General features: G+C 38.5%; 2 protein-coding genes across 2 annotated transcripts in view; both read left to right on the forward strand.

Annotated features, from left to right (window-relative positions):
* The first annotated feature begins 11,100 nt into the window (after positions 1-11,100).
* Positions 11,101-38,015, forward strand: LOC124261136 (major facilitator superfamily domain-containing protein 10-like). The gene is given in 14 exon segments (XM_046695463.1): positions 11,101-11,462; positions 18,352-18,566; positions 21,509-21,602; positions 22,458-22,561; positions 22,935-23,006; positions 23,009-23,098; positions 26,649-26,843; positions 30,611-30,623; positions 31,174-31,285; positions 31,628-31,683; positions 34,763-34,906; positions 35,870-36,007; positions 37,581-37,612; positions 37,614-38,015. Coding segments are annotated over 13 exon segments (1,323 nt in total). The 5' UTR covers positions 11,101-11,462; positions 18,352-18,362; the 3' UTR covers positions 37,683-38,015.
* A 22,762-nt stretch (positions 38,016-60,777) lies between these two features.
* The window catches only part of LOC124261138 (cytochrome P450 26A1-like), a 14,194-nt gene continuing 2,882 nt past the window's right edge, over positions 60,778-72,089 (forward strand). Inside the window, exons 1-4 of the mRNA XM_046695464.1 lie at positions 60,778-60,887; positions 70,285-70,489; positions 71,136-71,633; positions 72,084-72,089. The exon at positions 72,084-72,089 is cut by the window's right edge and continues 225 nt beyond it. Of these exons, the coding sequence (XP_046551420.1) occupies positions 60,778-60,887; positions 70,285-70,489; positions 71,136-71,633; positions 72,084-72,089 (819 nt within the window). The remainder of the gene's footprint in view (positions 60,888-70,284; positions 70,490-71,135; positions 71,634-72,083) is intronic.

Below are 72,089 nucleotides of genomic sequence, written 5' to 3' on the forward strand. Positions count from 1 at the left end.
AGAAGTGATTTTACGTCTGCTCTTTTGAAAGGGAGCTTCAAAAAGGAGATACAAGTGTTCCACTAACATTCGGGAAGGGAAGGAGACAAGCAATAATACATGAGTCAGGATAAGTATAAAATATCAATTTTACTCAGAAAATTACATGTTCGTTGGACATCCCCAAAAATGTGTGTTTGGGTTTTTGTTATTGTTTGGCTTTATTGATAAATACAAAATGTGCTTCTTTGATAAAAACCAGTTGTGTGATTTGAAGCAGTGGCCACAAAGACATCCTATCTTGAACAAGAAGCCCATCCACCCCCACAAACGTAAAACCCACCCCACCAACTTACAACACACCCCACCATCTTACAACCAACACCACCATCTTACTGACCAGTTCTTGTTTGAATCTTAGAACCGCTGTGGTAGTAATATAACTACCCATCTTACAACCCACCACACTCATCTTACACCCCACCCCAACATCTTACACCCCACCCAACTTAAACCCATCCTACAACCCACCCCACCCAACTTATAACCCATCCCACCATCTTAAAACCCATCTTAAAACCCACCTCACCATCTTACAACCCACCCAAACCATCTTAAAATCAACACCACCATCTTACAACCCATCCCTCCATCTTAAAACCCACCGCACCATCTTACAACCCACCCAACCAATCTTAAAACCCACCCCACCATCTTACAACCCACCCCACCATCTTACAACCCACCCAACCCATCTTACAACCAACCCATCCCATCTTAAAACCCATCCCTCCATCTTAAAACCCACCACACCATCTTACAACCCACCAAACCCATCTTAAAACCCACCCCACCATCTTACAACCCACCCAACCCATCTTAAAACCCACCCAACCCATCTTACAACCCACCCCACTCCACTGTCTCACAAACCTACAGGACGGTCATCATCAGATGATCCTACAGCTGCAGGAAGTGTACCTCTGGGTTCTGTAGAATTGATCATTCAAATAACATGTTGCAGACATTATGCATAAAATAAAATGGACTCATATAATAGGCCCTGCAAGCCCCATAAGACGCAATAGAGTATGGATGTTGGAATGACTAAACCTCAATGATAAACTGGTGCATCCATTGTGACACCGAGACTAAGGGACGCAGTGAAAACTGATCTGATATTTCTGTTGTGATAAGAAATACAGAAAATGTTTGGACCGTCTATGTAAGTGTTCTTTACTAAATCCTTAAGTTTTTAACTTAGCAAAGGACAATAGTTTACTATGATAAGTAGAAGAATGTTATGGCATTAAACTTGTACCACCTGGATTTAGAAGTAGACAGACCAAGGTAAGACCCCTTTTAGATCTGTTACCTCTCTCATTCTCATTTAGGGTTTTGGAGTACCCAAGTTGACCAGTTCTTGTTTGAATCTTAGAACCTCTTTGGTCTCCAGGCCGATGATCTGTCATTTAAACTTTGTTAGTGGACTCCAGGCCGATGATCTGTCTTTTAAACTTTGTTAGTGGTCTCCAGGCCGATGATCTGTCATTTAAACTTTGTTAGTGGTCTCCAGGCCAATGATCTGTCCTATTAACTTCGTTAGTGGTCTCCAGGCAGATGTTCTGTTCTGTCCACTACACTTTGTTCGTGGTGTCCAGGCAGATATCTGTCCTTTAAACTTTGTTCGTGGTCTCCAGGCCACTGTCCACTGCACCTTGTGAGTGGTCTCCAGGCAGATGTTCTGTTCTGTCCACTGCACCTTGTGAGTGGTCTCCAAGCAGATGTTCTGTTCTGTCCACTGCACCTTGTGAGTGGTCTCCAGGCAGATGTTCTGTTCTGTCCACTGCACTTTGTGAGTGGTCTCCAGGCAGATGTTCTGTTCTGTCCACTGCACCTTGTGAGTGGTCTGTCCACTGCACCTTGTGAGTGGTCTCCAGGCAGATGTTCTGTTCTGTCCACTGCACCTTGTGAGTGGTCTTCAGGCAGATGTTCTGTCCACAATACTTTCTTTATTTCTTTAGGTAAGTGAGCAGGCTAGGCATATGAGTGTAGATTTTTATGTTAAAGATACATATTCCTTATCAAATTAAACAAGTGTGGCACGAAACAGTGAAAGTGTCCTCAAACTTGGTCTGCTAAACACAATCAAATATTACATACACCAAATTTTTAAATTGTTATTCACTGAGATAGATATAAGAAGTGTTCAGAATGCTTGCTCTCAGTGTCTCTATGTATGTTAACCTGTTCATGATGGAAATTTTGTATGACAGAATCAAAATATACTACAGAAGTTTCAGAGGGATACTGAGATCTTTCGTACTGTTATCGGTCTGAAAGTGCAACAAGTATTTCTACAGTTTTAGTCAAATGGCTCTGCAAAGATGTCCATTCCATAGCAATAAATACTATTTGTATGACATCATCAGCCATGCTGGTTCCCCACCTGAGTACTGTCAATACCCATCAAAAGTTCTGAAGAATAATATTGACATTGTAATGTTCAGCAGGATTCCATTTACCAAACAATTTGAAAGTAAAAAAGAAAGTGTTGTTAGTTCGTTTTGGTTGAAAATATGCTTGTTAGACATTTGTATTTGTGTTTGGGGGTGTTTTCTTCCAGGAAATTAACCATAAAACCACCCTGACCAAAACTGGGGGAAGGGAGGGTTGCCATATTTGTTTTCTCTCTCTCCTTCCTTCTGGCATTAAAAAATAGATATCTATTTTATATGAACGTACTATTTGTCTACCTGTATCACTGTCACATGAAAAATCATTTCCCATATTGGAAAAAGGGATGATCAGAATTGCATGGTTGATGAGCGTTGTCCCAAATTTTGTTCCAAACAAATGCAAGAGATTATCATCCAAATGTGTATTTTAACCAAATAATTCTCACACTTCAGTTTAACCCTTGTGTCAGTGATAATGTCATTTGTAGATACTTTAAATATAACCAATTTTCAACCCTACAAACCTTTGCAATGTCGTTATATTTGGATATTTTATTACAATACATACACCTTTGCTTGAAGATCTGACAACACCTCAGAACTTTATCAGCCATTCTGCATCAAGCCTTCGAAATTTTCAGATCGATGAACGAAGCAGCCGAACCTCAATGTAAAGCATAAATGTTGTGTTGGATATACTATTTCCCTCAGTTTTCAGGGCAACTGTACCTACTCCCCAAAAAGTAACAAAAGGAATATTTTTCTGTTGGGTTTTAGTTGTTAAATTCAAAATTTCAAAATTGAATTTCAAAACTGAAGCCACATGGTTTCAGAAAGCCAACAGTTACAATAAGTAAAGTATATTCACCTGTATTGCCATGTGTTGTTATAAGCAGTCTATTGTTGTTCCGAGTCGGCTACACACATGAATATTTTGGTCGTTTTATTTATGTTAACCTGGTGGTTAAAGTGAGTGTGTGTCACAGCACTTTGTCTTTCCTGTCTGGAGTCTGGACACCAAATGAACTTTGTCCATTTGTCTTTTGTTTGTCCAGAAATTGTGCATCATTATCATCTTCTCAGAAACCAGTGAACAATCGACTCTGAAACTATTTGTTCTCACCAGATGACAACCTAGTTGTTGAAGAGTTTTGAATTTGATTTTCAAAATGGCTGCCACATCAGCCAGATTGAAAAAGCTGTTTGATCTGTACTCCAATTTTCAAAATTGGTTTAGATAAATGTGAGATTCAACATGTTCAGTGTTTTGAATAATCAACTTTTTACTTTTAATCATGCTTCAAAATTCCCCAAAAGATAAATTCGGCACTGTGAACTTCTCCCACTATGAACATGCTGAAAAAGCCACACTGAGGAAGCAAAGCTTTAGATGTTTGTTTCCACTAGTGAGGATCATATTTCTTCAAATCATTGGATCGTAGTCTTCCTTTTGAAGTCTTCAGAACTGATGCTTACCTTTGCTCTGCCAGGTTTAGAATCTTCAGTAACCAATGCTTGTTGTAAGAGGCAACTAACGGGATCAGGTGGTCAGGCTCACTGACTTGGTTGACACATGTCATCGGTTCCCAATTGTGTACATCGATGCTCATGATGTTGATCACTGGATTGTCTGGTCCAGACTCAATTATTTACAAACTGCCGCCATATACCTGGAATATTGATCAGTGAGGCATGAAACTAAACTCACTCACTCACCTTTGCTCTGTGGTAAGTTTTGTGGACATTTCAAACTGATTCCTAAATGTATAGGTGAGCTACAGCCCAGGGTCACTATTTTCTGTAACACGGTGATAATCATCTTATTTATTTGCTCATTTGAACGGAAAGTGTATTGTTGAGACGTGATGAGATCATATTGATCATGTTACAAGTGATGATTAAAAACATAGACTGCATTGTGTCTTATGTAGTTCTTTTGGACAACAAACCACCCCAATTGTCAAATGGATAAGTCCTAGGAAAGAAGGTTGGTTGTTCAGTCCTAATCCATGACCTTCGAAAATCGTATTTACCCAGTCTTGTAGAAGGCAACTATAGGCGAAAACAAGGGCTGGTGCCAGTGTACTGTTTCTTACAGGAAGGGAGGGTGGGGTAGCCTAGTGGTTAAAGCGTCCACTGAAGACCAGGGTTCGATTCCCAACATGGGTGCGCAATATGTGAAGCCCATTTCAGGTGTTCCTTGCCATGATATTGCTAAAAGCGATGTGAAACTAAACTCACTTACTCGCTCTTGCAGGATATATCTCAGTGGCACCATAAAACAGACACATAGTTGCCACTAAAGTCTTAGAAGTCAAAGACTTTGTATCAAATCTGGCCTACCTCCCACACCAAGCTCAAAGGGCACAGGACCATCCTTCAGTTTTTTAACAAGGTGAAGGCAAAAAGACACCTCTTGAGTGAGTAAGTTGGTTTTTTACGCCACTTTTAGCATTATTCCAGCAATATCAAGGAGGGGGACACCAGAAATCGGCTTCAGAGAATGTACCCCTGTAGAAATTCGAACCGGGGTCTTCGGTGTGATGAGCAAACACTTTAACCACTGGGCTACGCCACGCCCCAACACCTCTTGAACCAATTCATTATTGCTGGTCGGAAAAGCTGGGAGACAGTAATGAGACCTTTGTCAGTTTATTTCATTTGTATGTTGAAGAAAATTGATACAATTGTTTCTAAAATTTTACACATACTTAAGGAAAGCAAGAATAACCAGTTATTTAGTGTTAAGACTGAACACCACAAGAACTTGGTGACCTTACATTTATCAGTTGTCACCTGCAGCATCAGAAACTTTTCCGAACAGTACTTTCACCACAACTTATTTTATTTCACAGATACTGTTCAAAGCAGAATGTAACCCAACTCGCCGATTTCATGTTCTTCCAAAGGTTTCAAATGCGTGACTGCACCATAGATCTATTTCTGTACACAGGTCATGCACGACTGAGCCAAGAAACTGACACCTTCGTCGGTTCTTAAGATGACAATCTACCCAGTTGGTGACATGATAGTCCCGTTTCCCTGACAACAACGTCTTGTAATGTTACCGTAAGCTATTTGATATAAAACCTGAAGTCTGAAATGAAACGAACATGGCATGCATTAACAACAGAAACAAAATGAAGTATGAAATATTTGCAATATTGGACACTATTTCTTTATCAGCAATGACTTTAATTTAATGGTCTTATGGCATATAGTTTGGTCTTACTCCCACATATGTTGTTTTACGGTAATCTACCTCGTACTGCCACGTGTAAAACTGAAGAGAAAGTATGAACGAACTTGACTCTTCCTTCTGTGGGCGATCATACACGACACAACACGAAGACAGGCCGAGAAGTCAAGATGTCGTTTTCTTGGGTTAAATTTTGGAAGCAGAAAAATTCAACTGGACCAGTGGTAGTTGACATTCGAGTGGGTAAGGTGAAACAGACTGATTAGAAGATGTGTTGACAGGTTTTTTGAAGAATTATGTTTATAGTTGAAGGCGGTTATTTGAATTTGGAGGCTGAAATTCGGAGACTACCAAATATTGTCACGTAAATTTGTTTTGTACTCTGTAAGTCTGAAAGAACCGAATGTTGTTTAGCGAAGCAGGCAACAACCATGTGTCTATATCACCCGGCCAGTAAATAAGCGACTCTTGGCAAAACTAGTGATTGAAATCATGAGCAACTATCAACGCATTCCCCGGAACCTTATCATCCGATCCTCAACCTCTTTGACCACACTCTGGCGTAGTTTCACGTCTAAAGGTTGCAGAAGGTTGTCGGTGATGTTTGGTTCGTCTGTTGTTTACGCCTCACTCAGCAATATTCCATCTATATGGGTACAGTCTGTAAATAATCGAGTCTGGACCAGACAATCCAGTGATCATCAGCACGAGCATCGTTCTACGCAAATGGGATACGATGACATGTGTCAACCAAGTCAACGAGACTGACCACCCGATCCCGTAAGTCGCCTCTTACGACAAGCATGGGTTACTGAAGACCAATTCTAACCCGGATCTTCACGGGTTGCAATGTCCATTCAGGTGCAATGGTTGCAAGCGTTAACGATGGTATTTGTTGTTACGTCCTGGATGAAACATTCGGGGTCATTATGGTACTGTTTAAAAATGTTTATTTGGCTTTTACTCTGTATCGTAGCATATGTCGAAATAATCCCACATCGGCCTAATTGGGCATTCAGTGGGATGCGTAATAGAATATCCAGAAATGTTTACTCGTAAAATCGCAAATCTTAGAAGAATACGAATACTGCTCAAACGTGCATTAGGTCGCTCAGTCGTGACGACGGACCGTCGACTCACCTGGCATGAATTGCACGTGCGGCTGCCTACGAGCACAATGGGTCATACAAAGATATTTTATGCTTTTTCTTGTGTGTCGAATAATGTCTACGTGATTAATATCTTACGTGTCTTTCTTTCATATGTTCAGATATGTAAAAGGGTATGATACCCATGTAAAAGCTTAAATCAGCCATCGTATTAAATGTCTCAAAATAAATAGCTGGCATGCCCACCCGAAGATCGACAGGACCGGATATTATTTGTAAATTGTTATGACATGCCGTTTGCTTCCCAGTTTAATTCCCCTAAAGGGTTATCTTATCTCAGCTTATATCTCTATCCCCCAGACCGACCCCAACCACCGACACCCGTCATGGATTTGCTTTTGAGACGACCCCTCCTACCGGTTTCTTTTTATAGTGATAGTGAGACGCCATGGTAGCTACATCCTTCATAGTTTCAGTATTAAAGTTATTATTTCTTACGTCAGCTATCGTTTAAAATGAAGCCAAGTTTAATGTCAAAATGGACATTTAAAAAGTGTCCTTTGTAATACAATATCATAGCACACTAATTTGCATAAAGCCATGGTCTGTTCCAAATAAGTCGCTTTGGACTCGTCGCTCATTTCTGCACTAATCTCTCCTCAGTAAAGTCCTTTTTTTACGTTTCCTATCTCCCTACCACTGAGACTGTAGTTAGGCCGAACTTAGGTCAACAGATATTTCACACGTTAACATATTATTTGTTAAATTGTAGATATCAATGCGAAAAACAGTTTTTGTCGGTTTCCGACAGTACTTTAGGTCTGAGTAGAGAGTATCTTATAGACGCGGGTAGAGGGCAGAAGATAGTACTATGTAACCGACAAAACTCTGGCAGGACAGTGCGCTCATGTCCGTGCGTCCAGGCCTTTGTACATGTACAGTTAAAATAACGTTAAAATTAATCGTTAAAATGTCATGTGCCATCCCTAATCGGAGATCTCAAGAATGAAAGGAGGCCAGTTCAAGTCTAGAATGAAGGGGCAAGTCTTGATTGTCCCACCTTGCAATTACGAAATTGTTCATGTCACATTATCATTCATTCATTCATTCATTCATCCAATCATTCTTACATTCATTCATCTATAGCTCTGCTGTGCTTTGGAACGCTCTTCTCTTTTACCTCGGATGCGCGCCTTCCTTGACTGTTTCCTTACACCTGTATCGATGCTCATGCTGTTGATCACTGGATTGTCTGGTCCAGACTCGATGATTTACAGACCGCCGCCATATAGCTGGAATATTGCTGAGTGCGACGTAAAACTAAACTCACTCTCTCACTCCTTAAACCTGGCCTCAAGACCCATCTGTTCCTTAACAGCTGCCATATGGTGACAGTCATCAGTGCCCTTATCATATTATAATTATTTATTTGAATTAGATAACTTTACTTCTGGTACTAAATGTCAGTCTAACCTAATTCTCCACCCTCACTGGGATTAACAGCGGTGTACTGTTTTAATAGTGTTCTGCTCCAAACATCTAGCAATGCGTTTTGAATATTAATTCCGAAAATAGGCTTATTTAACCAATATTTATTTAATCAAATCTCCTACCAACCAGGACAGAAAAATGAATCCCCTAATTCGTGTGAACAGCGACAGTTCCGGCTTGTACATATCAACATAACAATACAGGTGTCCCCGTGACCACATCACAGGTGTCAGTATAGATATACAGTTTAGATATAACAGCTGATGGCGATCGAACGTAACAGCTGATGACACTGAAACGCCTGTAGTATACCTCTCTATGCACTGACAAGCGGAACGGCTTTATTTATTGAGTTTGTGCTTGCATCCTGTTAAACGACGAACATATGACTCCATATCCGCTATATTTCATGTCATAAAATAGACTTGAAAATAACCATGAAGAACGATTACATTGATATATTTTTTATATTTTAAATTTGACTGTTTATAATGACAAAATTATGTTTTTATTATATTTCTAAATATAACGTAACATCACATTGACGTAAAACTGTTTTTATGATTCTCTGGGTTTTAAAGCTTAGTCCACGTCAGTACATAATACTGAACTACAGGTGACTCTATAAATTGAATTCTTCGACGATAATTATCTTTAAGGGAATTTTATATGTGTTAATTATAAGAATATTAACGTTCTACCATTCACGCCACTTCGCGTGCTATTGATCGTTGGGAGAAAATCACGTCGAACACCTGGGGTCCTTATCTGAGTTAGTTTCGCATCGATGAATTAACGCTCTTCCTTTTCTCTGGGTTAGTTATTAATCAACATGGGGCTGTAATATAAGTCTGTCATTTGGATGTTTATGTTGTGGAGTTGTATTAAGTGCTTGAAACGTGTTTGTTTATTTGAATGGACGTCTCATTTTGTTCATTAACTAGGTTTGTGTATAGGAGACTAACTCAATGCAGCTACCAGGCCGTAGTTTTGAACATTAAATTTGTTTTCCATAAATACTTTAATGTCTGGTAGAATATTGTTTCAACAACCACCAACAGTGGTAGTAGTGTGTGTGAGTGAGTGTAGTTTTGCGCTGCACTCAGCAATATTCCAGCTATATGGTGGCGGTCTGTAAATAATCGAGTCTGGACCAGACAATCCAGTGATCAACAGCATGAGCATCGCCCTGCGCAACTGGGAACCGATGACATGTGTCAACCAAGTCAGCGAGTCTGACCACCCGATCCCGTTAGTCGCCTTTTACTACAAGCATGGGTTACTGAAGGTTCATTCTAATCCGGACCTTCACGGGTCAGTAGTAGTAGTAGTAGTAGTAGTAGTAGTAATCAGTGTATGAAATAGGTAACCTGGCAACTTTTGGTCTGGGCTGGCAACTTTTGGAAGTTTTTGATTAATTTTGCCCTTTAAATAGAAAAACTATCACATTCGGACTGGTTATTTTTCAAACTTATTTCATACACTGTAGTAGTGGTGGTAGTAGTAGTAGTTGTGATAGTAGTGGCGGTAGCAGTAGTGGCAGTAATGATGGTGGTGGTGGTAGTGGAAGTGATAGTTGTAGCAGTGGTCGTGATTGTGGTCGTGGTAAAAACACGAAACACAACCCCAATCATTTATGTTATTAATATATTCCCCACTGCAGATGAACTACATATTAAATATGAAACACACAATGCCTGACTCTGAGGATGTGGGTTCAAATCCCGGATGGGACTCAACCCAAAAAGTACTAGAATCTGTACTTTACTAAGAAAGTGTAATCCCAAATATACCATACGTTGAACTACATATTGTTTAAAATGTATAGTTTATACTTTAACTAATGAAATATTGAAAGCGCTACATTCACGTTCCGATAAGGCAGCCTGCATGTGTCCAACATATTGGAGGTTTGTCATTTATTTTAAATGAACATTTTCAACAGCTTCACATCGTTACCGATAACAACTAATGAAGTATGGTTCTATACGGCCATGTTTCTATACGGCCATGTCAATTACACCACTGGTACACGTGTTACGATCATTTATCGGCGTCTATTGCGTTAGATATGGCATTAATCATTTTTGCTGTGCTGCTATTTGTTGAAAATCAGTAGAGTGTATATTAGTGAATAGAGTTGACGTGTTTGGACACAGCTGGTTTGCTGAGTAGGGATCGACTCTCTCATATCGGCTCGGGCTGAGAATGGGAATTTGTACAGACACTATCATGAATTATTTGACTAGATCTAGTTTTAGGCTTGTAAAATCAATATTTTATTCATTGTTTGCTTGTCTGTCTTACGGTTCGTGAACCACATTATGTTCCCTTCCACCCATAGGCCATACGATTCAGACCGCCCAAAAGGGAAACCCAAAACAAATTGCAATTGAAACAAATGTGTGCGTGAGTGTGTGCGCGCGTGCCTGCGTATTCAGACCCAAAGTGTGAGTCTAATTTGTTTGCCTTCATCAAGCATTTCAAAAATGCATATATGGTAGTTTGGGTGCAAATATACAGACGAGTTTCGGAAGAGACAATCACAGTACCGAAGAGAGGCACATAATACTGTACAGTCAGACTGTTTGCTTCATATAGTGTCAAAGGTCAAATTTATCGGATGATACTTTTACTGATAACATTTTATACAAGATTTGTCAGCCACTGATTTATGTAATGCATGAACGTAAACATTAAGTAACAATCGACGTTGTTTTGGTTTTCAAGAGAACTCTGTCAAAATATCAAAAACAGTCGTTGACATCTTATATATAAGCCGCGTGCTCCACCAATAACTGTTCGACGCGTGAAAATCTCGCGTCGACATTTTACCTTTGACATAACCTTTGACACGTGACCCCTGACCTCCAAAGCCGGAAGAGAGATTGTCATTCATGGAGTGAATATCATCTCAGTCATAAAACTTTTTGTAAGTTGACGAGATTTTGTTAAAACTGTGAGCATTGTGTCATATTTTAATGACCAATCGTCAGTTTGTAGAGGGGTGTATGTAGAACGCGGGGAATCGTAGAAATCGATGTTCCAGTCAAGTGATATGCAGTGTCATGCTGTGTGAGAAAGGTTGACGTGTTTCAATGAGGAGGCACATTTAGGGCGGGTGTTTTGTAAACATTTAGCCACGGGGGATATCGCAGTGACAGAGTGCAGGTTGTCGAGCAGTGGTTTGAGTCAGTCATAGTTTGCCACGAGTCACGGACGCAGGTATGTACACGAGCTTTGAACATGGCCCTGTTCGACACATCCGCTGATTATTGGAATGGGAGCGTTATTGATAAACATTTATGCAGTAACGATTTAAAGGTATTTAGTTATTGCTGAAGTAAACTGACAAGTGGCAGCTGTTATACGTAGTATAACTGACATGTTTAGTGATCGTGTGAACTGTGTACATACCAATAACACTAAATGGATTCATATTATTAACTGAAATAATTTCAGTTAAAAAGCCATAATGGCTTTAGGTACTGCAAATCTTATGTAAATACCTGTCTTATAGCATCAGTTAGGCGTTGGAACTTGCATGGTAGGTTAAATTAATTGTTATTGTTGAAAATGGTACAAAATGATTTTTGGAGTCCTTGCAGTGTTAGAAATCAAATCTAATAAATATATCTTTTGACAATATTTCTTGCATGCAGTGACAGACATACTTTGTGAATGTGACTGACTTGTGGTAAAGGAATAGAGTTACTGCACAGTAAGATTGACAATTCAATCATTTGGATACAGAAATTGAGACGGAATTATCAGTCTCAAAGACGAGTGAAACTGTGTAAACTGCAACTGAAAATCTAGCTCGTTGTGAAATGAGATTTGCTGATTTGGGATTAAAACCTTCTTAAGCTTAAAACTAAGACGAACATGTTTAAAAATAGGATTACACATGCCCTATTGATTGTATAGACTATTGCGCAACATATAATTTGTTTTTGTAGGTACTCACAGTTAATTCTAAGGCTCACATAGTTGTAAGGAAAATAATTTTCTTGTTGGGTAGTGTTTAAGCTCCATCCAAACACATGACACCTTTGATAGTTCACGGTATGGCTGCCACCACAGTGCCAGCAGCCGTTACAAGAATCTTGGAGGTTAAGTGATGTGTATATTTTCGATAATATTTGTTGGAATGTCAGTATGGTGAATTGGGAAACTGTTGACAGCTGATGTACTATTTCCCCGATGTTTTACTGTATCAAGTTTGCAGACATACCCAACTTCTCCATTACTGAACAAACTATATGGATAACAACTTCTTATGTTTTAGAACATGTTTAACAATCACAACAATGGGTGCGACGTTCGATACAGGTTCTTGTACTTTGAGCTGTCAAGCCTCGCATCAATGTTTCAATAGATCGCTTTACATCCAAAATACAATATTTTGGTTGTTGTCAATACAGTAAACAATCGTTGTTGTCAATAACAGTGATATAATGAAACAAACTGTTTTATTATAGGATATTTATATAGCGCATAGGATATCCAGGCAACTAGTGCTCTTGCTCAAGGCGCTGGTATTTTTCCCCTCGATCATTGGATGTCAGTCTCAACGGCACATCGTGTTATCAATCTCAACTCCCTGGGGAGCATACAACTCTTGCAGCCACTAGGCGCACCGAGTTATTGTGGCCTTCTCATCCTAACGAGGTACCCATTCACAGCTGGGTGGACTGGGACACATAGTCACAGTACTTTGTCCAAGTTCACTGCACGTTGCTGTACCCGCAACTTGGTGTTTGCACGTATTCATGTGGCCACCATCTGGTCATATACCAACGGATTCGTGGGTTCTTTTAAGTGCACAGGGATGTGTACTGTACACTAGGGGTAGTGACAACACTGAAAGAGTCTGCACACAAAGTTGACTCCGAGGTTTTTACACCCGGTCACAGGTGGGCTCGATCCCGACACCTCAAGCTCGCTGGATCACTAGCCTGGCACCTTAGCCAGCTCACCCACCGCGTCCCATAATTTTTGTCTTGGACACTTGTATTTGTTAAGGATGCATAAGGAACTACAGTGATGAAAAGGACGCTTATAATAAGCTGACGGACATAGCAAACTGTACATTTTTCTCTCGGACACTTTCTAAATATGTTAGTCAAAATGCGTAGAGCAAACTCTGGTTATTACGGGTTAAGGGAGTGGTCCCTTCGAGTACATTTTACCACTAGTTACCATATTGCTGTACCGGCTGTGATATTACTGCTTTGCTGTGTAGTGACAAGTTTCAAGGAACCAATCAAATCTCAACCTGGTTCTGACGGGACAGATGCCACAGTACTAAAACTGATGAGGGTTAGATTTATTGTTAGGATTTATCGTGCAACATACCTACTGTAGTCGTGCTGGGTGGTGGGGTAGCCTAGTGGTTGAAGCGTTCGCTCGTCACGCAGAAGACCCAGGTTTCGATTCCCCACACGGGTATAATGTGTGAAGCCCATTTCTGGTGTCCCCTGCCGTGATATTGCTGGAAAATTGCTCAAAGTGGCATAAAACCATACTCTCTCTCTCTCACTCACTCACTCACTCACTCACTCACTCACTCACTCACTCACTCACTCACTCACACTCACTCACTCACTCACTCACTCACTCACTCACTCACTCACTGTAGTCTTGCAGCCGTCTATTCAGCTCATTACTTGATATCAGGCATCAACAGAAGTTCAGAAAGTTCATTTCATCATTTAAATTCTGTGAGTAATATGTTATCTCCTTTTGTACCTTGAAGTGAGTGAATACGGTTTCACTCCGCTTTTAGCAATGTTCCAGCAATATCACGTCAGGGACACCATATATGGGCTTCACACATTGTACCCATGTAGGGAATCAAACTCGGGTCTTTGGTGTTAAGAGTGAACGCTTTAACCACAAGGCTACCCCAGGGGTGGAAATAACTTTAAAATTGCTAGTGTACTCCGGTACAGTGGCACATGTAAAATCACTTGCCCTGATGATTTTTCCACTATACCGGCCGTTGTCTTGTTGATTCCTTAAATAAACAACATAATTAACATTGGAAAGTCAACTGGACACCGGTACAGTGTGATATACAAATTTGCTTGCCCGACAGAAAAAACGCTTGACTCGGGCGTCGGGCAATGGGTTATTTCCACCCCTGCTACCCCACCACAGTCTACCTTGAAGAGAAATATACATGTCATAATATACAATTCTCAACAACAGGGATTCTTAATTAATGAAGGAACTCAATATGCATAGATCTGTTACATATATAGAGCTGTTACAATTCACTCACATATTCAGTGAACATTCTTTTGAGAGTTCAATTTGTTTTCATGATTACTATAATGGAGTATTCATGAATTGTGAAAAAGGAGTGGTTTTAATGGAATTTAGCTGTTAGTTATCAAAGCGAGATATGTAAAACGGAATATATCCAAGCCAGGCAGGTCAACAGTCAACACTGTTATATATAATTATATTTCATTTGACAGCAATGAGGTTACTGGCCATTGGCGTGATACATTAACACTGTCAACATGGTCAAAAGAAGTCAAATGATATTTTCTGTTATCATCTAATGGAGGGTGTTATCGATGCAATAAAGCAATCTGATAAACTTGGTATCCAAATCTGATAACTATGCAAGTTGCGTCAATCCGCAAAAACTACTTTCACAAAACTCCATACATGCCATGCGAATCCTAAAACGTTAACATTTAATTGATGATGTCGTCGCGAGTTTACATTGCGTGGACGAGTTCGTAAATAAACATGGCTGCCCCCTGTTATCAAAATTGGTGATTCTGTAAGAATTGATGACAGAGGTTCTGGAGTCGTTACTGCAGTAATTGACTTTGGAAAACATGAAATGGAGAACTTTGTTCAAATTGAAGGTACTGATTATTAGGCACGAGTGACAGGCGATTGTCTAAGAAAGGTACCAACCAAGGATTTCGATCCATCGATCAAAAGAAGACGAGGAATCGGTTCCGTCAGGTATCAGAAACTGATATTGATGAGGTGATTACCCACAGTGAAAATAGAAACACTACCAGGAAAACCCTGCCTGATTTTGTTGTTCTTTTTAGAAAGATAGATCTTATTTTAGGCATGAGTTATGCTTGCACTGTATTAGCGACTAATCACAACCATATGCCGCCGTCATGAACGACCTTCACCTTGGTGTACCGCTAAGTATTCTTACGCGAATACTCGATTCTCTTCATATATAAATCCACGAACAATTTGCTTCATATTTTTTAGAGTAATTTTAAGAATGACATTATATGATAAAGAGAATTTTAACCTTGTGTGTGTCTGTATCATTAACATCATATATTAGGAATAAAAAATATGTATTTTATTTATAGTTTCACTGAATATTATAAATAACACATCCACTGCTGACTTGTACTGATTTCGTTACCCAACATTCGTATTTTTTACCAGTATTTGTGATATGCGTCAAATTCCCCTTATTGTGGAACCCGTGAAGATCCGGGTTGGAATTGGTCTTCAGCAGTCATATCGTTGACATATAGCTGCAATATTGCTGAGTGCGGCAGTAAACCAAACCAAATCTTATTGTGGATTTGTTGCAGCCGTATGTATTGATGGTGTGTTGTGGTTAATGAATCCTAAAGCAGAAATGTGGCAATATGAATTTATGATCAATTTACATGGAACTCTATGATGGCAGAGTTGTAGTACATGCAGCGTCTGTACTAGGGAAGGCTAAGAAGATCGATAATTGGAAATATCGTTGATAGGACAAATTATTAATGATTATCGATATGAAAGTAGTGTGATCGATAGTATCAAACATATCAGTGTATGAAATAAGGCCCATCCGACCGCCAGAGACGGGTTAGATTTCTGACAGACGGTCTAAATTTAAAGCTAGCCAACCCAATGGTCTGTTAAACATTTTTGGTAACATGTTCCAATACATCTGAATAAATTCACCATATCTTAAAATCTATTTTTGCCAACAGACTTGCCAACTGTTTGAACATTGAACTATCGTATCACAAGCTCAATACACTGCGTTGACATATATTATCACTAAAACAGCGACACCTATCGATGCGCGGAGTCGGATTTCTCTGAAAATGACTGTTGTGAAGGGACTGTTACACAGTAAATACATGTCTCAGGTTCATTAAATTATTCATTGGAACTCAAAATTGAGTTATTTTCTTTGGATTGTCTTGTCTGGTGAAATCCTTTTGGGGCTGGTAACATTTTGAAGTTACGAGCCCTGATGTCTGGCTGGGTTTGGGGCTTATTTCATACTCTGTACATATACTTTTGTGATAGAATAAAGTTTTAAATTACTTGCACATTACACAAGGTTAGGTTTTTATTCATGGGATGCTTCTATATTATATTAAGAAGTTGTTTTCTTAGTAACCCATTTATTTATTTATTTATTTATTTATTTATTTATTTATTTATTTATTTATTTTATTTATTTATTTATTTATTTATTTATTTATTTATTTATTGTATTTTAAAAAAATAATTTATTATTATTATTTTATTATTATTAGTATTAGTATTTTATTTATTTATGTATTTATTTATTAATTTCAGACACTTTTGGCATTTTTGCTCAAAGTTGCTTCTCCTATATTTATATGTAATTAATCAATATTTATTTGACAATTATCAGTCTCCATTTTCTTTTTTAATAGCGAGCCTATACACATCCTTGGCTGTCGGCAGGATGTTAAATGTATTCAGAATGTGTTCGTTTCCTATCTCTCTACCACCGAGACTGTAGTTAGGCCGAACTTAGTTTAACAGATATTTCACACTTTCACATATCAACTACATAAATTGTAGAGATAAATGAGAAAATGCAGTTTTTTTCTATTTCCGACAGTACTATAGTGGTGGTCCGATTAATTGAAATAATCGAAGGTTGGTCGCAATGACTGAAACGACCAAGCAATCGATCATGTTTTTCATAATCGAACACAAACAATTCTGGAACACTTGTTTTCGTTTACAATATTTTTCACAAGGTTGGTTTTGTCTGTTACATTTCATAAACATTACAAGCTCGTTCCAAGTCAGGATTGAATTTATCTTAAAGACTCCAGGAAAGTTATGTTCCTAACATACTAGTCATCCTTTAAAGATGTTAAATTTGCATATGCATTTTGTGGAATTTGCAAAAAGACTCATAAGAACTACATGTTTTTTCTTTGTTTTTTTGTGCAGTAACAAACATAACCAGAAAAATTTGATAAATGATGCTGACCAATTATTTTCGATGATTGATCGGTTGTAATGAACCAATCATCAATCATGAGATTTTATCCAATTCCCAACACTAGTAGTAGCAGATTCACTCATCCGTGACCCGTGAAGGTCTGAGTTAGAATGAACCTTCAGTAACCCATGCTTGTTGTAAGAGGCGACTAATGTGATCGGTGGTCAGGCTCGCTGACTTGGTTGACACATGTCATCGGTTCCCAATTGCGTAGATCGATGCTCATGCTGTTGATCACTGGAATGTCTGGTCCAGCTCAATTATTTACAGACTGCCGCCATATAACTGGAATAATGCTGAGTGTGGCGTAAAACTAAACTCACTCACTCACTCATCCGCACACACATGCGAAAATGCAGTAAACTTAAACATGATGTTCACCTGTTTAAAGCTGATTTGTATCTATTGTATAAAGATATTTGTTCTGTATGCTGATATTGTTCCTTGAAAAGAATATGTACAAATATGTTAAATTGAATGTCCTTGACCTTTTTAGATTTGTTCACGTCCCAAGTTTCAATCCAGGAGTTGTCCAGGCCTGTGCAAATAAATTTTTGGAAGAGCTGACATGGTTTTTGATACAAATTTTCTGTATTTTCATACTTAACTGCCACTTTCATCATGATCATGTCGAAAAATTGTAAATATTTATCAAAACTTTAGGCAAAAATCTATTTTCCAATATTTTCTTGAATGTTTTCTTTTGTAAAAAACTGCAAAGGCCACCCTGAGCATCAATGGCAGGCAGGCTCATCAGAAACATGTTTAAAATATTTTGAGAAAAATGCTTCTTGTATTAATATTGTATATTATCAGTAATAATAAAATCTTTTATTTCAGAAACTGCCACGATGGCCAGTAAAGCATCAGCCAAGGTCAATAACAACTCGAAGGATGTCCTCACCGACGTTCAGAGCATGACGCCTCAGGAGGAGAAACGGATGAATCGCGTCTACACACGCGTGTTTCTCATGCTTCTCCTCGATCTCATCGCCTTTACCGTGATCCTACCACTGCTCCCGGGGCTGCTGAAATTTTATGGAGAAAATGATAATGTAAGTTATCTCCCTTTGATTTGACAGCAGTTGACGTTAGAATTAGGCTGTCCGTATGTTTTTTTCTGTCTCGGGAGTGCCCTGAATATTCATTCCAACATGAAATAATAAATATTCTATTTATTATATATATTTTATCTTCGATCGTCTTTCAATTAAGCTTCCCAAAAGCAGACGAGTCAATGTAAAAACGAGAAAACCTGATCACAAAGCTGAATTACATACACCAGTAAGTGGTTTTACACGGCTTTTAGCAATTAGTGAATTAGTCGAGATCGAACCACCAAAGACCTCACTCTAGTCGCGTGACAAAGTGAGTGAGTGAGTGAGTAAGTATGGTATTACGCCGCTTTTAACAATATTCCAGGAATATCACGGCAGGGAACACCAGAAATGGGCTTCACACTTTGTACCCATGTGGGGAATCGAACCTGGGTCTTGTGTGTGATGAGCGACCACTTTAACCACTACAGCTTGTTCAGCTTGACCTGATCAAGTGAATACTAATACATTGTGTGACCGTGTCACAACTGGTTTGGTCCATTATTATGAAGGGGTGCACCTTTGTCAGATGATTGTCAACATGGTCAAACAGCCGAGACAAGGTCGCCATTTGACATCTCTGTCTAAAAATCGTCAGCAGTGTCCTAACTTTCTTTATAAAAGAAGCTACAGATGGTTTAATGTTGCCGAATCGAGCTGTAACGAATCCATGTGTGCATGTTTCGCACGAACGCAACATCAATAACATACTCTGCACCCCTATTTAATGCAGTTAACTCGACCAGCCGTTTGTGCCATTTGACCCCCCGGGTCATGCATATGTAGAGCAGCTCAGGTCAAGCTGAACAAGCTGTAAGCTTCTCCACCGCTCCTCACATACACCAGTAAAACACAATTCAAAGTTTTCACATTTCTTTACATAAACTGTCTGTATATGGATACACGCGTTATAGATGTCTGTTATTGTTGTTGTTGTTGTTATAATGTTCCGAGCAGAATTATTGGTTTGGCTGTACTTTACTTCATAGTTATAAGTCACATGACCCAGCTAAAAACTGCCTCTTTGGTGAGCATGCACCTGCAGCTATCATAAATCACTCAGCCATTTGTATTGTGCAGTGTAAATTGGTAGCAAGTGACAGATTCAAAAAGCCTATGACATGTCGATTCATGTCTGTAGTATATTTCAAGATTGCAACAGGATATCGTGACATGGATTAACTAAATGTCACGAATCAGTATTCTGTTTTGTAGTCACTTATGTTCCATGCATCCAAGTTGGGGATCGTCATGGTGATCGTCGTTGTCACTGTTGTCGGCCACCAGTCCTGGCAATGACTTTTGTAGGGGTTCACATGTACTTCCACGGATATCACCGAATAGATCTTTTGAGAAACACTCACACTCCATAACTCAAAAACTATTTCCAATGTCAGACTTAGACATATCAGCATATTTTGATCGATTTGATCTCTTAATATTTAAAAAAAGAATAAAAGAAAAGTATATTATTTGGTAGACAGATCAGCGAATATTTTTAACGCAGAAAAGTCTCACAAAAGAAAACTTAATGAGACGACTACTGCAATATGAAAAATACAAATATCCATGTTTCATGCATTGTTTTCTCCAAAACTCAATTTGTAATATAAATGCCCATTGTGAAAATTCAGTTGTTGAAAGAAAGAGGAATGTATTTAACTCCTGTTATCCCTCTCATACAAAAGAATGTACATTTAAAACACAATTGTTTTTAAATTGTGGACATTGTAATTTCTTAGGGTTGAAAAGGGTGCTTTGGATGTGTGCAGGTTTGTGTGATCAAGCAGATATTTTTGGTAAACATTTCCTCATACTTGTCAAGCCTCTGTAGATAAAATCTCTGTCTCTACTATATTTTCACATCAGCCATTGAAATTGCTAAACAGGGCCTGTGTGTTATTGAACATTATGTGCATGCCATTTTCAATTTTTTCAATACAATATTTTCATTCACAGTGTCTCCTGTCCAATTCTTCAAAAGTTGTGCCTACTCATGAGATATCATCTTCAAACTGCCTATGCCCACAAATGAAACTTATTTACATGCTACTTTCAGTTTTCTGAATACAATCTATGCATTCACGATGTTATACTCTGTCCAATTGTTCACAGTTGTACCAGGGGTGTGAAATACACAATGCCATTTTAGAAAGTGGTCAAATGTAACGTATGTTATATTTGGGATTAGACTTTCTTAGTAAAGTACAGATTCTAGTACTTTTTTGGGTTGAGTCCCATCCGGGATTCGAACCCACACCCTCAGAGTCAGGCATCTGACACATTTATGCATAAACGTTGCTTGAAACAACGAAAGTTTCCTTTGAAAAATCTGACATACTCGTGTCAGTGAAGACGCCATTTTGAAAAAGTTGCTTCCCGATAGTGATGTCATACGGACGTCAACAATGTTATACATATTTGGTATTTCATTGAAGTGAGGTTATGAATGAAAATACACACGATCAATCAGTTTAGTTCTGATGCTTACGTTTTGTTGTTCTTATGCTTCTTTTGTATTTTCACAGTACAGTATTATTATTTTATGCTTTGAGCATGTTGTACATGGAAAACAGCGCATTACAAGCATGCTATTATTATTATTATTATTATTGTCTTTTGATTTGGGACTAGACAGGAGTCTCAAATCAAGTGGCACCAATTACGTCATAATCAAAGGGTGGTAACTCTGGCCTGTTTAGCTCGGCAAACAAAGACCTCATGATGCATAACATTTCAGCACTTATTTTGAGGGTTATACTTTCATTGTAAGAAAAATGAGTGTACATTTTCAAACATTGATATTAACTATTTAAAAAATTCACTTTGATTTACATAAGAATAAATGTGATTTATTCGTGTACATTTCCCCTTTAAATAATTCCTCTTTCGTATTCCAGAGTGGCTTGTACAACCTGTTACGGAAAACATCTTCAGGTTTCCGATCCTTAATCGGAATCAAGGATGAAGCGGCTGACTCAGTATTTCTGGGAGGTGAGAGTCTTATATTCTTTTGTCATTTAAATATCAAATGTTCTCGTCACGATATGGCTGAAATATTGCCGATGTGATGTTAAATATTAACTCACTCACTCACTTATATTCTTTTGCTATATTTGAATTGGGGTTGTAAAGAAATGAAACTGATTTTTTTTTCAGACAACCCTGAAAATATGTCAGGGGTGGGGGTGCTTATTCCTTGTGTATTTGTGTTAATGGTGTGGGGGGGGTGATGATGCTATTTATGGAGAAGCATGTACAATGTGAATGACCTGCTCTAAAATTTATGTACAAAGTAAGACCCCCTGCATGTCATGTACAAAATCAATGACCCCCACCCTCTTCCCATAATTTTTTAAGCATAATTTTTCAATATTTTTATGCACAAAATGGGTGACCCCCTTAAAATCATCATCACCTCCATAACATGTTTAACATGATATACATTTAGGATGGAGGGAGGGACAGCGGATGAAGGGGAGTGGGTGCAGGCTTATGCAATGGAATGGGGATTATAAAAGTATTAATAGATTTAGTGACTTGTTGTTAGAATTGATTAAAAAGGGATGTAATATTAAATGTGCCATGGGGAGGAACATTACTTACCAGTATTGCTTGCTGATCAGTGCGTTTTGTTGTTTTGTGTGGTTTTGTGTGGTCCTCTGTGGTCCTGTGCAAAGTGCAAGTTAAGCAACTGTCTGTTTTTCACCTTTGATATCTCATGGCTATGACCTTCATATGTTTTGTAGCTGTTGTTTCCGGATGGAAATCTGGTGTTGTGTTTGTCTATATAAGGCATCTCTCTCAACTCACAACGTAACCATGGTAACAAGTTGTTTTGTTTTTCAGGATTGGTGAGCTCCCTATTCTCCTTCCTTCAGTTTCTGTCTTCACCGATTATCGGCGCTGCCTCCGATGTCTACGGCCGGCGCCACATGATGATGCTGTGTATGGTATGTCGCTGTGACATCATGCCCAGATTCATGATTTGGCACACGTTTTTCAATATCACGAGATTTTTATGGGGCACATTGAAGCCTAATGAAATTAACCATGAAAACATCAAAGGTTCAGAGTAATGTCCCTTTGTAGATCTATATTTCACTGTCAGTTCATTGTTGACACTCCGGCCTCAAATTTAAAACAAAATTACGATTGTGTTCAATTGAAAATATGATTCAATTGTCATTTAGTATTTTGAAGTCATTTAATTTTTTAAAAATTAAATTCAGTTCATATCCTGACATATTTTTTGTAAAACAAAAAATAACATCTGTAGCCAAATGATGGTGCGGCTGAGCAAAATATATTTTTCACGTTGTCTAGGTTGGTGTGGCCATGTCATACGTCCTGTGGATGTTGTCGCACAATTTTGCATTGTTCGTCCTCGCTCGCTTCGTCCCGTCGGCGGCATCAGCAAGGGCAACATTGGACTCTGCACTGCCATCGTTGCTGATGTCTCCAATAAGGAGAAAAGAGGGAAAGGCATGGTGAGTAAGACAACAGGAACAGATACATTCATTAGTGAGGGAAGGTTTGTGCCGCAGGGGCAAACAGTGAGTGAGTTTAGTTTTACGCTGCACGCAACAATATTCCATCTATGTGGCGGAGGTCTGTAAATAATTGAGCCTGGACCAGACAATCCAGTGATCAACTGCATGAGCATCGATCTATGCAAATTGGGATACGATGGCATGTGTCAACCAAGTCAGCGAGCCTGACCACCCGATCCTTTTAGTTGCCTCTTACGACAAGCATGGGTTACTGAAGATCAATTCTAACCGGATGTTCATGGGTTTCAGGGACATACACATTGGAGGAGTAAGTATATGGTAGGGTCGTCGTCATATGAGCCATTAAATTGATGTTATACACAGATATAACAACACTATGGGTTTTTGTCAATGTGTCTAGAGTGGTGTGATACACAGATTTATCATCGATTCCCCAGGAGATATTGCTTGTGTGAGATCAAATGATATCTCCGAGGAGATATTGTTTTACAGTAGATTTTGTACAGTGCCCTGATGTCATCAATTACATCACTGACAATGTTATGACGTCAAAAACCTGATGACATCACAATGCTATGATGCCATAAACTTAATTATGTCACAATGCTATGACATCGCTGGACTGCAAGTCTAATGGCAGTACCGTGTTCAGAGATGTACATTTTTCATCGAAAACTAATGAAAAGTGATTTTGTATGGTAATAGAATCTCAGCCTCGTGTCTCTGATATCAAATATATCAACACTCATTGATCAAACTAAAAATTGCAACTCATGGTGATATATTTGATATCAAAAGACACTAGGGTGAGATTCTCTATATAACAAGACAAGGGTTAGTGTAAGTGTGTCTAAGGTGATGTGATGCACAGATGTACAGTCCGTTTGAGTCAAAATCTGATACCCCAGATTGGCGTTGGTTTGAGTCATTTATGATTATTTGTTTTGAGTAAAGTGAAATTCATTGGGGAGATTTTGACTCAAAACGAGTGTAATAGCGCTGTAGTTCAGTGTAACTGTGGTAAAAGTGATGTTATACACAGATATAACAACAGTATGGGTTAGTGTAAGTGTGGTTAAAGTGATGTTATACACAGATATAACAACAGTATGGGTTAGTGTAAGTGTGGTTAAAGTGATGTTATACACAGATATAACAACAGTATGGGTTAGTGTAAGTGTGGTTAAAGTGATGTTATACACAGATATAACAACAGTATGGGTTAGTGTAAGTGTGGTTAAAGTGATGTTATACACAGATATAACAACAGTATGGGTTAGTGTAAGTGTGGTTAAAGTGATGTTATACACAGATATAACAACAGTGTGGGTTAGTGTAAGTGTGGTTAAAGTGATGTTATACACAGATATAACAACAGTATGGGTTAGTGTAAGTGTGGTTAAAGTGATGTTATACACAGATATAACAACAGTATGGGTTAGTAGTGTAACTGTGGTTAAAGTGATGTTATACACAGATATAACAACAGTATGGGTTAGTGTAAGTGTGGTTAAAGTGATGTTATACAGATATAGATATAACAACAGTATGGGTTAGTGTAACTGTGGTTAAAGTGATGTTATACACAGATATAACAACAGTATGGGTTAGTGTAACTGTGGTTAAAGTGATGTTATACACAGATATAACAACAGTATGGGTGTAGTGTAAAAGTGATGTTATACACAGATGCATAACAACAGTATGGGTAAAGTGATGTGATGTTATACACAGATATAACAACAGTATGGGTTAGTGTAACTGTGGTTAAAGTGATGTTATACACAGATATATATAACAACTGTGGTTAAAGTGATGTTATACACAGATAACAACAGTGGGTTAAGTGTGTGGTTAAAGTGATGTTATACACAGATATAACAACAGTGTGGTTAAAGGTGATGTTATACACAGATATAACAACAGTGTGGGTTAGTGTAACTGTGGTTAAAGTGATGTTATACACAGATATAACAACAGTATGGGTTAGTGTAACTGTGGTTAAAGTGATGTTATACACAGATATAACAACAGTATGGGTTAGTGTAACTGTGGTTAAAGTGATGTTATACACAGATATAACAACAGTATGGGTTAGTGTAACTGTGGTTAAAGTGATGTTATACACAGATATAACAACAGTGTGGGTTAGTGTAACTGTGGTTAAAGTGATGTTATACACAGATATAACAACAGTATGGGTTAGTGTAAGTGTGGTTAAAGTGATGTTATACACAGATATAACAACAGTGTGGGTTAGTGTAAGTGTGGTTAAAGTGATGTTATACACAGATATAACAACAGTATGGGTTAGTGTAAGTGTGGTTAAAGTGATGTTATACACAGATGTAACAACAGTGTGGGTTAGTGTAAGTGTTGTTAAAGTGATGTTATACACAGATATAACAACGCTGAGTTCATTGTAGGGGTGACCATTGTCCTGATGGTGGTGTAATGATGTAGAAAACAGATGTAGCTTGAAGCAGCTGTGTTTCTCAATACAAGGCTACACATTGTGAATACCCCACACAATTGACACTATTGACTCTGAAGATCTGGTACGATAGTTTTACGGATGTAGAAATGATTGAGTTACTGTGGTTTTGTCAATACTGTTTTGTGTTCCTAAATGTATTGTAATTTGGATGACACATGTGGCCTCGCGTGTCTCAGTTTACGTTGCAGTAGCTCACCTGGACTGATATATTTTTTAAAGTTTTTATATTTCCTATGTAACAATGATCCCACCAACGGGCTCAAAGAAAAGTCCCAGAACATTTAATTGCTACAGAGATAATTGTAGAGGTGTCTCTTTTTCGAAATCCATCAAAGATTGAACTTTTGCCAAAAAAGAAACAAATTTGTTTTGGTATATTTATTTTCTGAATGTGACTTTGCCTTTGATTGCTTGGTCCTGTAACTTATTGGACCCGTGAAGATCCGGGTTAGAATTGATCTTCAGTAACCTATGCTTGTCGTAAGAGGCGACTAACGGAACGGGTGGTCAGTCTCACTGACTTGGTTAACACATGTCATTGTATCCCAATTGCGTAGATCTATGTTCATGTTGTTGATCACTGGATTGTCTGGTTCAGACTTGATTATTTACAGACCGCCACCATATAGCTGGCATATTGCTGAGTGCAGCAAAAAACTAAACTCATTCACTCACTTAAATAAGTGAATAATCTTAAAAGGGATCCGTCATTCTAGTCTGAACCACATTATTTTCCTTTCCGGGAAGCCATTACTGCAATGTTGAAGCTTAAATGAAATTAGTGTAGATTTCATCACCCTTTGACATTTCTGGGGCTCCTGTTCATTTTAAATGGAGTTATTTGTTTTTCTTTCAGAATTATATATATTCAGAGATTGAGCGTTACTGTCACATCAAAAGGGACAATTGTATAGATCAGTGCTCATGATGAAAATCACTGGATTGTCTGGTCCAGAATATTGTTGAGTGAAGCATTAAACAACAAGTAAACAAACATTATGTATGTGTTTGGTATCCATCTGTTTGCAGGCTATGATCGGCATTGCATTCTCGTTGGGATTCATCATTGGACCAGGAGTGGGTGGAGCCTTTACGGCGCTGACGCGGCACGAGACAAAGGGAATATTCTACATATTTCCGGCCCTCTTCGCATTTGTCCTGGCAGCATCCGATATTGTCTTCATATACTTCTTCATTGAGGAGACTCTACCAAGTTCTAAAAGGGTATGTGTCATATATGGTGATGAGAGTGTCATTGTATTTATCAAATATTCGTCAAGAATGTGTCATGGTATATATCAAATATATTCAAGACCGTGTCATTGTATTTACCAAATATTCGTCAAGAATGAGTCATGGTATATATCAAATATATTCAAGAGCGTGTCATTGTATTTACCAAATATATCATGAAGAATGAGTCATGGTATATATCAAATATATTCAAGAGCGTGTCATTGTATTTACCAAATATATCATCAAGAATGAGTCATGGTATATATCAAATATATTCAAGAGCGTGTCATTGTATTTACCAAATATATCGTCAAGAATGAGTCATGGTATATATCAAATATATTGAAGAGCGTGTCATTGTATTTACCAAATATATCGTCAAGAATGAGTCATGGTATATATCAAATATTGTGAAGAGCACGTCATTGTATTTACCAAATTTTGTCATGAATGAGTCATTTCATTCATCAAAGATCACATGTATAAGATACCTTCAGATTATGAGAGTATGTCACAGTATTTTTCCTATTCTGTCAAGACTGACTAACTGACTGAGTTTGGTTTTACGCCACTTTTAGCAATATTCCAGCAAACATCACGGTAGGGGGACACCAGAAATGGGCTTCACACATTGTGCCCATGTGGGGATTCAACCGGGTCTTCGGCTTGACGAGCCAACGCTTTAACCATTAGGCTGCCCCTCCGCCTATATTCTGTCAAGAAGCATGTGTATATGGTGTATATCATGTGTGACAAAGAGTGTGTCACAGTATTTGTCGGGGCGGTGGGGTAGCCTAGTGGTTAAAGCGTTTGCTTGTCATGCCGAAGACCCGGGTTCAATTCCCCACATGGGTACAATGTGTGAAGCCCATTTCTAGTGTCCTCCGCCGTGATATAGCTGGAATATGGTTTAAAACGGCGTAAAACGGAACTCACTCACTCACAGTATGTGTCATGTATCATGAAGATTGCGTCATGGTACTTACTTTCATTATCCCACCGGCATATAATGCGGTGGGATATAGTCGCCGGGCCCGTCGTCCGATCCGTCCGTCCGTCCGTCCGTCCGTCCGTCCGTAATCATTTTGTTTCCGGACCATAACTCAATGACCGTTCGATATTTTTAACCAAAATTGGTAGATATGTCAAACACATAACCTAAGGTGGTGCCTTTTGCTATTTACAGATAATTGTCATTTTTATTTTTCTCGGTTTCCATGGAAACGCTTTTGGACTTAGTCTTAAAGAAGGGTGGGCTTCGTTTCCGGAGCATAACTCAAGAACCATTCAATATTTTTCAACAAAACTTGGTAGATATATCAAACAGATCCCAAAGTGGTGCCTTTGCTATTTACAGATTTTTGGCATTTTATTTTTCCGGTTTCCATGGAAACAATCCGGACTTAGTCCCAAAAGTGAGGGGTGGGCTTGTTTCGGAGCATAACTCAAGAACCGTTCAATATTTTTCAACAAAAGTTGGTAGATATATCAAACAGAACCATGAGTGGTGCCTTTTGGTATTTGCAGATTTTTGTCATTTTTATTTTTCCCGGTTTCCATGGAAACATTTTGGACTTAGTCTCAAAAAGTAAGGATTGCTTTCGTTTCCGGAGCATAACTCAAGAACCATTCAATATTTTCAACAACAAAACTTGGTAGATATATCAAACAGATCCTAAAGTTGTGCCTTTTGCTATTTGCAGATTTTTGGCATTTTTATTTTTCCCGGTTTCCATGGAAACGATTCGGACTTAGTCCCAAAAGTGAGGGGTGGGCTTCGTTTCCGGAGCATAACTCAAGAACCGTTTAATATTTTTCAACAAGACTTGGTAGATATATCAAACAGAACCTTAAGTGGTGCCTTTTGCTATTTGCAGATTTTTGGTATTTTTATTTTTCTCGGTTTCCATGGAAACGATTCGGACTTAATCCCAAAAGTGAGGGGTGGGCTTCGTTTCCGGAGCATAACTCAAGAACCGTTCAATATTTTTCTACAAAACTTGGTAGATGTATGAAACAGAACCTTAAGTGGTGCCTTTTGCTATTTGCAGATTTTTGGCATTTTTATTTTTCCCAGTTTCCATGGAAACATTTTGGACTTACTCTCAAAAAGTAAGGATTGCTTTCGTTTCCGAGCACAACTCAAAACCGTTATAATATTTTTCAACAAAACTTGGTAGATATATCAAACAGAACCTTAAGTGGTGCCTTTTGCTATTTGCAGAATTTTGGTATTTTTATTTTTCCTCGGTTTCCATGGAAACGATTCGGACTTAATCCCAAAAGTGAGGGGTGGGCTTCAAGCCGAGCATAACTCAAGAACCGTTCAATATTTTTCAACAAAACTTGGTAGATGTATGAAACAGAACCTTAAGTGGTGCCTTTTGCTATTTGCAGATTTTTGGCATTTTTATTTTTCCCAGTTTCCATGGAAACATTTTGGACTTACTCTCAAAAAGTAAGGATTGCTTTCGTTTCCGGAGCACAACTCAAAAACCGTATAATATTTTTCAACAAAATTTGGTAGATATATCAAACAGAACCTTAAGTGGTGCCTTTTGCTATTTGCAGAATTTTGGTATTTTTATTTTTCTCGGTTTCCATGGAAACGATTCGGACTTAATCCCAAAAGTGAGGGGTGGGCTTCGTTTCCGGAGCATAACTCAAGAACCGTTCAATATTTTTCTACAAAACTTGGTAGATGTATGAAACAGAACCTTAAGTGGTGCCTTTTGCTATTTGCAGATTTTTGGTATTTTTATTTTTCCCGGTTTCCATGGAAACGATTCGGACTTAATCCCAAAAGTGAGGGGTAGGCTTCGTTTCCGGAGCACAACTCAAAAACCTCTCTATATCTTTCAGCAAAACTTGGCAGATATGTGAGGCAGATCTTGAAGTGGTGCCTTTTGCTATTTGCAGATATTTGTGATTTATTATTTTCTCTCGGTTTCCATGGAAATGATTCGGACTTAGTCTCAAAAGGAAGGGATGGGTTTCTGTTTCGAACACAACTGGAAAAACTTCTGAATATCTTTCAGCAAAACTTGGCAGATATGTGAGGCAGATGCCAAAGTGGTGCCTTTGCTATTTGCAGATAATTCAAAATATTTGTTGCATTCACGTAATACTTGATGAAGGCTGAAAGACTGCCGAGCACCTGTTTTGAGGGAAGGTAATCCACAGCAGCGCCCAGAAGAAAGTAGTTCAAAATAGTGAGATCAAATATGTCAACTATCAAATCCACTGTTAGCTGCCTTTTGACTATACTTCAAAATACACTCCAGAAATTTTGGTAAAGCTAGTATTAACAATTTTGAACGTCTGTATTTGTTACAAGTGCATGAGGCAGATCCCCATACCAACATAGAATATTGTAGGTCAACACACTTTGAATAAAGGTTTGATAAATAACTGTCATTACGGTTTTGTCAATGCCTTGACGATAATAATGTTCAGAATCAGAAATTAGGCAAGTAACAGTGGCGTCATATGCAAATTTCACAGTAAACAAGTCATATATTGACAAGTAACAGTCATTGGTATACAAAACTTAAGAGTAATGGATGAAGGAACACAGTCCTGTGGAGCTCCAGTAGAGGTTGAGGAGGAAAGAATACTGATAGCCATTGACACCATATACTGAGTTCTATGTACCCTGAATTCTTTTAACCCATCGTGATAATGTTTTTTATTAACACCTAGATTAAATAGTTTACTCTCACATGGTGTGGTTGTATGGTATTATTTGTTACAAGTCTGCAGATGAGAGTAAATATTATACATCGATTGAGATTTGACTTTAAAATGATTAGGTAACTATCTTGACAATTGATCGCTTGCTTGAAAGGTATGAATTTCGAAAAGTAAATTTCGGGTCCGAGTCGAAGTTTCACCCTCGAGTACTCTCGAGTCCAAAAAATGGACTCGCTGAAGCCCTAGTTCCTTATGGTACAAAACTCTTTACCAAAAGGTTCTATCATAATGTAATCAAGTAGTTGTCATTCATAAAGTATCTTACCTTAAAACCATTACAAGGGGGTCATTTTCCCGTACATGAGTGGATGAGTGGTGTTATCTCCGGCTTCTAGCAATATTCCAGCAATATCACCAGAAATAACCTTCACACATGGAACTTCGTTGGGAATCGAACCTCTGTCTTCAGTGTGATGAGTGAACACTTTCACCACTTGTCTACCCCACTACCCCTGTAAATGACTGATTTAAACGTTTTGACCCTCCTTCCCCCCATCCCCTCAGTAATAAATCAATAAAATTATTGAATGATGTAAAGTAATATTCAAGTGTTTTTTGTCCACAGGTAAGAGGTCCATACAGAGAATCGGCTTTGTCTATTTCCTGTACATGTTCATCTACTCCGGCCTTGAGTTCACCTTGCCCTTCCTCATGACCTTCCGGTTCGGATACAACAAGTAGGTCAAGTTGTGCATGCCCTGTACTGAAACGCTTGCACTATGTGTTCATGGTGTTAAAGGGTCCCTCTGCTCCACCAGTGAGTACACAAGTTCATTTAGCCTCTGTGCTGGAAACAAGCACTGTGTGACATGAAGGCAGTATGATATGAAATGGACAGTGTGGTGCATTGTGGTTGGTTGAATAGAATTAATATTACAATCAGAGCTTGTCAACTTTTTAGACATTTCACTGCAGATACAATGTGTATTTATAATATTTTCGGTCTCAAATTTGAACAAAAAGTTCTGTGAGACTAAAACGTTTTTCAGTGACTATCACATGGATATTTTTTCTTTCAGCCGGGGACAAGCAAAGATGTTTTTAATGATCGGTGTCATCATGTTCCTAGTACAAGGTAGGTCTGCTCACATGTACTACTCTGTGTTTGCTAAGGATACTGATAATAAGGGACCGCTCATTATTTATGGCTTGTTTTGATGGTGATGGTGATTTTGAGGGGCACCCATTTTGTTCTGGGAAGGTAGGGGGCACCCATTTTGTTCTGGGAAGGTAGGGGGTCACCAACTTTGTACACATGTTGCAGGGGTCAGCTATTCTGTACATGAAAATATTTTTAAAATCATGCTTAAAAATTATGGGAAGGGGGTCATTGATTTTGTACACAAATCTTGGAGGGGGTGTCCATTCACATTGTACATGATTCTCCATAAAAATCATGATCACCCCTCCCACACACCCCACACACCCACCCCTAGCCATAAATTATGAACGGTCCCTAACCAATGTACAATGAGTATTATCTATTGTCATGAAGTTTACAGTTTATACCGAACTATATTATAACATCAGTAAGTAAACAGTACTCAAATCCAGTATAGCTGTGGATTGGTTGGTTTGTTGTGTAACGCGACTCAGCAATATTCCAGCGATATGGCAGCGGTCTGTAAATTATCGAAGTCTGGAGCAGACAATCCAGTGATCCACAGCATGAGCATCGATCGACGCAATTGGATACAATGGCATGTGTCAACCACGCCAGCAGCCTGACGACCCTATCCCGCTAGTCGTCTGGTACAACAAGCATGGGTTACTGAAGACAAATTCTGACCTGGTAGGAAGCTGGCAGAAATGTGGTATTTTCAAAAAGGCATCCAAACTAGTTTGCTGGTAGATTAGTTGTCTGTCAGTTATAAAAGACCTCGAATCTACACCTTGTTGCTCTTCTGTACAGTTCGCTGTCTAGAAACTTGTCCAAGATACATCTATCATGATCAAGTAGGCCATGTTCATGAATACAAGGGGAGATAACTCTAATTCCTGTACAAAGTCATTCTGAAAACATCCTCTCACACTGACCTCAATAACTCCATGTGATGTTTGTCCACAGCAAAACACATTTCACTTTTAGGGATTCCGTCTCTGTGAAACCTAAAACTTTTCCCGCAACACTCATATACAGAACCGTAACCTAAATTTGTGGATAACCTTGATTCATGGATCACAGTAATTACATGCTATCTCGTAAATTAAATCTTATATGACGTCTGAAAGCGGTACTTTTGATGTACATATACAATGCTACTTCTTGCTGACAAAATGTTCCGAATCTCTTTATTACACGTAAGTACACTAAATCTAATTGTCCAGCGCTGACATAAATAGCGCAAGATCACAAATGCCACTAATATCAAATATTATTTTTACAAATTGTCAAGTAAAAAAGATACCGTTAGGGACTGTTCATAATTTTTGGCTAGGGGTGGTGGTGATGATTTTTATGGAGAAGAATGTACAATGTGAATGTTTCCTTCCCCAAAAAATTTATGTACAAAATCAATGACCCTCCCTTCCCATAATTTCTAAGCATAATTTTAAACATATTCTAATGTACAAAATTGCTGACCCCCTAGTTCGTGTGTACAAAATTGCTGACCCCCTAGCTCCCCTGAACAAAATGGGTGAACCCCCTAAAATCATCATCTCTCTCTCTCTCTCACACTCTCTCACTCCTCTCTCACTCACTCTCTCTCACTCTCTCTCTCTCTCTCTCTCTCTCTCTCTCTCTCTCTCTCTCTCTCTCTCTCTCTCTCTCTCTCTCTCTCTCTCTCTCTCTCTCTCTCTCTCTCACTCACACACACACACACACACACACACACACACACACACACACACACACACACACACACACACAAAGCCATAAATTATGAATGGTCCCTTAGCACAAACCTTCTCACATCTCGTCGTCTGCTTTCCTAGGTGTCAATACTTACTGCAATGGGCTGTCGTGACATAGTGATATTTAGTAACCAACAACGTAACCCACGAAACAAGTTGACGCCACATCTTGTGGGCATACCTAATGGGTGATAATTGTGAATGGCTTCGGTAAACAAATGTTTCATTCACAATTGGAATATTAGGCATTTTCAATTTGCTGAATTAATTAATAAAATAATGTTACGGTTAATAATTTGCCCTGACAAAAGGTTTAAGAGTGCCCTTTGAACCAGCAAAATAGAACACACACAAGTCTAAAATATTCAATAATATATTGAACAAACAATGTGCAAGCTACAATGAATGACAATACAGATTTCTAGTACAATGCAATTGAGTCACAAATATAAAATATTGGGTCACAAATATAAAATATTAAACTCACCAGTCTTGACATTTACAATTAGAACAGATATACTGAATGAAGGTTGTTTACAATGACAGCAGTTGAATAGAATAGACGATCATTCAATCTTGAAACGTTGATCGGCTTAATGGTGGCAGACAGATGTATATAAATCCAGTTATGTGAAAGTGCCGTGCCGCACAACTCAACAACCAGCCTCCATATTGATCTTACACAGTTCTCGAGCATTCTAGCAAGGCTTGGCTCCATCATCATCCTCTCAGAACGTTACAGGATTTTCTCGAACACACAACATGATGAAAGCCGGAACAAAATAAACAAGCCAGCCAAGGGAGGCAACTCTGAAGCGCTATCAAAAAGGCGTGCCAAAACTATGGCCATTGAACACATATGATGCGAGATGCGAGCCAAAACCCACACTCAAAACTTTAAACATTGTGATCCATAATAACTATGACATAATCAATGTGATATTACAAATTACAAAAAACACTCTAATAACAATAATCAGTGAGTATACAAAATGAAATCGTGCATTTAATATATGATTTTTGCTGCACTTCCCTTATATCCACGAGTGGGGGTAGCCTAGTGAATAAAGCGTTAAACTTGTCACCGAAGGCCGGGTTCAATTCCCCACATGGGTACAATTTGTGAAGCCCATTTCTGGTGTCCCCCGCCGTGATATTGCTGGAATATTGCTAAAAACAGCGTAAAACCAAACTCACTCAGTCAGTTATATCCACGAATGAAGGTTACGAGAGCGTATGTTTACCAGTAGTGATGATTATTGCAATAAGCAATCAACTATATACTAAATGCATTTCAGGCTGTTACACACGGAAAGTGAAGGCGGGAAGAGAGAGGTCTGTGGCGAAAAGGGGAATGCTTCTTCTAATCCCAGCATTCCTCATCCTGGGAATTTCACGTTGGGAAATGTACAACATGATTGTATTCCCGCTATTTGCATTTGGTAAGTCTCTTTCTTTGGCTTTGTTTGGTTGTGGTTACAAAAATCAAAACCCAAACCATTGTTTGTTTGTTTGTTGAAGGAAACAGCCAAAATTATTATTGTCAGATTCAAATTAATCTTGCAAAAGATTAAACTAAAACATATACTGGACAAAATAAGTTAGGAATATTGGTATTTTTATGATTGATATTTTATCAGTGTGTCAATGAATGAATAGATCAGTATTCAGTAATTCCTAACTATTGTTGTCCAATAAATGTCATGGATATCTTGGACTTTCCTTTTGTAATAAATTGCAAATTTAGTGTATTTGTAGGGTACTTAAGTGAAAGGACCGGACTTTATGGTGTATGGTTACTCCACCTGGAAGGTCCCTTTTGTAATTAATCCCGGCTTCATACCGTTACAAATACTAGTTGGTCCCTTTGTGGCTTTCGGCATTAATTGGTACAAACAAGGACTGGTCCTCCGAGTCAGTATAATGTGGTGAGTGAAATGCTTCACTGCAGCATGGTATCTCAGTGGGCTAGCACTATAAAACCAGCTTCAGTCTGTGCTAGTACATAGCAGCCGCACATACACATACACGATGCACGTCATATGGCTGAAATATTCTCAAGTTTAAACCCAATTCCACCACCACCACCACTTAAGTAAAAAGCAGATAACTAAAATATTGTGTTTGTCACTTTGTACTAAGGAACAAATCTAGAAATGAGGCTTGATATTTTATGAGCGTTTCATTTATTTGCAGCCACTCTATTGCAAATAACAAGATCTACCCTGTTTTTAACACATTACATTACGTTAATCTATTTTCACTCAACTAATTTTAACAATGTTATGATGTTTGCAAAGGCAGGGATGATGATGATGATGATGATGAAATAAAGAGAAATAATAAGAATGATGTTGATGATATAGTAGATGACCAGTTCACTGATCTTTGTATTCTGTTCCCAGCCTCAGCTACTGTTGTGCCGTGCATGACGACCATGATATCAGTCCACGGTGGGGATGACCAGAAGGGCATCATCATGGGCATCTTCCGCTCACTCGGGGCTCTAGCCCGCGCCACAGGACCTCTCCTCTTCTCTTCCAGTAAGTCTTAACAACATTCCTTTCCTTGGGTCTCTAGCCAATACCACAAGACCTCTCCCCTTCTCTGCAAGTACTGTATATTACCGTGGATAAGTTGATTTTTAAAGACCAAAAAAAGCAGCGGGTTATCTATAACTAACACTTTCGACAAGCTTTATTTCTGGTGACCAGTAAGAAAACAACATGGTATCGTTTCGTGTGAACAAACAAGAGCAAACGACTTTGTCAGTGAGGGAGTCAAATTTGCAATTAAACATCACTAGACAAGATTATTTACCTTTCCAGTTCTAATTTGTTTTTGCTAGGCATTGTATTATATGCAGAGATTAAGATTACTGTGTGTATTGTCCCGTATATAAAGCCGGAAATAGCAATCACCTGTGCAGACGTTTCCCCGCAATCTACAGGTGATTTAGTTAAAACATACACAAATACCCAATAATATAACAGGATAAATTCTGACGCAGTGATCAGTAAAATTTAATATCTAAAACTATTATTTTACCAAGAGAAATTGTAATTTCACTACACATGCTTGTTTCTAACCTAGCTGTTCTACCATCAAGTGGTCCCCCCTCTAGAAAATAGTGAAACAGACAACAAAATAATGATCATTTGTTAAACAACTTTTTTATTCGGGTGTCCAAAATTATGACACAAATCATCAGAATTGGTCTGTTGATTTCATGTTCAAAATTTGGTTTTGTTGAAATTATTATATTTTGTGTTAGTGAGCAATTCATCCATCTCAAATGAAATCAAACGGACTGTAGTAAGTTGTTGTAAATGGGTGAGACTACATCACTGTGTCCTTTCTTCACACAGCGAGGTGACATGGTGTGATATACCAAACTGGAATATTGTTCATTTTAGCTCTGGGCAGTGGGGTAGCCTTGTGGTCTAAGTGTTCGCTCATCACGCCGAAGACTTGGTTACGATTGTACATGGGTACAATGTGTGAAGCTAATTTCTGGTGTTCCCCACCATGACATTGTTGGAATATTGCTAAGAGCGGTGTTAAACCATTCTCACTCATATCGACTCTAATACCAACTCACTAACTCGCCAGATTTGGCTGTCCTTTCAACTGTAATAGCTTGGTAACTGTGGGATTTTAAATAGTTGTCATATTTATGTTCCTGATCTAGGGACCCGTTAAGATCCGGGTTAGAATTGATCTATAGTAACCCATGCTTGTCGTAAGAGGCAACTAACGGGATCGGGTGGTCAGGCTCACTGACTGGGTGGACACATGTCATCGGTTCCCAGTTATGCAGATTGATGCTCATGATTTTGATCACTGGATTGTTTGGTCCAGACTCGATTATTGACAGACCGCCGCCATATTGCTGGAATATTGCTGAGTGCGGCGTAAAACTAAACTAATCTCACTCACTCACTCACCTGATCTAGGAGAAATGTTTTGGGACTGGATTTACTCATTACTTTTTATGTATTGAGGAAACAGTGGTAAAGGGGTAACTTCTGGTATTGCAAATACTCACAGACACCTCATGTTTCAGTTTGCAAATCAAGTTTTAATATATTAAATGGCATGTGGCTTTATTTTCAGTTTTCTGGCTCCTTGGAGACCACTGGTGTTACAATATCGGGAGCTGTATCACTCCTCATTCCACTCTTCCTGATAAATTCAAAGAATAAGAAAGAGGACTAAGCAGCCATGTTGAATTTGTCGGCCATCTTGGAATAGACTGACACACATCATTCTTGTTTCATCCAAGATAACACTGGTGCTTCAGAAGATATATGTTGGTCTTTTTTAGCGAATATGAAAGTAAAATGATAAAGGCTCGACTTAATCAAAATGTTCAAATATTCAAAAACACATGAGAGATCAGCAGGGTTTTACGTGACACACAAAGGTACGTGTGTCCACAGTCTAAGTAAACTGCGGCTCAGTATTATTCGTTACACTGCTATACTGAGTCTAACAAAACCTTGTGGAAGGTCGCGTCAGGTAACCTTTGAGCGACCTATGACCGTCCAATCAAACGCGAGACGGCCGAACGGATTTAACCAATCAGACAACAGCTACTATTTAGGGTTTGGCGGGACTTACAAAACTGATTTTCTCTTCCCCGGTCGCCAACTCTGATCTCATAACAAATGAAAACCCGCATAAAACACAGATATATGACCTGCAGAATATACACTTTTGGGTTTCTGTTGACATGGCTATCATTAGTTAATATTTCCGCAAGCTGACATCCTTGAATACTGACAAAACGCTATTCTCAGCGACTGTTTACTCGCTCTTGTGGCGTGCTCCATGTGCATCACTCGGAAGCACGGAAAATAGCATTCGGAATCGTTCGGGTACTCTTTCGGGTACAAAACTCTGTAAGCTGTGTTCTGATTGGTCCATTGAAAAGGTCATCTGACGCGACCTTCCACAAGTTTTTGTTAGACTCAGTATAGCAGTGTAACGAAGAATACTGAGCCTATGTTTACTTAGACTGGTGTGTCCAGTACTCACAAATGGAAAGAATGGACTCTGTACTCACAACACATCTCTGACTTTGATATGGGTTTGGTTGTTTCTTTCAAAGCAGTTGTGTGCATCATTTCATATGTAAGTCCACATGATCAGTGATTCATTTCAAGCTCTCAAAAAATTATTGAAAGGTACAGTTCTGTACACTGTTACAAGACCCTCGCTTTGCCCGCAAGGACCTTCAAAATAATAATTAGGTGTTCCTGGGACCCCCATTTTTGTGAGTTGAGGTAAAACCCTGGTCAGCATCAACAGAAAGTAATGATAATGAACGATTGAAAGATTATATGTAAATTTGTCAAATAATATCATTTGTAAAATTTGTTGTCAAGAATGATGAATATATTGCAAATAATTATTTTGTGAACATAATTTCTAAATTTCAAAATATTCAAGTTAGCAATCTATTGGTTTATCTAAATATTTTAATAAGTCACATTTTCACCTCTTGAACCGTTTGTAGTATCATACTCTATGTCATATCTATTTTATGTACAAGAAACCTGAATAGCTGAAATATGTATGACCATTCTTTTTTCTACAATGCATTTAGTATTTTGACTTGTGTACAAATAAACAAAGTGTTGTTTTTATTATATCATATTCATATCAATTTAAGAATGAATGTGATGAGATTGAACTTCTCAATAAGTCCAATGATGAAAGTGTGTCGGTTCTAGATTTGATAAACATCAGTTAGCTTGATTGTTGAATCTATATGTACCGATACAGATTCTGTTGTATCAACTGAGGTATCATGTTTGGTTGATGAATTGCACCAGTGGTTGATGATAGATAACAGCGAAGACATGGAGAGAAAAAGTGGCCTTATATTTCCGAGAGCATTGCTGTGTTAAGCCCAAGTTGGAATGGTGAATGACACTTTTACTTACATTTTTCACCATATTTCTGGACCTAGAAGCGTTTGCATGTCATTTGATAGAAACACATATTGACTCCATGACAGGTGTGATGATAAATGGTATTTACATGAGTTACTATAAATAGAATTGGGAATACCCGATAGTAGTCCCAAAATAAGCCAATCAGAAGTCTCTGTTTGTTGGAACCTCCTAATGTTCTCTCAGCCAATATGGTTTCATATTATAAATCTGTCTCTCTTTCTTTATCAAGTATAAAAATATCTGACTTAATGTAGATTGAAGACCCTTGTTTATGCACTGCAAAAAGACTTCACTGGACTTTGACTAGTTGTTTTTTTATTGTCAAATCAGGTATTGAATTCATATACAGGCTATATTTGTAGGGTTTATTTATTATTTTTCTTTTCTATTTTTAAAAAATTTATTATGGTAAACATGTGTTAAGCAACATGACAAGTTTCAGTGTGACATCCTCGATAATCCAGGGTTTCTTTCCCCATTATATGAATAAACACCCTGGACCCATTTCTTCCGTGGCGTCCTTTTTAGCCCTGCTCTGTTTACATGATAATGAGGCCATATTTCTGTCACGTTACATTCTGGAGACAAATTCTGACATTCTGTGCTAATCGGAGAGATCAGGATGGTGATGTCACTTTTTGAAACAAGGCTGTGTTGGCCGTAGATCCGGTAGTTAGCATTTATGATAAAATAGAGATATTATTTCCTTGAAAAACAAGGATGGTGTGATATGAGCCAGAATATTTTATTGATATTTTTGTACCGATTTTCACATACGATATACTGTATGCTGCCGTCTTTACAACTACCCAACATACAATGAATGAATGCCCTACCATAGAAGTCTTTAGTAACGGTGCTCGGTCATATACCTTATATGTGAAAGTCGTCGTAATAGAATAGATGGCACCTGGAGTATTAACGGAAAATACTGCATCTTCATCAGTGATGAAGGTTTCAATATACTCATGTTAACGTGTTTCATATTTTTATGTACAATGTTGTTAAAAGTATTTTTTTTCAAATTATCACAACAGGTCATATTTGTGACTTGGCAACAGTGGTTAAATGTAAGTAGTTGTCTGTGAAATAGCATTTATTAGGAACTTGATGTAGGAAAGCTCTAATATACAATGATACAAAAATGTGTTAGGCTTGGGTGTTCTAAAAGAATTTAGATTAAAAGTTGGAAGGAAAGTAGTATTAAGCGTTTCTAAATTACAACTGTAGTTCTTCTGACAGTAACGCGGACAACTTTCCAGCATAAAATGAGAAAATGGAAGTTTTGATGTGTAGTCACTAGTTTTGACCAAGTTCCTGCGGGAAGGAAACTAGAATACTTCAAGATCAGTTGTCACTTTGTGCCACCATCTTGCCGCTTCTATTGACAAAATCAAAACACAGTCATGCTTAGCATGCTCAAAGGCTGTACTAAAGGCTAAGCCCATTGATGTATAGTAATTCTATCATGTAGGAGGCAAATCTAGATAAGCGGACATAAAAATAATCCAAAGACCCCAGTCTGCTGTTATCATTTCCAGTCTAAATTATCATTTAAGGCCAGACCAATTTTATTTCTTGCTTTACAGATCCACCTGTCAGATTTTTTTCAAGAATAATAAAAATAAAAATTAAATTTCCCCCTCATAAAATAAAATGCTAATGATTTTATTGGCCAAAAATGTAAATTTACAAGAAAAATATTTGTAGATTGTTTTTTGCCCCATATACACTTCATAAATTGCCCAAAGTAAAATTCTTTTAGTATTTAGAAGGAATATTACTTTGATTGGTGTTTTTTTTTTTTTTTTTTTACCCTCCTGCCTTTAGGTTTTCTGAGGACAAAAATCCGTAAAAAAGAAATAAAATTCGTCTGGCCTAAACTATTAATTTTTACCTTAGAGACTTGTGCAAGTCTAAGTCATGCTCATTGGACTTCCATGAAATGTACACAGCCTCATTTCATCTCTTCACTGAAATACACATGCATTTTTGCCGTACCACGGTGTTATGTGTTCAGGGGCAATGAAAGTCTGTAGTATATTACCCATATGGTCATGGACATTGGTGAAATTATCATAGCAATGTGACTTGACATAACTGAGTAAGTGAGTGAGCTTAGTTTTACGCCGCACTCAGCAATATTCCAGCTATATGGCGGCAGTCTGTAGATAATCGAGTCTGGACCAGCAATCCAGTGATGAACAGCATGAGCATCGTTCTACGCAATTGGGATACGATGACATGTCAACCGGGTCAGCGAGCCTTACCACCCGTTAGTTGCCTCAAACGGACCTGACATGAACACGTTATCGCAAATAATTGTAGATGACACCATGTAGATACAGATGTTTATGACGCCATGGTGAATTTATGTGATGCTGTGCCATTTCACCAAGGACTTTTCAAAAATAGTCACTACACCATATCATCCGTTATTTCTCATTTTTCCTTCTTTTTTTCTGGGAGAGTGGGGTAGCCCAGTGGTTAAAGCGTTCGCCCTTCACACAGAAGACCCAGGTTCGATTCCCTACATGGATACAATGTGTGTAACCCATATCTTGTGTCCCCCGCCGTGATATTGCTGGAATATTGCTAAAAGCGGCGTAAAACCTTTACTGACTTGGTTTTTCAGTAAGTATACAAGGCCAGAAAGTAACCTCAATGTTTGAGTGTAGACAATAGTTTTGAATTTTTTTTCAGGTCAAGCTTCTCTAGAAAGAAGAAAACAATGTGTCGTCTTACTGTATGTACATTTTGAAGTTGATGAATATTTATAAGTAGTGAATGTAGCATGGATGATAGCATCTTGTATGTTTGTTTATTTGTTTACATGGTCAATGACTTGTGTATGTCTGGTTGCCATGACGCTGACCAGTGGGCAGTCTTGACCCTGGGATGATATGAGCCGATGGTGAGACTGGGCAGCGGTCTGTGTGCACCAGTTTCGATCTCACAATGTAAATGTGACTGGTGAAAAAGGCTCTCACTATAGCTTACTCATGAGAGATACTTTGTTTTATGGAAAAGTATAAAAATGATATTTTGGTGGTTGGGTTTAGTGGGAACTTATAAAGGTACATTGTCGTCTTCCATGACAAATTTAGCATATCATTTCCTGTTCAGTGCTAAAACTATTTATTTTATATTTTTACTTGTATCACCATGGTAACACAATACTGCTGCATTGGTCTTTTACACTTGGTGTAACTTTTATGTGTTTGTACTGTTTTCTTTACAACAAATGCTATCACATCAAACATTATAAATCATTATGACAGTTTTGCATTGTTTATTTCAATATCATATCATTAAATAATGATAAAATATAAATTTTAAAAATTGTGCAATTTATAGTTAATTATAGTATATTATAGTTAAAAAATATCACAAAACTATGTATTAGTTGTTTATGACTATTGGAGGTCTTTATAGTGATAGAATAGGCAATGCTCACCATTCTGTAGACAGTTATATGTTTTGTGGCCTGAAACATGGGTTATTTTCCAAAATGATATTTTTGCTTTTCATGTTTTTAATGTAATAGAGTTTATATATGTTACTTGATACTAGATTTTGTACAATTATTGATGAAAGTATATTGTTACACATTTTTTGCATCATATCTAACAAGCATTATAAAAAGCATTATCTCCACCTAGTTGTTAGTTACCTCCCTTTGTCTGTTCTTGACCTTGTTCAAGGCTTAAGGTTAAATTTGTTTCTGATTGCAATCCACAGTGATACCAAAAGCAAGTGAAGAGTCTGTGTGTTTATTTCCCCAGAATTCCTCTTAGATATCATTTATGTTGATCATGGTATGGCTGTGCCCAACATTAAGAGAAATGATGATGTACTGTACTGTACCTTTTGTGACTTCATATAACAACTCTAACCAAATCACCCTGAACAAACACACGCACGCACGCACGCACGCACGCACGCACGCACGCACGCACTCACACCAGCATCGTTAGTTCAGCAAAAATAGAGGCTGACACAAAATCACTCTAAATCAATTTCAAAGTTGTTTAATGTATGCAACCAACGCAACCTTTCTCAGCCTATAACTGTAAACATCTCTGACAAATTCACACAAAAATTCCTTGTTTCAAGACTGTACTGTTTTATTTAGATTTTATGGTAGGCTGATTTTTTTTTTTGACAGCAATGTGGTATGGATTTGATCATAATAATCAAGATGGTATATTTTGCTTATTCATGTGTAAGTATTAAGTAATTATCCAGGAGTAAACGAAAGATTATTATAAGTTTATTACTTTTTTGTCAGATTCGTTGTTAAAAATGTAGGATGTCAGTGTAAGTTGTCCTGAAGGATACTTGTCTCGTTATAAGTTCTAGTTTTATTTTCCAGGCTGTGGTTCTGAGAAATGAGTAATGTAAATATTGCGTATGTGTCAGAAGAAACTTACATGCTTTCTGGAAATATAGACATCAAATTGTTATATATCTGATATTTTAATAAAAACTCCTGTTTCAAATATGGGTTTGTCATCTTGTACAGAAGATAAATATGTTTGGTCACATCACTGTTTGCTATTGTTCCTGAGACCCGTGAAGACCCGGGTAGAATATGTCTTCAGCAACCCATGCTTGCGCCAAAAGGCGACTATGCTTGTGGTAGAAGGCGACTAACGGGATCGGGTGGTCAGGCTCGCTGACTTGGTTGACACATGTCATCGGTTCCCAGTTCAGATCGATGCTGATGCTGTTGATCACTGGATTGTCTGGTCCGGACTCGATTATTTACAGACCACTGCCATATAGCTGGAATATTGCTGAGTGCAGCTTAAAACTAAACTCACTCACTATTGTTCCTGAACAGCCTCCTTTGTCACGTGACTAGAGTGATGACGTTTGGTGGGTCGATCTGGACTAATTCACTCATTCATCACTAAAGACATTAAAAGATGGTACATGTTGTTACCCAGGCAGGCTAGATAGTAAGGAACAGAACAGAACACAGACTGGCTGTCTTGGAGGCAGAATGCTGTGAGTTAAAATGCAGTGGGCCTTTTCCAGTGTGCAAAATAGCCACTGATGACCTGCTAGTAGATAAAGAAGTAGTACTAGATAAAGACATAGTAGTAGATAAAGACGTTGCAGTAGTAGTTAAAAAAGTAGTAGTAGATAAAGAAGTAGTACATAAAGTAGTAGTAGTAGATAAAGAAGCAGTAGTAGATAAAGAAGTAGTAGTAGTAGATAAAGAAGCAGTAGTAGTAGATAAAGAAGTAGTAGATAAAGAAGTAGTAGTAGTAGATAAAGAAGCAGTAGTAGTAGATAAAGAAGTAGTAGTAGTAGATAAAGAAGCAGTAGTAGTAGATAAAAAAGAAGCAGTAGTAGATAAAGAAGTAGTAGTAGATAAAGAAGTAGTAGTATTAGATAAAGTAGTAGTATTAGATAAAGAAGCAGTAGTAGTAGCAAGTGAAGTAGTAATAGATAAAGAAGTAGTGGTAGTAGATAAAGAAGTAGTAGTAGTAGATAAAGAAGAAGCAGTAGTAGATAAAGAAGTAGTAGATAAAGAAGTAGTAGTAGATAAAGAAGTAGTAGTAGTAGATAAAGAAGCAGTAGTAGATAAAGAAGTAGTAGTAGTAGATAAAGAAGTAGTAGTAGATAAAGAAGTAGTAGTAGTAGATAAAGAAGTAGTAGTATTAGATAAAGAAGTAGTAGTAGTAGATAAAGAAGTAGTAGTAGATAAAGAAGCAGTAGTAGATAAAGAAGTAGTAATAGTAGATAAAGAAGTAGTAGTAGTAGATAAAGAAGAAGTAGTAGTAGATAAAGAAGTAGTAGTAGATAAAGAAGTAGTAGTAGATAAAGAAGTAGTAGTAGAGATAAAGAAGTAGTAGTAGATAAAGAAGTAGTAGTAGTAGATAAAGAAGTAGTAGTAGATAAAGTAGAATAAAGAGTAGTAGTAGATAAAGAAGTAGAGTAGATAGAAGTAGTAGTAGTGTTAGATAAAGAAGTAGTAGTAGTAGATAAAGAAGTAGTAGTAGTAGATAAAGTAGTAGTAGATAAAGAAGTAGTAGTAGTAGATAAAGTAGTAGTAGTAGATAAAGAAGTAGTAGTAGATAAAGAAGTAGTAGTAGATAAAGAAGTAGTAGTAGTAGATAAAGAAGTAGTAGTAGATAAAGAAGTAGTAGTAGATAAAGAAGTAGTAGTAGTAGATAAAGAAGTAGTAGTAGATAAAAGAAGTAGTAGTAGTAGATAAAGTAGTAGATAGTAGTAGTATATAAAGAAGTAGTATTAGATAAAGAAGTAGTAGTAGATAAAGAAGCAGTAGTAGTAGATAAAGAAGTAGTAGTAGTAGATAAAGAAGTAGTAGTAGAGTAGTAGTAGATAAAGTAGTAGTAGTAGATAAAAGAAGCAGTAGTAGAAGTAGTAGAGAAAAAGTAGTAGATAAAGAAGTAGTAGTAGTAGATAAAGAAGTAGATAAAGAAGCAGTAGTAGATAAAGAAGTAGTAGTAGTAGATAAAGAAGTAGTAGTAGTAGATAAAGAAGTAGTAGTAGTAGATAAAGAAGTAGTAGTAGATAAAGAAGTAGTAGTAGATAAAGAAGTAGTAGTAGTAGATAAAGAAGTAGTAGTAGTAGATAAAGAAGCAGTAGTAGATAAAGAAGTAGTGGTAGTAGATAAAGAAGTAGTAGATAAAGAAGTAGTAGTAGTAGATAAAGAAGCAGTAGTAGTAGCAAGTGAAGTAGTAATAGATAAAGAAGTAGTGTACTATTGATAGTAGTGGTAGTTTCCCCTGACAATACAGATTTCAAGACGCCCACGTACATCTGTGTGGGTCGTGTTTTCGCCACCGGGCGGGGTGTGACCAACTCAGCGTCAGACCGGGGCATGACCTTCGACTGACCATTGCTTAAGTGGACTGAGGTGGACAAGGGTCAGTTGAGGTGAGCCTGGATCGATAAGGGTACACCGAGGGGTTAGAGTGAACTATCAGTCTTGTATGTTATGCATTACTGTCATCAAGGAATAGAAAAACTACACTTTTTGATTAGTTGACATTTTTTCTCGGCTTTTTCTTTTTGTCCTTTTTTTTAATATTTTTTGTTTGTTTGCTATGTTCATTCATTCGGTTATCTTCATTAACATATATATGTAAGAAATAGAAAAATATAATCTAAATATAGTCCAGAACATTGCCTAATTTAATTGATACACTGTCTCAATGCCATTCCCTAAAACGACATTGATACTGTCTTGTCCCAACACTGTTTCAATGCTTTCTACTACTAGTACTACTAGTACTACTACTACTACTACTACTAGTACTACTACTAGTAGTACTACTAGTACTACTACTACTACTACTACTACTACTGCTACTAGTACTACTACTAGTACTACTACTACTACTACTACTTCTACTACTACTAGTACTACTGTTTCAGTGCTGCTCCCTAAAACTATGTTGACGTTAATTCGTCCCCCTGTATGCAGCAAGACAAATAAAAATCGTTTGGGAGCAACACAGATATACGATTACCGTAGCTTAGCTTGGCGTGATGTGAATCATGGGAACACGTCGAACAATGTCCATACAAACGCTCTGTAGAGAAAATAAAAATAAAATAGAATATTTCCAGGTGGCTCGCAGCATCTCTTTGGCTTTGTTGCTGCTCAGGGACGAGGAAATTATTTTTTAGAAAAATGCTGAATTTGCTGTTCTAGAATGGACCATTGCATAGTATCCTACAGTTGCTTCGTATTTATTTAACCCGGAAGTTTGGTCTGGTTTGGTTTGTTTATTGTTTAACGCCTCACTCAGCAATATTCCAGCTATATGGCGGCGATCTGTAAACAATTGAGTCTGGACCAGACAATCCAGTGATCAACAGCGTGAGCATCGATACGATGTGTCAACCAAGCATGGGTTGTTGAAGACCAATTCTAACCCCTTCATGGGTTCGGACGCTTCGATTTCACTTTACAATTTACCTCTGTTTCCTTTTTCATTGACCACTTGATTGTATGTGGGCATGCCGCGTGCGTGTGCACATGCCGTGTGCACGTGCGTGTGAGTGCGTATGTGGATTTATGCATGAGTGTGTATGGTTGTTTCTGTTTCTCTCACTGATTTGTGTGGATGTTATTGTGCGTGCGTGCCTGGGCGTGTGTGCGTGTGTGTCTGTAATCACATATTATTCGACCGCCTCCATGGTGTAGTGGTTAGAGCGTCCGCCCGGTGAGCGGAAGGTCTCGGGTTCGATCCCCGACCGCGTCAAACCAAAAGACGTTAAAATATGGTACTTGTTGGTCCCTGCCTGGCGCTCGGCATTAATGGGTACTACAAGGACTGGTCGGCTCGGAGTCAGTATAATGTGTCTGAGTGGGGTATTCCTGCTTCAATGCGGCATGGTATCTCAGTGGGCTAGCACTATAAAACCAGCTGAAGTCTGGGCTAGTACAAGCAGCCGCACATGCACGTGGTCATATGAGCGAAATATTCTCAAGCACGACGTTAAACCCAATTTCACCTCACCTCACCTCACATATTATTCGAAACAAGAGTTGCTACGGTTCCTCGTAATAGGGTGAGGTGAAGGTTATACTAATTCAGACCCACTTAGAGAGGAAGGGTAAGAGGAACCTAATCGCGTGGAATTAGAACAACAGAAGAATTGTTACAATGAGTAACCTATATACGTCTCGACAACAAAATGCATCGCTGCATAAAACTGTATACAACACAACGCCTTCAACAAAGTGTTTCGACACACGAAGCATGAAACGCGTTTCTGGATTAAAATATACACGAAAGATTCAAAACATGTTTGGATGTCAGTTTCGGGAATATAGGCTGTGAATGAATTCAAGGGCGGTGTGTTTTTGTTTACGGGTGGTGTATATCGGGTAGGTGTGGGGTCACTTAAGGGTAGACAGGGTAACAGTGGGGTCGTGAACCTACCCGGGGGTGAACTGAGAGTCACTAGAGCAGAGCATATACTAACGATACTTAAAACCCATCCCCTCATACGGGTATTAAAGCCAATCCTTCTCCATACGGGCTTTAGAACCCGGCAACAAACAAACAACTTCAAAGACGGGTATCAATATGATCATTTGTTAAAAAAATAGCATAACGTTTAACTAACAAAATATATGAATACAGCGTTTATATGTATTGGCGTAATCAGACATCATTCAGTTATCCATACCTTCATGGCATCATCCACTCGTCGAAGAGCAACCAGCATCATAAATAATATTCAGCAAGATTATTACTTTTTATGTATATTTTATAGTTTTATAGTTTATTAGACAAAATACATCTAAAACAAGGCATGTTGTACAATTAACGTTATTCAAGCACCAAAAGGACTACGATGTAATTATTTTAAAATAATAGTTTATAAACATAATTATTGAAATCTGTTAGGGTTAGGAAATAATCTTGATCTGAATATGCAGTATGAACTTGTAAAATGTCTTGTTTGATGAAGTAATTTAATATTTGATGGGGCTAGTCGTTGGTTCTTCCCTCCAAGAACATTCACCCGTTATTAACCCTATACTTTTTTGTATTGATCGGCTATTCCATAACCTAAAATATAACTGTCACCATTTATTCGGTTTGCCTGGTTCCCAGTGGATGATTCACTGCAGTTTCATATTTTCCACTCATCGCTTAATGGCTGCTTGAGAGTCTCCTGCTATTTTCGATTAAGTCCTTCACCAAAGGAATCCAGACATATGTACTTTTAAACATACATTGTAATTTTGCTTGTCTACTGAGACCGCTATAGAACGCGTGTAACGTCTTAGGATGTTCATCGGTGATTGGTCTACACCAAAACACTCCCTCTTAACATGTTTAACAAGGAACATGGGTTGCGCATATTGGTAAGTGAGTGAGGTTAGTTTTACGCCGCACTCAGCAATATTCCAGGTATATGGCGGCGGTCTATAAATAATCGAGTGTGGACCAAACAATTCAGTGATCAACAACATGGGTATCGTTCTACGTAATTGGGACCCGATGACATGTGTCAACCAAGCCAGCAAGCCTTACCACCCGATCCCGTTAGTCGCCCGTTAGTCGCCGACAAGCATGGGTTGCTGAAGATCAATTCTAACCCGGGCATGTTGGTACCCGGGGCACATCTTGTTCAACTCTTCCTTCTTCTAATGTTAACTCAAATTTTATTTGTTATATCACTCATGCTGGTAATGAACAGACAGCGCCTCAGTTAGGTTCGGGACCCTTTTCATCTTTTAGTGGTGTGTGTTATTCGAGAGGGAAAAAGAGGGGGTATTTTGACAACCTTGTAGACTTCCTCTCTATATTGGGCTATGTTGAACAAGGTGAATAGTTAAATCAGTCCGTTAATATTATACTTTTTTAAACCTGACGCAGCAATCATTTAAGATGGTCACAGAGGACAGAAGTTAATTCTACAGCACCAACATGTACGGCTTAGGCATTGTAAGGAGCGCGCATAAAATCCTAACAGATCGACGAAAGGAGTCGCCGAAGCATAAATATGGTGAGACTGCATGGTGCAGTGAGTGAGTGAGTTTGGTTTTACGCCGCTTTTAGCTATATTATTCCAGCAATATCACGGCGGAGGACACCAGAAATGGCCTTCACATATTGTACCCATGTGGGGAATCGAACCCGCGACGAGCGAACGCTTTAACCACTAGGCTACCCCACCTCCTCTTGCGTGGTGTAAGGCTAAAGAAGAATATTGAAGAATTGTGCTCATGAAATCTTTTTAGAGAAATGGAGAAGCCCTGTTAATGTCATTTTAAAGTTAGAAAGTGCAGAAGGTATCCTCGCTGATCTATGACGGACACAATGTTCATGGTGTAACTCTTATAACTCTTGAAAAAGGTATCTTGAATTTCTGAAATCACATAATTCATTCTTGGTTTAGTGCAGGTATAACAGCCATACGGTATTAAACTCCAACTAAAAGGTAAGGAATACTCGGAAATCTTCCCTTAAGCTTCTAAAATTGAAAGAAGTATTATTATTATTATTAATTTGTATGATAACAAATTCACAATGAAAAAAGAATACACATTGCACGCTGTGAAATATGACATTAGATGTTATATCTTCAATGTTCCTGAAGTTCGACAAGGACATTTCAAGTTAGCGTCTTTGGACTAGTCGAGCACAAAACCGTAAAACCGCCTCTATTTGTTCAAAATGCATTCGCTCGACGAGTGTTGTTGTTCCCAGTGGCAATTTAAGTTTGTTTAACCTACTCCTCTTGCAGCGCCCGACCAAGTTCAGCCAATGTGTCGGCTACCTATGAGGCGTGTTCATCGGGGAAACTTCTGAGCTCACTGTTGGCCTTTTCACTGATTGCGTATCTCAAGGGGAGCATTGGTGACTCGCGCATGGTGAGCACGGGCGTCGCACTCGCTACAGTGAGTGAGTGAGTGAGTGTAGTTTTACGCCGCTTTTAGGCAATATTCCAGCAATATCACGGCTCGGGACACCAGAAATTGGCATCAGACATTGTAGCCATGTAATGAATCCAACCCGGGTCTTCGGCGTGACGAGCGAACGTTTTACCCAGTAGGCTACCCCACCGCCCCACACGCTACAACAAAGGGTGTCAGTATGTTGCATGGACATTACTGTCTGGGTATCCTTCCTTGCATAAACTGGACCAGATTTCGGTCCAACAGACCACACCATATCCGATCCACAGGTAAATCTGCCATTATGTCTCGTTTTGACGTTTGTTTTTTACGTTCATTACGACGTCGCGAGACCAGGCCATGAAAAGTGCAACGTTAATCGGAACTCGTCTGAAAACTTGACACGTGACCAGCGACGATTGCCCCAGTGAAATCACGACTTTGTGAAAGGCCTGTTGTCAACATGATACTTTGTTAGTTGCGGAATTGTCTGTCTCACAGTCCCTGAACCATATCATTTTCCCTACAGCCAAGCCCTCCCCTGCAGTGCTAAAGCCCTATATGAAGCAAGTCTAGATATTCCCAGGTTCTGAATCTTCTGGTCTCCCTTGGGCTTCTTTTCAATTTAAATGGGTTTATTTGTTATAATATCAAAATTATATATTCAGAGACTAAGCGTAAGTCAAGTTGCGGAATAACACTCGGCCGTTGTCCACAGAGATGCGCTGCATAGGAACGATTTTAGACTAACGCTTAGTCTATATGAATATATATAATTGTGATAGAAATTGTAATTCCATTTAAATTGGACCCCAGTGACATGGGGCATTCGAAACCTGAGGAAATCTACACTTGCTTCATTTAGCGCTTTAGAATTGAGGCAAAGGGCTGGGCGGAAGGCGAAATATTGCGGTTCAAAGACTGTGAGACAGACTAAGACGTTATCTGACCCGAAGCCTGCACTCCAGTAGGCAGAAGAAAGTTTGCCGCGATTTGATTCGTCGTTTGAGCTCGAGTTCAAAGACAGTGAGATAGACTCAGACTATATCTGACCCGAAACCGCTCCAGTAGGCAGAAGAAAGTTTTCCGCGATTTGATTCGCCGTTTGAGCTCGATTTCATACAATCTGACTTCGGATCAACTGAACAGTACTCTTGTCGATGACGTGGAAGGCCATGAACAGGATCCATCGCCAACACTGTTTTTGATTGGTTGGTACCTGTCTGGTTAGACTAACGCTTAGTCTCTGAATATATATGATTTTGACAGTAACAAGCAAACAAACCCATATAAATTTGAAAAGGAGCCCCAGGGAGACCAGAGATTCAGAGGAACCAGAGAACCTGCGGAAATCTAGACATGCTTATTTAGGGCTTTAGCATTGCAGAGAGGGCTTGGCAGTAGGGGAAATAATGTGCTTCAGGGACTGTGAGACAGGCCACTGTCAGGTGAGCACTATGAAACATTGCTAGTCTGTCAAACAGGCCCTTAAACGCATTTGACCAATACAGCCCATGCAAGCCTTGAATATGTGGTAAATATAGATTTCCACATTTCTAAGGGTATGTTCAAACCTGAAAATGAACAAAGTCTCTGGGTATTTTTTTATCATGTTTTATGAATACAGTTGAGCAAATGTTCTTTCTGCAAAATATGTTTATTTTATGTTAGTTAAAAATATATTGCATGTGTTGGAAACTGCCTGCTGAACGTTTTCTCATAGGCCTCATGTCATTAGTGCTGAAGGGGTCGTTGTCGGCACGGGTACTACAGAAATGTACCCTAGCCAAAATCGGAATACAGAAACGTACCCTCGGACGATTCCATTCCGCAGTGTGTTGTTTTCTTGATTTGAACTGTCATACCAGGTACGTTTCTGTATACAGATATGTACCCTAAACAAAGTCAAAATACAGAAACGTACCCGGTACCCTAAAAGGCGGACGAGTCCATATTCCGCAACCCAATACCGAAACCGTATGTAGTTGTTCCCGTTCAGCTGATTGCGAGTGGTGTACATTGTGCACCGTGAAATATTCGTTACTGTGTATGCTCTTATATAACGATATCAAATGTATCTAATACAACAGTATGACAGTTCCGGTCAAGAATACGACACAATGGGAATGGAATCGTCCTAGGGTACGTTTCTGTATTCTCATTATGGCCAAGGTACGTTTCTGTATACAGAAACGTACCTGGGGTACATATCTGTAGTACCCGTGCCGACAACGACCCCTTCAGAAATATTGGATGCATTTGATTGCGTTCTATAAGAAACGACCATGCACGGTAACGAATATTTCGCAGAGCACAATACCATTACCATCAGTTGAACGGGAATTACTACATACGGTTTCGATTTTGGGTTGCGAAATATGGACTCATCGTCCGTGTAAGGTACCGGGTACGTTTCTGTATTTTGATCTTGTTTAGGGTACATTACTGTATACAGAAACGACCCCTTCAGCGTCATTAGTCTGTTGATAATCGGCACTTTGCCGACAACGTATCACCGGTTTGTACACAAATGATGAATGAAATAAAATAAATCAGAGCCTAATGGTAAACAGAATCAATAATATCGACAGAAATAACTCTCCTCAGAGAGTTATACCCCTTCTTTGAAATTGTTAAAAACAGGAAGGACGTGATAAAAGTTTACTGTATATTTTTCCTTGTGAAAATATACTCATGGAAACAAATAAGGGAACACATGAAAGTACACGTGTTCGTTTATTCTTTTCCAGGTTTCTTCACAAGGTATGTATTGCACAGTGGGTGAAATTCTGGAAATAAATAAAAGAACACTTGTACTTTCACGTGTTCCCTTATTCGTTTCTATTAGTATATAGTTAAATATTCTCAATATATTTCCTTGACTATCTCTTGTTATTGATTAAAACCAGCAAGAGTTTCATCTGTCTTCGGAAGTAGTTTGCTTTCAAAATAAAACAAGCCCGCCGCTCTGATGTCATGCAGAATACCCCTTTGTAGTTGCAGAATTGCCGAGTTCAAGTGTGAGTGAAAGTTCAATTAACATAATGTTTAAAGGAATGTTTACGAAGTGGATAAAATGCATCAATGTCACTTCCCCAACCCCCTCCCCCCTCCCCAATTAAGCTCCTGCCCTGCCCGTATACCCTGCACCCATGGGATAACCTGTGACCCTTGACCTGGGTCAATTGCGTAAGGTTACAGGTCGCCATTGTGGAAGGGTCGCGCCCCGAAAGAACGGCTTATGGTTTAAGCAGGCCTTGACCAGTAAAGCGTTTCCCTGAGATAATTGTAGTTTTCATCCAAGCTGGATGTTTTACATCGACGATGGGTGTTGAAGCACGTGTCAGTGTCAAAGGTGAACGATGATTATACGTTGATACACTAATACGAATAAACACACCTCCCCATATGCGAGATGTCATTTACAGGGATTCTCTGGCAAAGGCGTGTATTACTACGAGTTTAGTGTTTTGAAAGAATATATTCAGTTATCAGAAGATGGGTCAAATTGGGACATACATGACTACATGCAAAGTATGATCTTAGTGTTTTTTCCTATATGGTCTGTAAGCTGAAAGATGGATCGAAAACACAATTGCTTTTCAGATTCAGATTCATTTTATTCAGTATTTCGAGGCCAAAGGCCTATAGAACAAGTACAATTGTTACAATTAAATGCACGTATTGATGGTGACGTTTCTTGCATTGAAAACATGTTTTAGATAAATTGCAATAGATTTGATAACATAAATATTTTTAGATTTTAACAGACTATACAATATTTGTTTATCTCGCACAGGTGCTGATATATATGATAAATACTTACATCGTAAATCTGAATACTTGGTACACACAAATAATACATGAAATTCACTTTCAATATTGCCTGCATTACAATTTTTACAAACGGATTCGTTATCATCAGTCAAAGCTCAATTGGATTGGCGAAAATGATTAATTCTAACATCATGAAAACCAATTCTAAATTTACACAATCCCGTAACGATTATCCCGTAAACGATTAGCGATTTATCTTGTTGATTCATAATATAAAACTCCTGCTCTATAAAAGATTTATTAGAAGAATGGTGTTCTAAAAAACTTGAATTATGTATTGACATAGACCATTCTTGGAAGAAAATGTCTTAAAGACGTTGCCTAAAAACAGATATAAAAATATATTCCAACATCTAATGAAATTGCCTTTCTATTAAAAGGGGAGAACATTGACGCTTCTATGTGTTTCTAGGTCATGTACCGAATAATTCCAGGGTGAAACATCACGTCAAAGTTTCAATAATATTAGCTTATTCCGGTGTCCTGCTTTGATCTTTCAAGAAATAAACTTGGGTCGTTTGATTGAGAGACTACTTACCATCATCGTATTTATAGATAAACAACCATGGACAGACACATGGACAGATGTGTGTGTGTGTGCGTGCGTGCGTGAGTTTGTAAAATAAAATTATATCTGTCGATATGAAGGGTCTTATTTACAGATAAAATGATAATATGCAAAGTTTATGAACATACTTAAGTTACTCCTTAAATTATCACCTACTAAGTTGGGTTCCAATCTCTGTTTATCAATATCTCATATATTTCATACTTTCTACATCTCATATCTGTGTACACTCTGAGAAGTTATTACATGTACACGAAGAACTACATTGTGATCTTTGGGTAGAGAAGTGAGTGAGAGTGAGTGAGTGTATGAGTGATAGCTCCACTGTTTGATCAAGATGGGAGAAAGTTCAAATACCGACCATGTTTTAACAAATGTCAGCGGTCCCATCTGCCGCAAATTATTCTGTAAATTCGAGTGATTATTTTAATTAGCGACCCGGATTTAGCTCTTAAGATCAAAGAGTCAGATTGATAGCGAATGGTTGTCTACTCTGACGTCCGCGCGAAGAGTCGCGGCAAAACGTCTTCAGTGACGTCCGTGCTCTGTGGAAAAGTGGACGAAGACAGGAGAGTCCGAGACCCAAGGAAATGACCAATGTCCATATGAAGTATTGTCCAGTGACCATCCCTTCTCCCCTGATGCGGCCTCTCTGGCCAGCCTCTGACCCTCATCAGGTCATTCTAAGGCCACACGTGGAAGACTGGATTGACCACTCGTGACCAGCAGATCGTGGTCATTTTGGTCCGTAATGAAAAGTTCTTAACAATACAGATAACTATAAATGGAATTTAATCGTTCGGACACAAAACTACTTTAGAAGTTTAAATAAACCATTTCATTTTTAAATATCGTAAATTTAATTATAGTTATTATCAAAATGGCACATGCAATTAAACATAAGGTAGGCATGTCTAAACAGACGTCATTGGTCAAACGACGTTTGAGAACGAATTTATTGAAATCACAAGCGCTAATATTATTTTGGATAAAGGAAATCCAGTTCGATACTGAATCTGCTACCACTATCATCCTTTGATTCAGCCAGTGACGTAATCACCACTGTCTGTGTCGTCTTGACGACCCATCCATGTCATCAACATTAACGCTGCATATTTCTGCACGGCCGGATGCACCCACATCCCCGGTTGAAAACTATACACATACAAAGCGAAAACGGATTTTATGTTCATATTTTGACGTGCAAATTATTTATGGACAAGAATATCAATGACAGATATAAAACAATCAAGGATCCGAACCCATTAGCATTTAGGGGGTTGATGATTATGTATAATCTAGGAGCTTAACTTTTCAAGTACCGCATCAGACAACTCACATCGTAACGATTGCAGCATAGCCCCAGGCAAGCAAGGGGCAAAAGGTCACCGGACAAAGGCTTGAATATGAGGAGACTGAATCAAAGTCTCATTAACACAGCAAAGAAACTGACATCCTTAACCCCTCAAACACCGTTATATATTTAAAGAAAAAGGCTGAATTTATCCTATTCTATAATGGACCATTGCCATAGTATCCTACAGGTGCATACTGTTTGTTGAAGAATCTCGTTAACTTATTAACCGATAAACTTCAGGAAACTTTGTGTTTTCTATTAACAAACCTTTACACTACTCATCATAAATATACTGAGAGAAAAAAATAAAGGATCACAGGAAAATTCAAGCTTTCCTTTATTATTTGCAGTTTTCATTACCACAGCGCTATTCAAAGCTGGTGATGGAAACTGGAAAATATTAAAGGAACACTTGAATTTTCATGTGATCCTTTATTTTTTTCTCTCAGTATATTTCTTGTCCCGAAACTGCCCTTGTCAAACGTTGAATAGTATATATAGTTTGGCTTCGCTCCTCAGATGCTGCTTTCAAATCATTGAATCTAAGAAAACAAAATTGAAACATCTTTTTTAACCAACCACATTTTTCATTAAATGTTTCTACGTGCTCACAGAAAATCAGTTTTAATACAGAAACTAAATACAACTGTAAATCATATCAAAGTTATTGCGTATATGTCGTGTATTGTCAAACAGGTTAAGCCATGATAGTAATAATAATAATAGTAATAGTCCGCATATATGGCGCTCATATCCAGGCACATTGCCTGCTCATGGCGCTACGTACATTACTATCCCCGGTCATAGGACACTATCGTACTTTCCGATACTTTTTCAACTCCCTGGGGATCATACAGCGATGCGCAATGAACGTAACACTCACACTGCCAGGACATCCTCACGGGTACCCATTTTACAGCTGGGTGAACTGAGACAATGTGAATCTAAGTATCTTGTCCAAGGATACTACGCAAATGTGCCCACCTCGGGACCCGAACCTAGGTGCCTCCATCGGGGATCGAACCCGGGCCTTCAGCGTGATAGGCAGACGCCTTACCACTGCACTACTGCGCTCATGATCGTTGTGTTCTCCTCCGCAAAACAATCTTAATTGTTGTTTCTTTGTTTTTTCATAAACAGCAATACAGTTTATCTTCACCTTACACACACACAATATATGAAAGTTCCAAATCTTCAGTGGATTGTTTTACGATATTTGTAGACATTACGAATAAGCTCACAGTATTAATACAGATGGAGGAGGATAATATATATTAGATTTAAGAACAATCAGCATTTTCAGTAATTCTTGTTCGGTCAATCATGAGAAAACAATATTTTTCCAACATTTGGTTTAACCGGTATTGTTTTTCAAGTTTTTAAAGAATTTATTTTTATCACCACACCAAACTAATTCCAAACCCCACAATTTTCAAATAGTTTCGGTTTCACGGTCCACTTCGAAATTGTAGTTGTAAGTAAATGGAAGAGTGGAAAGACAAGGTGCACTTTTGTCCCAGTGGGTATTCATGATTTCAGATTTCAGCTACCCTTCTGAAAGGTGATGTATGCATTGAAAAGACAAATCGAATTTTGTTTTCATTTCATCACTATCATGTGAAATGAGCAAATATTTGGCCCAAGTTTGTTTTATTAGGAAACAACAAAAATGGTTAAAACATCTGGGTTCATATACGTACTAAGGAGAGATTCTGTTTAAGTTAAAGTTAAACAACCCAGCCTTTCAATAATGTTGTAGTTTGTACCTGTGTGACTGATCATGTCAAGGGACCCAAACTTGAACTGCAAATGTAAGAAAGAAAAACGTATACCTGTCCACCATAGACATATCTCCTTCATAATTCATAATATTTCAAAAGTAACAGTACAGTAATATTTTTCTTAAACATTGAAGAACGGCATATTTGTAATCGTTGACGTCAGGAACTACGTCCGTTGTTGGTTTTAAGTTACATAATTTGTCATTTTATTACAAAATATTACCATCGTATCTTACAAACTAACACCATTAACATTGTGCCCCTAAACGACATTATCTCTGACGAACATCACGTTTTCTTGACGTCATCAGTTCATGTGCACATCATGCATTACCTTGGCATACATAAATTTATGTAAGTTTAGTAAGGATCAAACGGGAGTATGTAACAAGGTGTATGATGTGCGTCACCAGTGATTTCTGACTGACCACTGTGACGTCACAACTCGCCCCAGGCGCTCGAGCTAGATTAGGCTAGATAACGTTACACCACCAGAAACACGTCAATACATTGTCTCTTCACCTCGAACGCACCACATACCTTTGCTGATGAAACTTTTTTCCAAATGTGGTAATTTTCAACAGCACCCTTTGACCCTTTCAGTGCTGACGTTATCAAAATATGAAAATGGAAGCCTCAGCACAAAACCTTTACTTTAGAATCATATACATTTGTATCGGTATTAAAACAGTTGTTTGGTGCAATGGAAATGTAACATGTATTTAAACAGCGTTAACAGAGATACCCACACGCATATGAGAAGGGGGAAGACACACAGAGAGAGGAGAAGAGAGAGAGAGAGAGACAGAGACACACAGAGAGAGAGACAGAGACACAGAGAGAGAGAGAGAGACAGAGAGAGAGAGAGAGAGAGAGAAAGAGACAGAGACACAGAGAGAGAGAGAGAGACACAGAGAGAGAGAGAGAGAGAGAGAGAGAGAGAGAGAGAGAGACAGAGAGAGAGACAGACAGACAGACAGACAGACAGACAGACAGGGACAGAGATAAAACGTTCCCACTCGTGATCCATCACTGTTATTCCCCTGCCAGATTACTGTGTTTTCGTAATTTTACAGCATCCTCTCACGATGATATGATACCTGTTGTTTTTGGCATGCATAAAAAACAAGAAAGCAACCCGTACACATCTCACTCAAAAATACAGATCAGTTCAATTTGCGGATGTATCAGGGACGACAACAACCCAGATAGCATTCAGACGTTGGTCCAACGTTTGCAATGGTTTTGCCAACATTGCCAACATTGGGCCAACGTCCGAATGCTATCTTGGAAATAGCACCGTTGTGCGTTTGCGTTTACCAATAATTGCCGACTTGCTCCGATGCCAAGGAATGGCAATACATCTTTTTCTATTTTCATGGATGAACCCTTGTTATAACTCACTGCGATACTCTACAAGTTTCATTGACAATATAGGAGATCGAGTGAACGTGGTTTAAGAGACTTAAAGGGGCGGGGTGAGATAATGGTTAAAGCATCCGCTCGTCACACTGAAGACCCGGGTTCGATTCCCCACATAGGTACAATGTGTGAAGCCCATTTCTGGTGTCCCCCGCCGTGATATTGCTGGAATATTGCTAAAAGCGGCGTGAAACTAAACTCACTCACTCACCATACGACGTCTTCCAGCCTAGTAGTTACACTTGATGACTACCTCTATCTGGTACCTGTTCCTTAAACTAACATCTAGTCTCTGAAATGAACATATTTTACAGAAAAAACGGCTCCTAAAGTATAATCAGAAAATGTAATGAAAAGGAGAAGAGACTTTCTTCATTTTCAGAGACAGTGGTAATCTAGACTTGCCACATATTCGAGACTAGTCTGTCTCACAGTCCCTGAACCACATTAATTTCCCTACTGCTAAGCCCACTCTGCAGTGCTAAAGCCCAAAATAAAGCAAGTCTAGATTTTCTCAGGTTCTGAATCTCTGGTCTCCCTAGGGCTCCTTTTCAATTTAATTGGACTTGTTTGTTACTGACTGACTGACTGAGTTTAGTTTTACGCCGCTTTTAGCAATATTCCAGCAACATCACGGCGGGGGACACCAGGAATAGGCTTCACACAATGTACCCAGGTGGGGATTCGAACCCGGGTCTTCGGCGTGACGAGCCAACGCTTTAACCGCTAGGCTACCCCACCGCCCCTGTTTGTTACTATCAAAATTATATATATTCAGAGGCTAAGCCTTAGTCTTATTCTAGACTTGCATTGGCTTTCTTGGATATATTTGAGGCAGGGTCTGTATGCCAGACTACTATTCCTCGATACGTGTGTTCGGAAGCGGAAACACCAACATTGAAATGATGAATGCATGAGATCTAGGCGACTGATTGTTGAACTCTGTCAGGTCAAGCGTCATTTGTCGTATAGAGACTGAACATGGATCCATGCCCTCCGCGTTCACTGTGGCCTCGCGACAACTTCATCACTGACCCTCACGACTCCTGCGGTGACCCCCACGCCGACTCTATCGCCGATCCCAAGCATCGGTAGTAACATGTCGTGCTCCACCGGGGATGGGATCGGATGAGATGTACAGCTGCCGATCGCAACAGTCATATCCATAAATAGAACTTGATTATATTAATAGAAACGAAGGGAAATAAGTAATCCATCGATCTATTCGCTTCCGTGAGATGAATATGGTTTGGGAGATGGATGGGGAGGGGAGGTGTGACTCATTTTAAAATATATATTCAAGTAAAATTAAAATGAGCCTGCCATGGCATTAACTTTCTTACTTAAAATGTTAAAAAATAATTACATGTGCATTCTAATCCCATCTACTCATCGAAATTCGACAAATTCTTCATTGCTGGAAATGAAAGATTGAATGTCACTGTAGAACAGGAAGTGAGAGAGTGACATTTTATGCTACAGTCGGCAAGGTAATACATAATACTTCGCCATGCGATGAACTAACACATGATGGTCCGGGCAAGTGCGCGAAATAGTTTCCAAATTTTGCTAGCCAATCGGGCTAGCTATGCTTGAAAGTTATTAGCCCACAAAATAATTCGCTAGCCCGAATTTGAATGTAGGAACTAAGCAAAAGATTACACAAATAGATGAGAATAAGATATTGTCGGCATGACACGGGTTTCATCATTAAGTTGTTAATTTGAACATGTTTATCAGGCCATAATCTTGCATGATTTGAAAGTGTATTATAACTTAACAAGTCGGAGAGAGTGATATATTTACGAAATATGTCCATGAAAATTCACTAGCCAGTCGGGACAGTGACTGTGGCAATTTACTGATCCGACTGGAATTTTACTAGCCACGGGCTAGCGGGCCAGTGGCTATTTCGCACACTGGTCGGACAAACCATTGTTTGAATACTTGGGACAACGCTATACTAGGCCGCAAAGAAGGTAAAACGCTGCTTTGTCAGTATACAAGTCATATCATAGACTAACAACTAGTCTCTGAAATGAACATATTTTACTGAAAAAAGTTCATAGTAAAAAAAATATATATATAATGAAAAGGAGCCCTGAGACTTTCTTCATTTTCTCGTACAGACCCTGAAGCTGAGGAAATCTAGACTTGCCACATTTTCTAGACTTGTGTGGGCTTTCTTGGATATATTTGCTTCAGGGTCTGTACGAGAGACTAGTTAGATGTTGGAGGAAATCCTTAAGTATCGAACCCGAGAAGATCCGGGTTAGAATTGGTCTTCAGCAACTCATGCTTGTCGTAAAGGCAACTAACGGGATCTTGTTGTCAGGTTCGCTGACTTGGTTGACACGTGTCAACGTATCCCAGTTGTGTAGATCGATCCTCATGCTGTTGATCACTGGATTGTCTGGTCCAGACTCGATTATAGCTGCCGCCATATAGCTGGAGTATTGCTAAGTGCAGCATTACCAGCAAACCAACCAGTCTTACGTATCGAGGACACTTAATATCTTACACCAGTTTAAAGCGAGTACGGCGCTGACGAATTTAGGTTGAATATGGGATTCAAACAGAGTCACCTTGCCAATACAAGATATAATCATCTAGAATCGCTGAAGATATGTTATGTGGTTCGGAAAACACAATGGACTCAACTGGATTATGAAAAATGTAAACAACCAGTGATGGTCAGATTGGAGTGAGTAAGTGTAGTTTTACGCGGCGGTTAGCTATATTCCAGCAATGACACGGCGGGGGTAATCAGAAATGGACTTCACACATTGTACCGTTGTACGAGCGAACGCCTTAACCACTTGGCCACCAAACCACTCTGAAACAGAGGGAAATGTATGTTCTTCATAGTAAACGACTCTAGCAGTCACTTGACTCTCGACCTTAACACGTGTTTTTTTGGTTTTAAGTTAGTTAGTTTGGTGTGTGTTGTTGTTGTTGTTTTCCTGTTTTGTATTTTTTGTCTCACCAAATTGGCAAATTTCTCCATCACTCCAGGCATATTTTCCAATACCAGTCTGATACCCATGCCATACAACTGAAGCACCATCCAAAGGGATTTTAAACTCACTAACCCACTCACTCCAATGTCCAATGTGTAACCTTTTACTTGACAATCGATAAGTTTAGCCAAATATATTGAACATTGAAGGGGTAATGGAGGCGAAGAACGGTTTGATATGGCACGAGTGGCGCTTAAAGTGTTGAATTAAATATGTTTTACGTGAGTAATTATGAAATATGAGGTTGGAAATCTGAGAGCACAACCCTGTGAGGAAATGGGTGTCTACATTTGATGGTGGCGATATTTTATTTTGATATTAAAAATATTTTTCGAACTGAAGCGAGGGAAGTACGTTGCCAACCTTTGCTCGCTTCGCGCGCATATAGGAAGACTGGTCATTTTCTCTTTGTTGCGCAACCCTATTTGCGCTACAGTTTGCCTGTGCCTCAAGCTATGGCATTGTCTGTCCCTTTCATCTAGTTAGAGAATGAACTGAAAATTAAGTAAAACTTCACTGACTCATTTGAAAGAAATCAATGCTCTGGGCTCCATTTATGATTTTTTTTCTTCTATTTTTTTACAAATATAATTTTAGAAAGATTACGTTATTTCTGGCACTAAAGGTCAGTTGCGGTGGGGTAGCCTAGTGGTTAAAGCGTTCACTTGTCACGCCGAAGACCCGGGTTTGATTCCCCACATGGATACAATGTGTGAATCCCATTTCTGGTGTCCCCTGCCGTGATATTGCTGGAATATTGCTGAAAGCGGAGTAAAACTAAACACACTCACTCAGGGTCAGCTTACGTCCGACCAACCTCCCGTTCACTTTTAAACGTCAATTGACTCGGTGTGCCAAACTAACATCTCGTCTCTGAAATAAACTAATTTACAGAAAAAAGCAGTTCCTAAATTCTCTTAATAAACTATAATAAACAGGAGACAGAGTCTTTCTTCATTTTCAGAATCAATCTAGACTTGCCATGTACTAGTATTAAAGACTTGTCTATTTGCTGCACGGTCTGTATGACAGACTTCCGGTGGTCAGAGTCGAACGTTGCGCAGTGACAGTGAATATACTGAGGGAATCAAATAAGGGACACCACTTCATCGGAGCGTTCCTCTATATATTCTCAGATTCTCACCCACAGTGTGATACAAAGCATGTGAAGAAACCTGGAAAAAAATAAAGGAACACTTGTGCTTGTCATTTTGTCCATCCGATCAACTCAAAAGAGGTGTCATGCAGCAATACTAAATGGTACTTTCCCCTTTATGTCTTTCCACGTTGTCCTCGACAACAGAAACACGTGGTCATGACGTCACACACAAGATTACTACAACGACTACATTTACACAACGGTAAACATAAATCTCTACATTGGGTGGTTTCGGCAAAAAGTTTTTTAAAATGATCGACATTAACAAACATGTTTAAGTTGCTTTCTTCTAACAGCCTGAACCTCAGGTTCAGACATTCAAAGTTTCACTCTTTAAACCAGGTTCGAAGAAACAATTCGCCAACGAACAATAGTATTCAATAATTTGCATTTTCTACAGTTATAAGCAATTTGTTTCGTTTCGTGTCATTCAAAGTTTCACTCTTTAAGCCAGGTTCGAAGAAACAAGTATTCAATATTTTGCATTTTCTACAGTTATAAGCAATTTGTTTGCTTTCCTGTCATTCAAAGTTTCACTCTTTAAACCAGGTTCGAAGAAACAATTCGCCAACGAACAATAGTATTCAATAATTTGCATTTTCTACAGTTATAAGCAATTTGTTTCGTTTCGTGTCATTCAAAGTTTCACTCTTTAAGCCAGGTTCGAAGAAACAGTTCGCCAACGAGCAATAGTATTCAATATTTTGCATTTTCTACAGTTATAAGCAATTTGTTTGCTTTCCTGTCATTCAAAGTTTCACTCTTTAAACCAGGTTCGAAGAAACAATTCGCCAACGAACAATAGTATTCAATAATTTGCATTTTCTACAGTTATAAGCAATTTGTTTCGTTTCGTGTCATTCAAAGTTTCACTCTTTAAGCCAGGTTCGAAGAAACAGTTCGCCAACGAGCAATAGTATTCAATATTTTGTATTTTCTACAGTTATAAGCAATTTGTTTGCTTTCCTGTCATTCAAAGTTTCACTCTTTAAACCAGGTTCGAAGAAACAATTCGCCAACGAACAATAGTATTCAATAATTTGCATTTTCTACAGTTAGAAGCAATTTGTTTCGTTTCGTGTCATTCAAAGTTTCACTCTTTAAGCCAGGTTCGAAGAAACAGTTCACCAACGAGCAATAGTATTCAATATTTTGTATTTTCTACAGTTAGAAGCAATTTGTTTCCTTTCCTGTCATTCAAAGTTTCACTCTTTAACCAGGTTCGAAGAAACAATTCGCCAACGAACAATAGTATTCAATAATTTGCATTTTCTACAGTTAGAAGCAATTTGTTTCGTTTCGTGTCATTCAAAGTTTCACTCTTTAAGCCAGGTTCGAAGAAACAGTTCACCAACGAGCAATAGTATTCAATATTTTGCATTTTCTACAGTTTTAAGCAATTTGTTTCCTTTCCTGTCATTCAAAGTTTCACTCTTTTTTTAAACCAGGTTCGAAGAAAAATTCGCCAACGAGCAATAGTATTCAATATTTTTTATTTTCTACAGTTATTAGCAATTTGTTTCGTTTCGTTGTTGTCAGAGATGGTATTTATACAATAGTTAAAGAAGACCTGCCAGTAGATTCACACCCAGTCCAAACTGATCCCATTAATACAAACTGTGGTTTTATTCCCCCCCCTCCCATTGTATCAGAAGGTGAAACACGGGTCAGCGAATACAGGGACCCTCGGACTGGGATCGGTGCTCGGTGACGCGGAAAGTCCCTGCGCAGTACTTCCGGGTGTATAGTTAAACATATACAGACTAGTCGCCTGTCTATAAATTACTAATATGAAAAAAATATATGATATAATCATGTCGAGGGGACATTAATCAACGATTTAACATTTCCTATTATTTTTGTCTTCTTTATTGCTAGATTTCCAAAAGAAAAACAGAACTCTAAGCGTAAATAATACAAAATATTTGTCATTTGGAATTTGCGGAAAATAACTTATGTACTTATTCATCATCACGATAATGAATTAAAGTGGATTGTAGAGTGTGTTTTAAGCTACACGGTCGTTAAATTTCTTATATGGGGACATTTTGACAAACAGCCATATTTTAATGTGATTCTGTGGTTAAAATGTATATGGTTTCGCCCCGAATTCTAATTCGAACTAATATACTTTGAAGAATAACTTGATATTTAAATATCTTTTCGATCAATGTTCCTATTGGAAACGTAATATCTCCAACTTAACCATACCTATGGAAATGCCCAATGATGTGATGCACCTCAGTACTTCTTTGTACCGAAGTTTTGGTATTTGGTCATAACATTTCAAGTGAAAGTTTTACGATGTTCTTCCCGATTTTCATTGCTCCTTCCCCTTTGAGATCATACTCGATGTTCTTTAATATTCTCAAAATAGAAGTAGAGATGTCATAGTCGAGATTTACATAAAGAATTATTTGAATGCAAACAATTTATAAAAGTTTAATTAATTAAATGTATTAAAGTGATCGTTGTAGGATGATGGCAACGCGGTGAACATTATGAAGGTTTGAGACTCTCAAATCTTTTTCTGTTTCCGCTCTGGAAACGATTATTGTTTTTTTTTTTCCTTTTTTTTTTCTTTTTTTGGGGGGGCTTCTTGTTGTTTTCGCAATTGTTTTTATGTTTAAGAGTATCTTATTTCAATAAACAAAGCTCACTCCGAATCAATTGTCCCCGTAAGGCCAAGCGCCCTTGTCATCAATCTCATAACCAACGCTTGTTAATCATAGAAACTCTCCACAAATTCAAATTAATTGCGTCAGGTTTAAATTTGACCCAACGCTTGCCCTGACCAGGGCATGGCAGACAGATGGGACCCTTCCCCCGTCAAACCACGTGACAGGGATGGGGTACCGCAGGGGGTCGGGCACAACATGTTTAGGCTAAACCCACCTCCTCCAATGGAAAAGAACGATGTTTGGAAGTAAAGGTCAGGGGTCGCAGACTTAGAACAAAAGGGCAGCGGTGTTCACCGTTGCTTTCACCTGACCTTGGTGACCCCGGGGGCAGCGATTACGTCGATGCAAGGTCAGTAATTGGTTTACGTGAGACTCTCTGGGCGATATAAGACCGACGGCTCCTGTTTCTTGCATTACTAGACACGAGCTTTTACAAGCGACAACCATGGCTCTTTACGACTGCAATGCGAGTTTCACACAAGTTGCCTTTACCGTAGAGCACAATAATTACAGAGAAATAAGGTAAGGGTTTCATTTAATTAAAATTTTCAAAAAATCAAATGTATAATTGTTTCAGGTTATTTTTAAGTTTTATTTACTGAAGCCTCTCACTTCATCTATAATTGTAATGATACGTATTTATTATATTTTAGGAGCTATATTTAAAATGTTTCGTTTAAGAAAAAATACTGTGATTACAATTGGTAAGGTAATTCACAGTCCACTGTACGCCGATGCTGTTTGATATTACTTATTAGAAAATATTACTTATAGAAAATATTTAAACAATAATTTTCGAATTTATGAAGACGTTTTGGAACAGTTTTTCGTTTGTAAAATATCTTCCTTTCTTTGCGCATTGCAAAATACTCTCTTCAGCGTACTACATATTCCTCAGTATTTCACATAGATGCTGTATTAATGTGAGGAAATAGTCAACATTCTTATGTTCAGTAGCTGATTGTTAGGCTATCAAGTCTGACATTAGACACCGTAGTTTAATGATAGTTATATTAAGAAAACCAACACCCCAGGTGTTCGAATTAAAATGAATGTCCGTCAGACATTCAACAGCAGCAGCAGCGGTAGTAGTAGTAGTAGTAGTAGTAGTCGTAGAAGCAGTAGCAGTATTAGTAGTAGTAGTACTAGTAGTACTAGTAGTAGTAGTAGTAGTAGCAGTAGTAGTAGTAGTAGTAGTAGTAGTAGCAGCAGCAGTAGTAGTAGTAGTAGCAGCAGCAGCACTGTCACATATGTTCGCGAGGTTTGTGAGTGTATGCGCGGTTGTGATGTAAACTATTCAGGAAACCGTTAATGTTTATGTGTGTCCAGTGAGAAAGTATCAGCGATATTATATGTATTACAAAGGGAAATCAGTACTCATCCAGTATACAATAGCTTAGTCGATAAAAGAAAATGTTTGTAAATATCGTAAACCTCTCAAATATGACGTATGTAGGCTAGTTACCTTTGAATGAAATAGGACCGCTTAAAGTAATGGCTCTTCATTACGAAAGGATGAAAATAGGACGCAGCGAAATTAATCTCACTTTTTTTTTTCCTTCTTCGTCTTATTAGATTAACGCGCATTAGTTTATAGTGGAGCTAAAAGATATCTACCTGCTAAATTTGCATAATTGTGTGTCATTTACCATCGGACCTTCGACACTGATGTATACTAAAATATCACAGTTGTGTCATTGCATTTTCTGTTTAGTAAAAGAACTCTGCTGTGCATCCTTATTAAATAGGTTTTTTATATTTTGAGGAATTTACAACTCAATAATCACATATTATACCGGCAAGGAGTGTCCAACCCGCTTTTCGCGCTCACTCAAGTGTACCACGTGACCGCGCTGCGCATGCGTGACCGAGGGAGAAGGTCATATGAGGTGAGGACTGGGGTCACACCGGCTACACACAGAGGTCAAGTTGTCGCGTGCTGGGCGGAGCGTGGTCATTCAGACTGACCACTCCCACGCGTGGGTTTGCCAAAGCGGACTTGCGGTCTGCCGGTCAACGTATGATACTGCCAATTAAACTGATATCGTGTTATGTGTACATGATCTAGAATTTGGTCGATACCCGATGTATGTTAAATTAAACAAAAGACTTATATGTTTTTGGCATAAAATGGTAGCAAACACCCGCCAAGCTAAACTATCATATAATATTTATTCTACCATGCTGCAAGTTTGTTCTGAAATTAATGTATTACCCTGGATTGAATTTGTAAGAAATACACTAAATGACTGTGGTTTAACTGAAATATTTTATAATCCATTTCTCTGTACAACTAAGTTTCCCTCTCTTAAGATTGAACAGATCCTCAAAGACCAATTTCTACAGAAATGGCACACTTCCATGATACAGAGCTCCAAATCCGCTTTTTATCGTATCTTAAAACCAATATAGAATTTGAGAGATATCTCTTTCTGCCAAAACATATGTATTTCCCGATTTTAAGATTCAGAACAAGTAATCACCACCTCCCTATAGAAGTTGGGCGTTGGGCAAATGTTCCTAGAGAATATCGTCTGTGTAATTTAACTCTCATGCAGTAGGAGATGAACTCCATAATCTGTTCAAATGCGATGCTTTACTACTGTATAGATAAACATATTTACCTTCTTACCTGAATCCAATTACCGTATAGAAAATCGTCAAACTGTTCTCGTCTAAACAAACGCGTCATCTTAAAACTTTTGCTATGAATATTAATGCAATATTTAAGTCCACAAAGATACATTAACTTTTGGTTGTTTTTCTTTGGCTTTTATCTGCCATCTTGACATGTTAATTTACATGAATATAGTAATTTTTGTATTCTCATGTACCACCGTTGGTGGTGTTTCGAGAAATAAATTGAATTGAATTGAAAAATTGAATATAAACAAATATACTGTCAAGATATTTTCGTAACTGAAGAGATTAAAACATCTCAAGTTAATTATAGCAAGTGGGTGTGGGTGTTTATGAATGCCAAGTTATTTACAGAAAGGAACAAAACGGTTGGAAGTACAGTGTTACTCATTTTCAAGTAAGAAAATAGGCTACTCCGAAATGCCGTGTACCTTATAATAGAGAAGTTGACAACTATAGATTTCCCATTCACATAACCATGTACATCGACTTTCACTTATACGGCTTAAAGACGTAAAATATAGCTCCCTTGGCAAAGCGTTCGCATCTTGCACGTCGCAGTTCAAATCGTTACTACCCGTGAAAATACCGGTTTAAATTGGTCTTCAGCAATTTTAACCCATGCTTGTCGTAAGAGGCGACTAATGGGATCGGGTGGTCTGGCTCGCTGACTTGGTTGACACGTGCCATCGTATCCCAGTTGCGTAGATCGGTGCTCGTGTTGTTGATCACTGGATTGTCTGGTCCAGACTCAATTATGTACAGACCACAGCCGTATGGCAGGAATATTGCTGAGTGCGGCGTAAAACATCAACAAACAAATCAGATCGTTATTCTTACCAAACTCTTGTCTCGTGGTTAAGATTTTAAAGACAAAGAATGACACGCGTTTCTTGTTCTTTCATAAAAATTATAATTTATTTAATATTGTCAATACTAATGATATTCTGTAATAATCAGGATTATTCATATCTGTGTTTTGTTGCAGTTTGTTGGAGCCGAATGAGAGAAGCCTGCTTGCCATTTTGTCTGTGGTGATACCATCAATTCTACCCATGATCCTACTCGTTACATCCTGGCAACTATGGTACATCTACAACGTGAACTGCCGAGACCAAACCTGCAAACTTCCGCTTCCGCCTGGCAGCATGGGACTTCCGGTCATTGGGGAAACACTTAATCTTGTATTAATGGTAGGCTATCTATTCTGTTAAAATTAATTAATTATGATTTTTAAATGAATGGGCTTCGAATTCATGTATTTCTTGAATACATTAAAGAAAACATCATCTCCCGAAATATATGATTATACAATTTTAATCCATGAATCCGTGGGTATTCTGGGTAAATATCAGAGGTCACTAGCAACCTGTGGTTGTCTTAAAGGGAGATGTGTGCAGTTGGGTCGATGCTCTGTATGTCAAGATGTAACTGATGTCAAGATTCAAGTATTTAATTACTGCCGTTACATAGCTGTAACATTGCTGAATTGAAATCTAACTGGAATGAAACACGCAAACATGGTTTTACTCCACAGAATCAATTATATGATTAATTAATAATAATATAATATTGCCTGATGGTGTATTAGAGATGGCCAGGGAAGATTCAGAGCAGAAGAGTCCCATTAAGTCCATCCTAAACGTTGAACTACATGAAGATCCTGTTTATCATGTACGGTCATGTTGACCATCGTAATCTGACAGCCTGGGTTGTTGCTCTTGCTGTCAACCACTGGTTTGGCCGCCTTGTTATAGGTTCGTAAAACCACACTTAGTTTAGAACTCTTGCATACTTTCTTTGCATTTCAATCGAAACGACAATGTTACCTTTTTCCAGGGCGCAAAGTTCTACAAACAGAGACTTAAGTCGTACGGGAACGTCTTCAAGACTCACATTCTGGGAAACCCTACCATCCGGGTTGTTGGAGCTAAGAACATCCGTAAAATTCTACTGGGAGAGCATTCGCTTGTGACTGCCTACTGGCCCAAGAGCGTCCGGACCCTCATGGGGGCGGGAACAGTGACCCACGCTATGGGCGACACCCATCGCCTCCGACGTAAGGTTATCCTGAAGGCCTTCACCCACAAAGCCCTGTCGTCGTACGTCGGCGCCGTCCAAGACGTCACCCGCTCCTACATTCAGAAGTGGTGTCAGCAGGGATATGTCTTCGGGTACCCAGAATGCAAGAGTATGACGTTCAAGACAGCGTGCCGCGTGCTGGTGGGGTTCAAGGTCAGCGAGAAGGAGCACCAGCATCTACTGAGGACGTTTGGGGAGTTCACAGACAGCCTCTTCTCCCTACCCTTCAATGTTCCCGGATCTGGCTTCAATAAGGTTTGTTTGTTTGTTCTTACGCCACAAATGGCAGCATTGTACAATTTACCTGAAAAAGGCAAATGTATTGATTTTCAAAGGTAAAATATCTAAGATACTCAGCAGTTATGTAAGATGCGACGAATCGTTTTTAGTTATATAGAAGAAATACATTAAAGAAAATAACACCTTGTAAAAGTATTCCTCATATTGCGTATATTTACAATGTCACTAAGTTCAGACACTTTCAAATGAAAAATCAACCAAGGTGTTTACACTAAAACACTGTTGTGTCGAACATACGTTTGTCTTCAGGTGAAAACATGTCCCCTACGTATGCCTCCTTTATATTTCGGTTGTGTCGAACTTTGGATAACTCGAAGTAATTACGTAGTTCCCTTCGACACAGCGGTGTTGACTGGGATTTTACCCTCAGATTTCGTTAGTATTCATTGAGATATTTCTCTCTAGGGTCTG

The sequence above is a fragment of the Haliotis rubra genome, unplaced genomic scaffold (assembly GCF_003918875.1).
Source record: "Haliotis rubra isolate DU_JTF1 unplaced genomic scaffold, ASM391887v1 Scf79, whole genome shotgun sequence".
NCBI classification, from domain to species: Eukaryota; Metazoa; Mollusca; class Gastropoda; order Lepetellida; family Haliotidae; genus Haliotis; species Haliotis rubra.